This window comes from Takifugu flavidus, chromosome 10 (genome assembly GCF_003711565.1).
Source record: "Takifugu flavidus isolate HTHZ2018 chromosome 10, ASM371156v2, whole genome shotgun sequence".
Classification (NCBI taxonomy): Eukaryota; Metazoa; Chordata; class Actinopteri; order Tetraodontiformes; family Tetraodontidae; genus Takifugu; species Takifugu flavidus.
The window spans coordinates 11,926,720-11,995,796 of record NC_079529.1 but is presented as its reverse complement, the minus strand read 5'-3'; the positions used below and the strand labels follow the sequence as shown (position 1 = coordinate 11,995,796).

The following is a 69,077-nucleotide window of genomic DNA, read 5'->3' as shown; positions in this document are numbered from 1 at the left end:
CACAATGATAACGGCAGCAGAGATACAACTGTATCTCAGCATCTTAATCCACAGGATTGTCTGTGATGTCTCCCTCTGGAGCCTGCTTCGGTCAAAGGTTAAAAGAAGTGCATGGTCACATGTGCTTTTCTGTGAGTAACTGTCAAATGTGTTCCAGAATGTCCTGCTCCATGGCTGATGCAGAATCTACCCTAATCTTCTACAGCAAGTCCCAGAACTGATCATTACTCCTCTCTTATTTATTTAAAAAGTGAAAAATGTGAGTGGTTTGTGTCAGATTGCGCTGAGATCACACAAGAGTCTATGGGAAATGTGTGCGTCGTTTCACCTGAGAAGCAGTTAGATGTTTGAATGACGAAAAGTGATGCTGACCAGTCCAGTTGGTTGTGATATGTAAAGACGAGCCTGTGATATAATGTCAAAACACACTAATAGTCTGTATTATATCAATACAATCTTAATTACAATAACAATTATTGTATTAACAAATGTATTTTGATAGTGAAAGAGATGTGGTGTGTAAAGTAAACACAGTGCACACCTGTGTGGTCTATTGATAGAAATAATCGAGTCTGGATGGACAAAGGAGTGAAATATTTGTGACTGACACTGTCTTAATATAACCAGGGTGAAGGTTTTTGAAGGCAGCTAACATGTCTCCGTTTAGCAAAATAACTTATTTGTGACCAAAATCAAGTATTATCCACAGCATTTGAACTAAATGCTGCTTATTTCAGAGCAATACACTGACCAGGACGATGGAATTTATTTTATATTGGGAACAATAATGCAATTTGCGAGATTCAATCTAGCAAATTAGTGAGTTGTAAAAGTTAAATGGGTAAGCTTTAAGTTGGATTTATTTTTCTTTACATTTAGAGGTGTCCATGATTCTACTGTTCATTTTAGGCATGTCTGTCAGCCTCACTATGAAGAAATCTAAGGGTTTTTTTTGGAGGAGTGTTTCAGGAAGACATTACCCAACTGTTTTGTCATGCTGGGCTGTGTGACAGAATGATGATGCCAGCATGTCAGTTAGTTCCTCTTTTGTCCCAGCATTAACAAAGCCATATGGTATGGTCAGATAGCCAAACAGCCATAAAAGGTTTATTAATTGGTTCCCTCTTTCAGTGTGTCCTTTTCACTTTAATTCACTTTCATTCTCTATGTGGTAATAAAAGAAAATTACAATTTCTTGTATATTTTATGTTGTACATGTTTTAATAATGAATTTCATGATAAACATTCATTGTCTAACTGAGGTATGTGCATTGATTTTTTTCCTTAAAACTAACTCATGTATTGTGGTTTAGGTGGAACTGAAGCCCTAAACCAGAGTCAATGCAGATGTAAACGTTGGTATTTAAAGATTTTGGATTAAAACACATTTCTGTGGTTGACTTTTTGGTTGACTTTTTTAAAGATTAGCTGCTCTTCTTCAAAGCTGTGGCAGCAACTCTTTAACCCTCTAGAACTCAAAGACCATGTGCGTGTGTTGTAAAACACATGATCTGATCTGTGCAAATTGGGAAACTAATAGGTTGCTAAAATGCTGTTTGTGTTCATGTGTGAACAGTCACACATGAACACATTAAGCATTTTTACTGAGGGCAGCAGATTTCTGCATCATTGTTGGCTTCTCTTAGTGTACTTGTTTTAAAACCACAAACCTGTATGCCACTTTATCTGTTCTAAGGTCAACCTACAAATTAATAATGAAAAGCAAAAAACAGGCTTCAAAATGTTGATTAATCAATTAAGTTTTTCCTGTCTTCAACGTAGACCTTCAATAGCTTCATAAACACTCCACACTATGATGCTAATGCTAATTAGCAGGGTGCTTATAAAGGGTGTCTATAAATTGTACTGTTTTGCTGTTTATTTATCTGGTTTTTAGTAAATAGTGTTAATGGATGGATGATTTTACAAGCAAAATATGTCTTTCTGGGTTAATTTGGACGCTGACAACAAAAACAGAAGCAGGCATAAATTTTCCTGTTGAGACGTTTCGTAACCTGAAAATTCCGCATGTAGAGACGTTCGTAAGTAGAGGTCCCACTGTATCATAATTGTCATACTGATTACCGTATTTTCACGACTATAAGGTGCACCTAAAACACTGAGATTTTCTCAAAAATCGACGGTGCGCCTTATAATATGGTGCGCCTTGTGTGTGGACTGGGGTAAACGCTCTGCCAATCGATTAGTGGCACACCTACGCGTAAGGATCCCCTAAAATGGCGCCGGTCAAGAGAGACGCGTATGAATGAGGCTTACTTTAAACTGCCATCGAATATGCAGCTGAAAATGGCAATCGAGCAATCTTAGTGTCTCTCCATACGCGCGAGGACAACTGTTGCGCAGCGGCTGCCCGCGGATTACCAGGAGAGGGCGGCCATCTTCCCTAACCCTAACCTTAACCAGGAGAGGGTGGCCATCTTCCCTAACCCTAACCAGGAGAGGGCGGCCTTCTTCCGCACCTACTGCCGCGACAAGATAACCGCGCCCAGCCACATCACCAACATGGATGAGATCCCTCTGACTTTTGACATCCCTTTGACCCACAAAGTAGAGAAAAAGGAACCGGCACGGTGGCGATACGCACAACGGGGCACGCGATGTCGTCGTTCACCGTGGTTCTCGGCTGCCATGGAAACGGACAGAGTGCTGGATGATGGAAGGCAAACACTCCTTCACAAAGACTATGAGGCAGCGGCGGGCAAGTTATGCCACCATATGCGGGTGGATTGTAGACGCATGGGCTATGATACCGTCTTCATGTATTGTAAGAGCTTTCACAAAATCAACGCTGAACCGGAACCGGTCGGTGAGTCCGAATCAGATGATTAAGAAGAGGAATTCGGGATGTTGGACATTGAAATAGCGCAGCTGTTTAAATCATATACAGAAGATGAAAACTTTGATGGTTTTGTGGCGGAAGAATGAATATTTTGTTCAATAAATGTGTCGAAACTCATTGTTTTACTTCCGTTGTTATTTTTACTGTATGTTTTAGCATGCGCCTAATAATACGGTGCGCCTTATGTATGTTTTAAATACAGATATAGCACCCATAACTGAGACTGCACCTTTTATTACAGTGCTCCTTATGGTCGTGAAAATACGCTATCTCAGAAACTGCAGACACATTATCATTAATCACTATGTCAAACTCTAAATAAAGAATTTAGAATTTAAATGTGATAAAGGAATTAGATAGTGAATTAGTTGCTGTCTTTGACAGGTGCTGTGCAGTGTAGTGACTCTGGCAGTGCGCTCCCCTGGTCTGTCGCTGCTGTGGCTCTTATCATCTGTGTTGTCTCTGTCATCTGTGTCCTGAGACTGTGGTGAGTTTGCACCTTTGGGGTTTTTTTTTGCTTTTGAAATCTGTAAATGCTGGAAGTTCACCATCCCTCTGCTGTCCTACAGGAAAGCAGGACAAAAGACAAGAGCAAAGAATGAGAACAGCACATACATGTCTCTGCAGAAGACACACCCAACATCAGATTCAAAGAGTGTTTGCATTTTTTACATTTTTAAATAAGGATGCAGATCATTTGAGCAGTCTGAAATTATTGAATTACAATATTAATGGAACAACTCATTTTAGGATCCCACAATTATGTTGTGAATTACTTCAGCATAAAAAAATCCCCAAAAACTAAAAGCCATTTGATAAATAGAACATTTTTTCCAGGACAACTTCTGCATTTATGAAGCCCTGTGATTTCAGGAAACAGTCTTCTTCAGACCAGTGGCCCAAAAGGAGTCTCTGGGTTTAGGATTAGGGGAAGGGAATGGGTTTACTCTTGGTGGAACGGCCGAGGGGAGGGGTCCAGAGCCGGGCGGCAAGGCAGAGGTACCGATGAGGGGCGAGCGGCAGACGAGTCGAGGCCAGGCAGAGGAGTCGAAGCCGGGGAAGCAGATTATAGCTGGAGCCACGGAGGCAGAGTGCGTGGTCGGAGACAGGAAGCAGGCAGGTTTCCTGGGGAACAGGCGAGGGAGGCAGGATGAAGACAGGCAGGTCTGGGATGAGCTGCAGCGGAGCCGACAGGTGAGTGGAGTTGGCCTGATGAGGTGGGAGTGGCTGACAGGTAGAGTGGAAAACTACTGAGGGCAGGAAGCAAGGAAAAGAGTTGGGGTTCACTTTTTCCAAAATTTTAGAATCCTGCTCCAGACCCCTTTCTTCTTCTTCTTTTTCTCCTTCTTTTCAATGTAGTTCTGATGAAAGGAGGAATTGGTTTTAGTTTTCACATCCACACATTTAAACTTCCAAAACCAGGAGTGACGGGACAAACAAATCTGCGGCTGCTTACCCAAAGCTGCTGGAAGTTCTCTTGGAAGCGCTCAGTTTCCTGCTTTCTCTCCTCCTCTTGCTGTTTGCGCAGGGTCTCTTGTTCCTGGAGTTTCTCCTCCAGCTCTGACTGGTGTTTTCTCCACCGCTGAGCTTCGGTCTGCCAGGACTCGATCACCGTGGTCAGCTGCTTCTTCAAGCAGTCGTCCCTCTCTTCCCTCATCCCTCTCTCAAGCTGCTGTCTCAGCCTCTCCTCTCTCTCACGCATCTCACGCTGGTCCTTCTCTCTCTCCTCCAAGAGCTTCCTCTGGAATTCTTCCTGCAGGCCAATGAGCCTCTGCCTCATCCACGCCTCCATCTGCTGTTCTTTTTCTGAGAATTGCAGTTTCAGAGCCTCTTCTTTCTTGGAGAGCTCTACGTGGTCTCCGTGCTCCGGACTCTGGTGGCTGTCATTGGTTCCACTGCGCAACAGACGAATTTTAAGTCGTTTTCCTGACTGTGTCGTATTTATAGTTTGGTTAGTGGCTATTGCTTTATGTTGTTATGTTTGGTAGTTGGGTTTCTGCTTGTTAATTGGGTGGTTGCTTTGCGATGGTTGTTCTGAGGATTATACCCTTTATTTAGTGTCAGACGACATTATTGTGGTCGTATTTAAGCTGTTAAGTGTGTGACAATTTCTGTCCAAGCTTTATATCGTTAATTACCACGTGAAGCGCGTGTTAATTTATGCGTGTATATACCTCTATTTGACCACTAGATGGCAGCACAGTTATTCAAGAGACTCCATTATTTGGAACGCTTTTATTCTCGTTTATAGTTGAGAATTAAGTTAAGTTTGGTTAAGTATTAAGTTAAGTTTCTTTAAAAATTTAGTTTTTTTGGCCCAATTCATGCATTGGTGGTTCAGTGGTAGAATTCTCGCCTGCCACGCGGGGGCCAGTCGAGAATAGTTGTAACGGAGAACCAGCCAATCAGATCGAAGCTTCCCGAAGACCTCAGAGGGAGAGTTCGAATCCAGCTTGGGGCATTATCAAATCGAAGATATGTGTTTTAAAAATTCACGATAATAAAAATGTTTAAAGAGCATCGCAGTTTCTGTGAGTTTCTGTGAGTTTAATGAGCCACAAATGCTTGCTGCTCTTTTTAGGAGCACAGCAGTCTATTAAAGTGTAGTTTGTATCATAGCATAGTTTTAGTGACAAATTCTAAATTGCAAGTAGCAGATATGAACAGGGAAAAGCTACGTTATCCCCTTATTCTGCTGCAAATAATCTGATGAGATAGGTGGGGAACAAATTCAGTTGGGGATTGACAGATGGAATATTAGTGTTGTTAGTATTATACATGAGTTCTTTAGATATTGTTTTCAATTCAGGACTCTGCCGCCTTTAGTTGGCTTTTGCAAAGACAGAAATGTTGACAACAGTATGGACCAAAGTGGGAAATTCAATTTTATTTAAACACAAACACACTCATAAAACATTAAATCTCAAACTATGTACAGGAGTTAAATATTAAATGTAAAACAATGTACAATAGTGCAACATTAAATCTCAGTGCAACATTAAATCTCAAACTGTGTACAATTGTGCAACATTAAATCTCAGTGCAACATTAAATCTCAAAGTGTGTACAAGAGTGCAACATTAAATCTCAAAGTGTGTACAAGAGTGCAACAATAAATCTCAAAGTGTGTACAGGAGTTAAATATTAAATCTAAAACTATGTACAATAGTGCATAATTAATTTCATAACTATGTACAGTCGTGCAACATGCATTCCTGGCATGTAGTTCATTTTGTCCTTTCCTTCATCCATCTTCGTCTCTCTGCCTCAAAGAAAGGAGTGGCCACAAACTCTTTCCAAGTCATCTCTCGGGCCATCCCCTTGTCCCGATATAGAGAATAGACTTTGGATGGGCAGTAAATGTGTTTACATGCCACTCCAGGGAACCTTGTATGTATATGTGGGCTGTTTGGTCCCTGTTTAAGAGTCAAATGGCAGAACCTGCAGAGGCGATCAGGTGGCTGAGAGTCGGGTCTCTGTCTCCGAGCTTTTTCCTCCACACGCTTTTTGGTGGCCTCCAGCTCCCTCTGGAAAAACTCTGACGCGGCAAATTGTTCAAAGGGCATTCTGGGGTCAGAGAGTCCCTCAGCAGCATAAGTCTGATGCACCTTCCTTGAGCAGTAGAAGTAGCGAACAGGACCCTGCTGATAGAAAAAGTGGATGGAAGATCCATCAGTCCCATACCGAGACTTGGGCTGTCCACAGGCGAGACAGGGTTTCGTCTGTCTCATCTTCTGCTCTGGTCGCTGCTGCTGCATCTCTAGAATGCCCTGCACAATTTTTTCAATGGAGTCCTGCGTCAGAGGCGTGGGCAGGGCGGCTGCTGCTACTGGCATAGCATCTGCACACAGATGAAAAGAAAAACAATAGAAATCAGATACGGCATGGACTTTGTTTGTCTGACATGAAATAAATGTGGTAACGGTGTATTTACAGCTCTGGACTTGCAGATCAGAGTTATGGATGCTCAGCATCTCCCTTTCCATCTCCACGTCCTCCTCCATGGCTGTGTTAAAGACAAAAATACCGGCTACAGGTTATAAGTAGAAAAGAAAAAAACCTTTTCCCAAAGTTGAACTTGTCACATGAAGGAATTAGCATACCCAGGGGCTCAGCTGGGGCCTTCATGGGATGCTCAGCAGGTGTGGAAGATGTGGTGGGCTGCTGCCTCTTCAGCAGGTTCTGCTGCAACCTGGACATTCGTGTACCTGGAACGCAGCGCCTGCCTATGACAAAATCGGCATAGCCATCACCTCTGCTGTCCCAGATCTCCTTCCACCTGCTCTTGGCTCGGGCACCAAATCCAACCAGCTGGTCGTCTTCAGATGAGGCAGTCACTCCATCCCCTCTTCCGGCCTCATAAGTGAGGAGAGCCTGGATTTCTTGGAAACTGAGGGCATAACTCACAAATGACTGGAGGCTGTCCTTACTGTGGCTGTCAGCCATACAGAGACCTGCTGCCTCCTCGCTCTGCACGTTCTTGATAAGATACACGGTGTATCCTACGTCATTGTGCAAAAGCCATCTGAATGACTTCCCTTTATATTTACCAAACTGCAGGACATAGTCTCCCTGCACCTCCATCTTATCTGAGGGATCCCCCCCTTTGTCGAATGATTGCCAAAGCGTTCTGCCATACGAGGTAATAATAATAACAACAACAACAATAATAATAATAATAATAATATAATAATAATAATAATAATACTAATACACCACCACACACAAACCCACAGAGACCGACAGACCAATAAGTTTACATTCTGATGTGTAGAATGACAATATTCATTCATAATTTAAGACTTTATAATAATTCTTTACATAGGGTGCTGAAGCACGTCGTTTACAACCCAACTACCGAGATTTCAGTGCCACGACAAGTAAATCGATTACTTGAATATAAAATATCAACAAGTTCATTCATCACTATCGTGTAATTTAAGACAAGCAACAGATAATATTGAATTAGAATCTCAATGCAACCTTGGCGTTTCATTGGAGCGATCTGGCTATACATAGTTTGTTCTGCACGTTCATATTTCACTGTAATTTGTCTTTAGCAGTCACCAAGGGTGGAATAAAATAATCGACAAAGTTGGCGACGAGTTATGACCATAATAAAATATAAAAAACTAGCTGGACAAGATATGAGTATATTGTAGCATGACAAATACATTATAATTTAGGGCCAATTATAACATGTTCCTTGCTAATTTAGGACAAAATTGGCCACAGCCTATGCACAATTACGAAAGGTTTCCTCATTAATTTAGAAGGAAATCAAGCCCAAACTTACCTTCAGCGAAGTTTACCAAAGAATGAACTTTCCGGAGAGGAGCCGCTCTTCATAGAAACGGCAGAACAGCGCCACAGGATGATAGCGGCCGGAAATATATTGCGTCCGTAGTGGTTTAGCACTACCATTGAAAATGAATGGGAAACGGTTTAGGGCCGTTTAGCTAAACAACTCTCGATCCCCTCGCGGGAGGCCCGGGTTCGATTCCCGGCCAATGCAAGTTGTTTTTATCTTATTCTTATGTTTTATTGAATTTGATGGTGGCTGTCATTGGTTCCTTTCTGCAACTTCTCCAGATCAGAGCACTTCTCTTTGCTCACTTTGAGATCATCCCTTTGAGATCAGAGGGTGACCCCTCTGACCAAGCTGATTTAGTTTATGCTCATGGCTTATATAGAACTCGAAATTTGCAAGCTTTCTCTGGTGTCCATCCCTGAAATAAGCATTAGGTCTGCATCTAAACCCATAAAATAACCATGTCACTCACAGTCACAGGTGTCCGCCAGCATTACCTCATAGAGTTTTAAAATGGATGCCCAGGCTTGGCGTGTCATCCTGCCTTAGTGGCAGTCAAGGCAAAGTTTGATCATGTGACTCCCTCCCCCAGAGAGAATGGCAACCCTCGGCAGGATGTGGTCCTGGAGAACCCAGCTTTGTACTACTGCGCAGTCAAAAAGGACAAACAAAATCTCAGGAATTACACCCCACAATGATAACGAATCGCAGCAGAGATACAAATGTATCTCAGCATCTTAAATCCACAGGATTGTCTGTAATGTCTCCCTCTGGAGCCTGCTTCGGTCGAAGGTTAAAAGAAGCGCATGGTCACATGTGCTTTTCTGTGAGTAACTGTCAAATGTGTTCCAGAATGTCCTGCTCCATGTCTGATGCAGAATCTACCCTAATCTTCTACAGCAAGTCCCAGAACTGATCATTACTCCTCTCTTATTTATTTAAAAAGTGAAAAATGTGAGTGGTTTGTGTCAGATTGCGCTGAGATCACACAAGAGTCTATGGGAAATGTGTGCGTCGTTTCACCTGAGAAGCAGTTAGATGTTTGAATGACGAAAAGTGATGCTGACCAGTCCAGTTGGTTGTGATATGTAAAGACGAGCCTGTGATATAATGTCAAAACACACTAATAGTCTGTATTATATCAATACAATCTTAATTACAATAACAATTATTGTATTAACAAATGTATTTTGATAGTGAAAGAGATGTGGTGTGTAAAGTAAACACAGTGCACACCTGTGTGGTCTATTGATAGAAATAATCGAGTCTGGATGGACAAAGGAGTGAAATGTTTGTGACTGACACTGTCTTAATATAACCAGGGTGAAGGTTTTTGAAGGCAGCTAACATGTCTCCATTTAGCAAAATAACTTATTTGTGACCAAAATCAAGTTATTATCCACAGCATTTGAACTACCGTAATTTCCGGACTACAGAGCACACCTGATTAAAAGCCGCATAATCTAATTTTAGAAAGAAAATCAGTTTTGTACTTATACAAGCCGCACCTGATTTTAAGCCGCAGGTATCCCACGTAGTAATATGAAAAATTAGAATGAAAACATTCAGTACGGTAGATGTTTTTATTACCGTAAGAGACGAGTCACTGACGAGTGACAGACAGGTAAGAAACAACAGCCACTCTTTTCACTTGTATGTTTATACAGAGACCTTAAATCCAATTTTTATCACATCAGGATTTTTTAACTTTTCTTTTAATCTAATCCGTTTAGCAACATAAATATATTGTACCGGTAAATGCTTTTTTTTTTTTTTCTAACGGTGTCTGTAATGCAGCTACCTTGAAATATACGTTTGTATCAGCTACACACAAATTACATTGTTTATGCTTTTTTACTCAAACAATGAACAAACTAAACCTCCCGATGGCCCACCTCTAAAATCTTCTATTTTCATGGCGGTGGCGATTGCTTTTGCCTTCCGTCTGATTTGTACAGTGGAAACAACGCGGTCGCCTGCTCACTGTGTGTTCACCCAGTCTTCCAGAACCTTCTCAAGCTCGGGCCACCTGCGATATTTACGTCTAAAAGCTTTTGTCCTCTTTTTGCTTTGGATCAGTTCTTTATGCTGGCGTCTCCACTTTCTCCCCATTGATTACCGTAATGCCAAGATTACGCGCGGCAGCTTGATTTCCTTCTTCAACCGCCAGAGTGATCGCTTTTAACTTAAAAGTCGCATCATATGCTTTTCTTCTAGTATTTTCCATGTTGATGAGAGTTAGTAAAAATGACTGATTCACAATAGTTGTGATAGTGCGCCACGAAAAAAACCCATAAATAAGCCACACCGTAGAATAAGCCGCAGTATTTAAAGTGTAGAAAAAAAGTAGCGGCTTATAGTCTGGAAATTACGGTAAATGCTGCTTATTTCAGAGCAATATACTGACCAGGACGATGGAATTTATTTTATATTGGGAACAATAATGCAATTTGCGAGATTCAATCTAGCAAATTAGTGAGTTTTAAAGGTTAAATGGGTAAGCTTTAAGTTGGATTTATTTTTTCTTTACATTTAGAGGTGTCCATGATTCTACTGTTCATTTTAGGCATGTCTGTCAGCCTCAGTATAAAGAAATCAAGGGGTTTTTTTGGAGGAGTGTTTCAGGAAGACATTACCCAACTGTTTTGTCATGCTGGGCTGTGTGACAGAATGATGATGCCAGCATGTCAGTTAGTTCCTCTTTTGTCCCAGCATTAACAAAGCCATATGGTATGGTCAGATAGCCAAACAGCCATAAAAGGTTTATTAATTGGTTTTCAATGTGTCCTTTTCACTTTAATTCACTTTCATTCTCTATGTGGCAATAAAAGAAAATTACAATTTCTTGTATATTTTATGTTGTACATGTTTTAATAATGAATTTCATGATAAACATTCATTGTCTAACTGAGGTATGTGCATTGATTTTGTTCCTTAAAACTAACTCATGTATTGTGGTTTAGGTGGAACTGAAGCCCTAAACCAGAGTCAATGCAGATGTAAACGTTGGTATTTAAAGATTTTGGATTAAAACACATTTCTGTGTTTGACTTTTTGGTTGATTTTTTTGAAAGATTATCTGCTCTTCTTCAAAGCTGTGGCAGCACCTCTTTAACCCTCTAGAACTCAAAGACCATGTGCGTGTGTTGTAAAACACATGATCTGATCTGTGCAAATTGGGAAACTAATAGGTTGCTAAAATGCTGTTTGTGTTCATGTGTGAACAGTCACACATTAACACATTAAGGGACCTTAATTTTGGATATTCTTTTCTTGGTGTATTAGTGACAATTTCTTATTTATTTAGCTCTGTACTTTAGCATTTTTACTGAGGGCAGCAGATTTCTGCATCATTGTTGGCTTCTCTTAGTGTACTTGTTTTTAAAACCACAAACCTGTATGCCACTTTATTTGTTCTAAGGTCAACCTACAAATTAAGAATGAAAAGTAAAAAACAGGCTTCAAAATGTTGATTAATCAATTAAGTTTTTCCTGTCTTCAAGGTAAACCTTCAATAGCTTCATAAACACTCCACACTATGAGGTCAGGTCTGTTGGTAAATTGCACATTTATTTATTTATTTTTCTTATTAATTCTAGGATTATATAATAAATGCTATAACTCTCGAAAAACAAGTAATTATCGATGATTATTGGGCTGGTTAAGGCTAGTTAATGTTAACTATTCTGTTCAAAACAAAATCAAAAGTCTCAAACTGGTAGTCTAAGTGAAACAGATGGCTGACTCAGGGAACACACCTTGAGTGTGTCAACTTTATTAAATCATGTATTACATTCTAATAACGTTTTCATGTCTGTTATCAAATCTTAACTGAAAATGTCACATTTATTATTACCTGTTTAAGTGCCTAAACTAAAGTGCATCACTTAAAAAATATATATAAAAATTACTTGTTCTTTACCTATGGAAGTGAGTTTCTATGGGGATTTTTTTTGTTAAAGGCTTTTAGGCCATTTTAAGATAGAACGGTTGCACTTCCTCAAACTTTGTTATTTCACAAAACCAAAATGTTCAGCAGAAACATTAGAAGATAGTTGGTGAGAGGAATAACTCCAGTGTATTCTTTTGGACTGTAAAAAAGTTATAGAACATAACATAACACATAATATAACAATCAATCAATAAATTTTTATTTATATAGCGTCTCTTACAATCAAAATTGTTTCTAGGCACTTTCCAGAATCCCAGGGCCTGACCCCAGACAAGCAACAGTGGCAGGAAAAACTCCCTTTAACAGGAAGAAACCTTGAGCAGGACCAGGCTCATGAGGGGGGACCCTCCTGCTGATGGGGGGCTGGGTAGAGTAGAGAGTAGAAGAGAGGAGAGGAGAGGAGAGGAGAGGAGAGGAGAGGAGAGAGGAGAGGAGAGGAGAGGAGAGGAGAGGAGAGGAGGAGAGGAGAGGAGAGGCAGAGATCATAGAGATACATTAATAGTAGAAGCTGCTGGTATAAGAGTGGGTCAGCAGGGTCGGAGGTCGGCAGGCCAGCATACTGCTAGACCTGTTGATGGATACAGAGGGGGTGGGGGGGAGCAGAGAAACTATACAAGAAATAACATCATCAGTGCTGATGGCAGGAGGGTCCCCCTACAACATAACATAACATGTTATGTTATATAACAACATCTTATATAACATAATGTAACAACATAACATAACAAAATAAAATATCACTGAATTTTCAGAGACTTGTGGCATAGGAGACACACAACACACACACACACACATGCTCACACACATGCACAATGTACTCATGCATGGTTAGCACAGCAGTGAACTGCGGATTTTGCAACTTTAGCTGAAACTGCAACATCCTCTTTGGAGCACTATTAGTTTCTGGGTTTGCTTTTTGGGTTTCTTATGCTTAAACTACTGGAACATTTTAATGCAACATTTGTCCCACAGAAGAGAAAAAATAAAGTCAAAGAATGGCAGTTCTCACCTGGATCATTCTGCTTGTCCTTGTGAACACAGACACAGGTAAGCATTGCTGTTGAGGACATTTAAAAGGCATTTGAAATTTTCAGATGGTTTAAAGTACTTAAAGTACTCACATACTAAGTTTTAGGTCAAAATCATTTTATTTAGTATGTTTGTAATAAACCACCCTAAATGTGTTTCATTTATTTAAAGTAACTTTTTGGAATTTTAAATGTAATCATTTTATGAGAATTTAAGTATCTTCTGCACTGGTGTCTCAATTGACAGGTTCATCAGTGATGTTGAGGGAAAGATGTATGTTGGGATTCTGTGTCTCTTTCCCTGAAGAGGAGATAAAAGCCGAGGCTGGACTATGCGTTGTGATACCATGTTCTTTCAGCACACCGTTTTCTTTCACACCCCAGAATATGGTTTGGTTCAAATGTGATGCCTCCAAATCAAAGTGTGCTGAATCAGATATCATATTCCATCTGAACAGACGAAAAGTTCAAGACGGGTTCAGAGAACGAGTGTCGCTGCTTGAGCCTGATTTGCGTCTCGAAAACTGCAGCATCATTGTCAATGACTTGACAGAGTCAGACTCTGGATCCTATCAGCTCAGACTCAATGGTGTGAATTATTATGGGAATCAAGAAGGATTTACGTTTCCAGTAAGGGCATTTGTTTCTGCTAAAGGTAGGAGTCTGATGTCTGCAGCACAAAAACACTTCTCACATTTAAATGGCACATTAGTTTGTATCTTTCTTTATTCTTTCCAAGTGGAATTACATAATCTGTCAAGTTGATTTACCATCACCAAGTCTGTAGTTCTCACAGAATAAGTATTAAAGTGCCTAATATATTGCAACATATCCTGTATGGCTTCATCCAGATGCAATAGATTTAAAATGTTCAAAACTTACCTGCATAAAACCGCTTGAGCGTTGCTGACCCCTAGGGGCTGCGAGTAGGAGCTGCAGTCCTTTCTGAAACGACTAAGAATTAAAAACGCTTCTGGGAAATGTTTCCAAGTAATCTAAAATTATGCAAACATTATCTTAAAACTCAGGCGTTGATGGATTCCACATGTTTTTCTCTCTGATCAGCTCTGAGCCAGAAGCCCACAGTGACGGTTCCTCCTCTGACCGAGGGCCAACAGGGCTCGCTGACCTGCACGGCTCCTGGTCTCTGCTCTGGATCTGTCCTAAAATCACCTGGACGTGGACAGAAGGAGGAAAGGAGGAGTTTCGCTTCACAGAAAGCATATCTGTTGAGAAGATGACTGAGGTCACATGGAAAATGAGCTCAACTTTGACCTTCAACTCATTGGCTGAATCTCATGACGCCAATGTCACCTGTGCAGTTCGCTACAGCAACAACATTACAACACTTGAGACTGTTACTCTGAATGTGACATGTGAGTAGTTTTCCTCTTTGCTTTTAGTTTCTGCCAAAAAGTAAATTAATTTCTATAACTCGAGTGAGAATAATGCTGTGATTCTGCTTTTCAGATGTTAAAGAAATCAAAGTATCGGGGGCTTTAATTATAAGGGAGGGTGAGACTCTGAATCTAACTTGTAGTCTTGATAGTTTCCCTCCCTCTGTCCTCACATGGACAAAATCTCCAGAAACAACAGAGACATTTTTGCAAATCAATTCCAACGATTTCTGTGGAAGTAATAATAACAGCAGGAGCTTCCAGCTGGAACAAAGGGATGGGATGGCAAGTTTTTCTCTTTCAAATGTAAAAACCGAAGATTCCGGCCAATACATTTGTACAGCAAAGCATCTCAATACGACCCTGATGGAAAAAGTTGACATAAAAGTGATTTGTAAGTAAATCTAAATTATTTTTAAAATATTAAGCCTAGGTCTTCCACAGGTATTTGATTCAGACATGATTGTGGTGGTTGTGATGAAATACTTACGAAGGCATACTTTTATTCCTTGTCACAATATTCTCCTTCTAGACCACCCAACTACAGCATTACTCAAATACTTTAATGGGCTCTTCTATGGCCCTTCCTTTGAGGGACATTTAATCAAAATCCGTTTATAGACTTTGTAGTTACTAACAGAAACAGCAGGTGTCACATAACCTCCTTTGAGGAGCTAATTGGTTAATAATTAATTGGTTCCAGAAGTTGTTTTGTAACCTGAAAGTTACATAAGTAGAGACGCGTTTTCCATGTAAATGCCCTAATCTGTTCCAAGCACCCAAATATTCGGACATAATTTTTTTTATAAATCATAAAAATGCCTCAAAACATGTAACAAATACATGTTACAATTAGATTACCGCACAATAAATGTAGGAATTCAGTGCAAGGCTTCTCCAGGAACAAAATGAACTTTATTACAGGCTAATCTTACATTAGCCGTCATTACTAGCAACAAACGTTTACACTTGTGATAACACCGCCATCTAATGGACAAACATACGAACACCCACAACAAATAAAAGTTAAACGAAGGCGACGCTGGGATACACACAAACTTGTACATATTGACGTCCCTCCTAGCCAATGGGATGACAGGAAAATGCTAGGCGATAGCCAATGGCAGAGCAGCTACTAGCATGTTCGCTTTCGCTAAACTCCGCGAGCTGCGAGTAGCAGTGGTAGCGTATTTTTGCCTTTCATATCCTGAAATTTCTTTCGTAACAAGAGGAAATATTTTCCCGTTGAGACGTTTCGTAACCTGAAAATTCCGCATGTAGAGACATTCGTAAGTAGAGGTCCCACTGTATCATAATTGTCATACTGATTACCATATTTTCACGACTATAAGGTGCACCTAAAACACTGAGATTTTCTCAAAAATCGACGGTGCGCCTTATAATATGGTGCGCCTTGTGTGGACTGAGTTCCAAAATCTGCTGTGCGCCTTTGGTGGGTGCACGACGGTAAACGCTCCACCAATCGATTAGCGGCACACCTGCGCGTAAGGAACCCCTAAAATGGCACCGGTCAAGCGAGACACGTATGAACGAGGCTTACTTTAAACTGCAGGCCATCGAATATGCGGCTGAAAATGGCAATCGAGCAATCGTAGTGTTTTCGCTTTATGAGGAGGCGGCATCTCTCCATACGCGCAAGGACAACTGTTGCGCAGCAGCTGCCTGCGGATTACCAGGAGAGGGTGGCCATCTTCCCTAACCCTAACCCTAACCAGGAGAGGGCGGCCATCTTCCCTAACCCTAACCCTAACCAGGAGAGGGTGGCCATCTTCCCTAAACCTAACCCTAACCCTAACCAGGAGAGGGTGGCCATCTTCCCTAACCCTAACCCTAACCCTAACCAGGAGAGGGCGACCATCTTCCCTAACCCTAACCCTAACCAGGAGAGGGTGGCCATCTTCCCTAAACCTAACCCTAACCAGGAGAGGGTGGCCATCTTCCTAACCCTAACCCTAACCCTAACCAGGAGAGGGCGGCCATCTTCCCTAACCCTAACCTGGAGAGGGCGGCCATCTTCCCTAACCCTAACCCTAACCAGGAGAGGGCGGCCATCTTCCCTAACCCTAACCCTAACCAGGAGAGGGTGGCCATCTTCCCTAACCATAACCCTAACCCTAACCAGGAGAGGGTGGCCATCTTCCCTAACCCTAACCCTAACCCTAACCAGGAGAGGGCGACCATCTTCCCTAACCCTAACCCTAACCAGGAGAGGGTGGCCATCTTCCCTAACCCTAACCCTAACCTGGAGAGGGCGGCCATCTTCCCTAACCCTAACGAGGAGAGGGTGGCCATCTTCCCTAACCCTAACCCTAACCAGGAGAGGGTGGCCATCTTCCCTAACCCTAACCCTAACCAGGAGAGGGCGGCCATCTTCCCTAACCCTAACCCTAACCAGCAGAGGGCGGCCATCTTCCCTAACCCTAACCCTAACCAGGAGAGGGCGGCCATCTTCCCTAACCCTAACCAGGAGAGGGTGGCCATCTTCCCTAACCCTAACCAGGAGAGGGTGGCCATCTTCCCTAACCCTAACCCTAACCAGGAGAGGGTGGCCATCTTCCCTAACCCTAACCAGGAGAGAGCGGCCATCTTCCCTAACCCTAACCCTAACCAGGAGAGGTTGGCCATCTTCCCTAACCCTAACCCTAACCAGGAGAGGGTGGCCATCTTCCCTAACCCTAACCAGGAGAGGGCGGCCATCTTCCATAACCCTAACCCTAACCAGGAGAGGGCGGCCATCTTCCCTAACGCTAACCAGGAGAGGGCGGCCATCTTCCCTAACCCTAACCCTAACCAGGAGAGGGTGGCCATCTTCCCTAACCCTAACCAGGAGAGGGCGGCCATCTTCCCTAACCGTAACCAGGAGAGGGCGGCCATCTTACGTAACCCTAACCCTAACCAGGAGAGGGTGGCCATCTTCCCTAACCCTAACCAGGAGAGGGCGGCCATCTTCCATAACCCTAACCCTAACCAGGAGAGGGCGGCCATCTTCCCTAACCCTAACCAGGAGAGGGTGGCCATCTTCCCTAACCCTAACCAGGAGAGGGTGGCCATCTTCCCTAACCCTAACCCTAACCAGGAGAGGGTGGCCATCTTCCCTAACCCTAACCAGGAGAGAGCGGCCATCTTCCCTAACCCTAACCCTAACCAGGAGAGGGTGGCCATCTTCCATAACCCTAACCCTAACCAGGAGAGGGTGGCCATCTTCCCTAACCCTAACCCTAACCAGGAGAGGGTGGCCATCTTCCCTAACCCTAACCAGGAGAGGGTGGCCATCTTCCGCACCTACTGCCGCCACAAGATAACCGCGCCCAGCCACATCACCAACATGGATGAGATCCCTCTGACTTTTGACATCCCTTTGACCCACAAAGTGGAGAAAAAGGACCAGCACGGTGGCGATACGCACAACGGGGCACGAGAAGTCATTGTTCACCGTGGTTCTCGGCTGCCATGGAAACGGACAGAGCGCTGGATGACGGAAGGCAAACACTCCTTCACAAAGACTATGAGGCAGCGGCGGGCAAGTTATGCCATCATATGCGGGTGGATTGTAGACGCATGGGCTATGATACCGTCTTCATGTATTGTAAGAGCTTTCACAAAAGGCGCCATCAACCAGACGGTGAGTCTGATTCAGATGATTAAGAAGAGGAATTCGGGATGTTGGACATTGAAATAGCGCAGCTGTTTAATTCAGATACAGAAGATGAAAACTTTGATGGTTTTGTGGCGGAAGAATGAATATTTTGTTCAATAAATGTGTCGAAACTCACTGTTTTACTTCCGTTGTTATTTTTTACTGTATGTTTCAGCATGCGCCTAATAATACGGTGCGCCTTATGTATGTTTTAAATACAGAAATAGCACCCATAACTGAGACTGCGCCTTTTAATACAGTGCTCCTTATGGTCGTGAAAATACGCTATCTCAGAAACTGCAGACACATTATCATTAATCACTATGTCAAACTCTAAATAAAGAATTGAGAATTTAATGTGATAAAGGAATTAGATAGTGAATTATTTGCCGTCTTTGACAGGTGCTGTGCAGTGTAGTGACTCTGGCAGTGCGCTCCCCTGGTCTGTCACTGCGCTCCCCTGGTCTGTCACTACTGTGGCTCTTATCATCGGTGTTGTCTCTGTCATCTGTGTCCTGAGACTGTGGTGAGGTTGCACCTTTGGGGGTTTTTTTTTGCTTTTGAAATCTGTAAATGCTGGAAGTTCACCATCCCTCTGCTGTCCTACAGGAAAGCAGGACAAAAGACAAGAGCAAAGAATGAGAACAGCACATACATGTCTCTGCAGAAGACACACCCAACATCAGAATATGATGTTATTCACCAGCTGTGATTAATCTGTTGAATCCTTAATTCAGTGTCTAAATAATCAGAACATATAACAGTTTGTATTTTTGGAATTATTGGGATTATTTTCCATATATAAAATATCGTTTTTCTTGACAAGATATTTTCTTTTCAAATAACTTGAAAGTAAAAATGTGACACTCTAGGATCAGTTCTTTTCAACTATTTACATAACCAAAATGGAGGGGTAAAGAAGAGCCCTGAAATGATGATGCTGGGAAATATACGGTGTATAGTTGGTAAACTAATAGTTGCTAAAATGCTGTTTGTGTTCATGTGTGAACAGTCACACATTAACACATTAAGGGACCTTAATTTTGGATATTCTTTTCTTGGTGTATTAGTGACAATTTCTTATTTATTTAGCTCTGTACTTTAGCATTTTTACTGAGGGCAGCAGATTTCTGCATCATTGTTGGCTTCTCTTAGTGTACTTGTTTTTAAAACCACAAACCTGTATGCCACTTTATTTGTTCTAAGGTCAACCTACAAATTAAGAATGAAAAGTAAAAAACAGGCTTCAAAATGTTGATTAATCAATTATTTTTCCTGTCTTCAAGGTAAACCTTCAATAGCTTCATAAACACTCCACACTATGAGGTCAGGTCTCTTGGTAAATTGCACATTTATTTATTTATTTTTCTTATTAATTCTAGGATTATATAATAAATGCTATAACTCTCGAAAAACAAGTAATTATCGATGATTATTGGGCTGGTTAAGGCTAGTTAATGTTAACTATTCTGTTCAAAACAAAATCAAAAGTCTCAAACTGGTAGTCTAAGTGAAACAGATGGCTGACTCAGGGAACACACCTTGAGTGTGTCAACTTTATTAAATCATATATATACATTCTAATAACGTTTTCATGTCTGTTATCAAATCTTAACTGAAAATGTCACATTTATTATTACCTGTTTAAGTGCCTAAACTAAAGTGCATCACTTAAAAAATATATATAAAAATTACTTGTTCTTTACCTATGGAAGTAAGTTTCTATGGGATTTTTTTTGTTAAAGGCTTTTAGGCCATTTTAAGATAGAACGGTTGCACTTCCTCAACTTTGTTATTTCACAAAACCAAAATGTTCAGCAGAAACATTAGAAGATAGTTGGTGAGAGGAATAACTCCAGTGTATTCTTTTGGACTGTAAAAAAGTTATAGAACATAACATAACATAACATAATATAACAATCAATCAATAAATTTTTATTTATATAGCGTCTCTTACAATCAAAATTGTTTCTAGGCACTTTCCAGAATCCCAGGGCCTGACCCCCACACAAGCAACAGTGGCAGGAAAAACTCCCCTTTAACAGGAAGAAACCTTGAGCAGGACCAGGCTCATGAGGGGGGACCCTCCTGCTGATGGGGGGCTGGGTAGAGTAGAGTAGAGGAGAGTAGAGTAGAGGAGAGGAGAGGAGAGGAGAGGAGAGGAGGAGAGGAGAGGAGAGGAGAGGAGAGGAGAGGAGGAGAGGGAGAGAGGGAGGCAGAGATCATAGAGATACATTAATAGTAGAAGCTGCTGGTATAAGAGTGGGTCAGCAGGGTTGAAGGTCGGCAGGCCAGCATACTGCTAGACCTGTTGATGGATACAGAGGGGGTGGGGGGGGGGCAGAGAAACTATACAAGAATAACATCATCAGTGCTGATGGCAGGAGGGTCCCCCTACAACATAACATAACATGTTATGTTATATAACAACATGTTGTTATATAACATAATGTAACAACATAACATAACAAAATAAAATATCACTGAATTTTCAGAGACTTGTGGCATAGGAAGACACCACACACACACACACACACACGCTCACACACATGCACAATGTACTCATGCATGGTTAGCACAGCAGTGAACTGCGGATTTTGAATCTGAATCTGAAACTGCAACATCCTCTTTGGAGCACTATTAGTTTCTGGGTTTGCTTTTTGGGTTTCTTATGCTTAAACTACTGGAACATTTTAATGCAACATTTGTCCCACAGAAGAGAAAATAAAGTCAAAGAATGGCAGTTCTCACCTGGATCATTCTGCTTGTCCTTGCGAACACAGACACAGGTAAGCATTGCTGTTGAGGACATTTAAAAGGCATTTGAAATTTTCAGATGGTTTAAAGTACTTAAAGTACTCACATACTAAGTTTTAGGTCAAAATCATTTTATTTAGTATGTTTGTAATAAACCACCCTAAATGTGTTTCATTTATTTAAAGTAACTTTTTGGAATTTTAAATGTAATAATTTTATGAGAATTTAAGTATCTTCTGCACTGGTGTCTCAATTTGACAGGTTCATCAGTGATGTTGAGGGAAAGATGGTATGTTGGATTCTGTGTCTCTTTCCCTGAAGAGGAGATAAAAGCCGAGGCTGGACTATGCGTTGTGATACCATGTTCTTTCAGCACACCGTTTTCTTTCACACCCCAGAATATGGTTTGGTTCAAATGTGATGCCTCCAAATCAAAGTGTGCTGAATCAGATATCATATTCCATCTGAACAGACTAAAGTTCAAGACGGGTTCAGAGAACGAGTGTCGCTGCTTGAGCCTGATTTGAGTCTCGAAAACTGCAGCATCATTGTCAATGACTTGACAGAGTCAGACTCTGGATCCTATCAGCTCAAACTCAATGGTGTGAATTATTATGGGAATCAAGAAGGATTTACGTTTCCAGTAAGGGCATTTGTTTCTGCTAAAGGTAGGAGTCTGATGTCTGCAGCACAAAAACACTTCTCACATTTAAATGGCACATTAGTTTGTATCTTTCTTTATTCTTTCCAAGTGGAATTACATAATCTGTCAAGTTGATTTACCATCACCAAGTCTGTAGTTCTCACAGAATAAGTATTAAAGTGCCTAATATATTGCAACATATCCTGTATGGCTTCATCCAGATGCAATAGATTTAAAATGTTCAAAACTTACCTGCATAAAACCGCTTGAGCGTTGCTGACCCCTAGGGGCTGCGAGTAGGAGCTGCAGTCCTTTCTGAAACGACTAAGAATTAAAAACGCTTCTGGGAAATGTTTCCAAGTAATCTAAAATTATGCAAACATTATCTTAAAACTCAGGCGTTGATGGATTCCACATGTTTTTCTCTCTGATCAGCTCTGAGCCAGAAGCCCACAGTGACGGTTCCTCCTCTGACCGAGGGCCAACAGGGCTCGCTGACCTGCACGGCTCCTGGTCTCTGCTCTGGATCTGGTCCTAAAATCACCTGGACGTGGACAGAAGGAGGAAAGGAGGAGTTTCGCTTCACAGAAAGCATATCTGTTGAGAAGATGACTGAGGGCACATGGAAAATGAGCTCAACTTTGACCTTCAACTCATTGGCTGAATCTCATGACGCCAATGTCACCTGTGCAGTTCGCTACAGCAACAACATTACAACACTTGAGACTGTTACTCTGAATGTGACATGTGAGTAGTTTTCCTCTTTGCTTTTAGTTTCTGCCAAAAAGTAAATTAATTTCTATAACTCGAGTGAGAATAATGCTGTGATTCTGCTTTTCAGATGTTAAAGAAATCAAAGTATCGGGGGCTTTAATTATAAGGGAGGGTGAGACTCTGAATCTAACTTGTAGTCTTGATAGTTTCCCTCCCTCTGTCCTCACATGGACAAAATCTCCAGAAACAACAGAGACATTTTTGCAAATCAATTCCAACGATTTCTGTGGAAGTAATAATAACAGCAGGAGCTTCCAGCTGGAACAAAGGGATGGGATGGCAAGTTTTTCTCTTTCAAATGTAAAAACCAAAGATTCCGGCCAATACATTTGTACAGCAAAGCATCTCAATACGACCCTGATGGAAAAAGTTGACATAAAAGTGATTTGTAAGTAAATCTAAATTATTTTTAAAATATTAAGCCTAGGTCTTCCACAGGTATTTGATTCAGACCTGATTGTGGTGGTTGTGATGAAATACTTACGAAGGCATACTTTTATATCTTGTCACAATATTCTCCTTCTAGACCACCCAACTACAGCATTACTCAAATACTTTAATGGGCTCTTCTATGGCCCTTCCTTTGAGGGACATTTAATCAAAATCTGTTTATAGCTTTTGGAGTTACTAAAAACCAAAGAAACAGCAGGTGTCACATAACCTCCTTTGAGGAGCTAATTGGTTAATAATTAATTGGTTCCGGAAGTTGTTTTGTAACCTGAAAATTACGTAAATAGAGACGCGTTTTCCATGTAAATGCCCAAATCTGTTCCAAGCCCCCAAAAATTCGGACATCATTTTTTTTAATAAATCATAAAAATGCCTCAAAACATGTAACAAATACCATCCATCCATCCATCCATCCATCCATTCTCTACCGCTTATCCGGGGTCGGGTCGCGGGGGCAGCAGCCTAAGGAGAGAAGCCCAGACTTCCTTCTCCCCAGCTACTTCCTCTAGCTCATCCGGAGGGATCCCCAGGCGTTCCCAGACCAGTCGAGAGACATAGTCTCTCCAACGTGTCCTGGGGCTTCCCGGGGGTCTCCTACCAGAGGGACATGCCCTGAACACCTCACCAGGGAGGCATCCAGGGGGCATCCTAACTAGATGCCCAAGCCACCTCATCTGGCTCCTCTCAACGCGGAGGAGCAGCGGCTCTACTCCGAGCTTCTCCCGGATGGCAGAGCTTCTCCCCCTCTCTAGGGGAGAGCCCAGCCACCCTACGGAGGAAGCTCATTTCGGCCGCTTGTACCCGTGTTCTTGTTCTTTCGGTCATTACCCAAAGCTCATGACCATAGGTGAGGGTAGGAACGAAGATCGACCGGTAAATCGAGAGCTTCGCCTTTCGGCTCAGCTCTCTCTTCACCACTACGGACCGGTGCAGAGTCCGCATTACAAATACATGTTAAAATTAGATTACCACACAATAAATGTAGGAATTCAGTGCAAGGCTTCTCCAGGAACAAAATGAACTTTATGACAGGCTAATCTTACATTAGCCGTCATTACTAGCAACAAACGTTAACACTTGTGATAACACCTCCATCTAATGGACAAACATATGAACACCCACAACAAATAAAAGTTAAACGAAGGCGACGCTGGGATACACACAAACTTTTACATATGGACGTCCCTCCTAGCCAATGGGATGAGAGGAAGATGCTAGGCGATAGCCAATGGCAGAGCAGCTACAAGCATGTTTGCGTTCGCTAAACTCCGCGAGCTGCGAGTAGCAGCGGTAGCGTATTTTTGCCTTTCATATCCTGAAATTTCTTTCGTAACAAGAGGAAATATTTTCCCGTTGAGACGTTGCGTAACCTGAAAATTCCGCATGTAGAGACGTTCGTAAGTAGAGGTCCCACTGTATCATAATTCTCATACTGATTACCGTATTTTCACGACTATAAGGCACACCTAAAACACTGAGATTTTCTCAAAAATCGATGGTGCCCCTTATAATATGGTGCGCCTTGTGTGGACTGAGTTCCAAAATCTGCTGTGCGCCTTTGGTGGGTGCACTACGGTAAATGCTCCGCCAATCGATTAGCGGCACACCTATGCGTAAGGATCCCCTAAAATGGCGGCAGTCAAGCGAGACGCGTATGAATGAGGCTTACTTTAAACTGCAGGCCATCGAATATGCGGCTGAAAATGGCAATCGAGCAATCGTAGTGTTTTCGCTTCATGAGGCGGCATCTCTCCATACGCGCAAGGACAACTGTTGCGCAGCGGCTGCCCGCAGATTACCAGGAGAGGGTGGCCATCTTCCCTAACCAGGAGAGGGCGGCCATCTTCCCTAACCCTAACCAGGAGAGGGTGGCCATCTTCCCTAACCAGGAGAGGGCGGCCATCTTCCCTAACCCTAACCAGGAGAGGGCGGCCATCTTCCCTAACCCTAACCAGGAGAGGGCGGCCACCTTCCCTAACCCTAACCAGTAGAGGGCGGCCATCTTCCCTAACCCTAACCAGTAGAGGGCGGCCATCTTCCGCACCTACTGCCGCCACAAGATAACCGCGCCCAGCCACATCACCAACATGGATGAGATCCCTCTGACTTTTGACATCCCTTTGACCCACAAAGTGGAGAAAAAGGACCAGCACGGTGGCGATACGCACAACGGGGCACGCAAAGTCGCCGTTCACCGTGGTTCTCGGCTGCCATGGAAACGGACAGAGCGCTGGATGACGGAAGGCAAACACTCCTTTACAAAGACTATGAGGCAGCGGCGGGCAAGTTATGCCATCATATGCGGGTGGATTGTAGACGCATGGGCTATGATACCGTCTTCATGTATTGTAAGAGCAAAATCAACGCTGAACCGGAACCGGTCGGTGAGTCTGATTCAGATGATTAAGAAGAGGAATTCGGGATGTTGGACATTGAAATAGTGCAGCTGTTTAATTCAGATACAGAAGATGAAAACTTTGATGGTTTTGTGGCGGAAGAATGAATATTTTGTTCAATAAATGTGTCGAAACTCACTGTTTTACTTCCGTTGTTATTTTTACTGTATGTTTCAAGCATGCGCCTAATAATACGGTGCGCCTTATGTATGTTTTAAATAAGAAATAGCACACCCATAACTGAGACTGCGCCTTTTATTACAGTGCTCCTTATGGTCGTGAAAATACGCTATCTCAGAAACTGCAGACACATTATCATTAATCACTATGTCAAACTCTGAATAAAGAATTGAGAATTTATATGTGATAAAGGAATTAGATAGTGAATTATTTGCTGTCTTTGACAGGTGCTGTGCAGTGTAGTGACTCTGGCAGTGTGCTCCCCTGGTCTGTCACTGCTGTGGCTCTTATCATCGGTGTTGTCTCTGTCATCTGTGTCCTGAGACTGTGGTGAGTTTGCACCTTTGGGGTTTTTTTTGCTTTTGAAATCTGTAAATGCTGGAAGTTCACCATCCCTCTGCTGTCCTACAGGAAAGCAGGACAAAAGACAAGAGCAAAGAATGAGAACAGCACATACATGTCTCTGCAGAAGACACACCCAACATCAGAATATGATGTTATTCACCAGCTCTGATTAATCTGTTGAATCCTTAATTCAGTGTCTAAATAATGAGAAAATATAAGAGTTTGTATTTTTGGAATTATTGGGATTATTTTCCATATATAAAATATCGTTTTTCTTGACAAGATATTTTCTTTTCAAATAACTTGAAAGTAAAAATGTGACACTCTAGGATCAGTTCTTTTCAACTATTTATATAACCAAAATGGAGGGGTAAAGAAGAGCCCTGAAATGATGATGCTGGGGAATATACGGTGCATAGTTGGTATAATATGTAAGAATTTGCTATAATAAATTGTTTCAATAATAGATCCAAAACATATTTTTGATGGAAAATATGAAAGTCAGTCATGTAAAGGAACAATTTCACTTTACCATTTTATAGTTTGCAAAACACATTATGGTGCGCAGCAACACAGCATAATGAGGAAGTTTTGCAATTGTTAAGGCAGAAGCCCAACAGGACTCTGAACCCACGACCAGAAAACTCCTTTCCAAAAGGTTTTATTCAAAACATAAGGCGTACCAAGCAAATCGTGCAGGTGTAGCCCAAACGAGAGCAGACTGGATCCAGGTGAGAAGCAACAACAAAGCTGACCTCCACATCCTAACAGTAATAGGGGATAGCTAAAATCATGCTACATCTTGTGTTCTATCTGTATTGTATTGGTCTGAACTGAAAAAAAAACGTTCAAACCTTGTGATCATTCCGTTGTCTGTGTCACATTTGGGCCATGGCTAACTATGTTTTATGATAGATTGTTTCAGTGTATTCAATTCTTCTATATAGCAAGTATTTCATTAGGCTTACTCAAATCAAATCAATCTTTATTTATATAGCGTCTTTTACAATCAAAATTGTTTCAAGGCACTTTCCAGAATCCCAGACAAGCAACAGTGGCAAGGAAAAACTCCCCTTTAACAGGAAGAAACCTTGAGCAGGACCAGACTCATGTAGGAGGACCCTCCTGCTGATGGGGAGGGGGGTAGAGAGAGAGGAGGGGGGAGGAGAGGAGAGGAGGAGAGAGAGGAGAGGAGAGGAGAGGAGAGGAGAGGAGAGGAGAGGAAACCATGACCCAGTGGGGGGACAGAGGCCTGTCAGGTGATCATGTTTCTGGACCCCCGGCAGCCTTGGCCTATAACAGCACAGCTAAGATGTGACCTAATGATTAGACGACCCCCTAAGTATGGTAATTTGTCTATCTATGATAATAACTGGAGCTACAGAATTAGTGACAATAAGCTTTTTCAAAGAGGAAGGTTTTAAGTCTGATCTTAAAGGTAGAGATGGAGTCCACCTCCTGTACCTGGACAGGGAGCTGGTTCCATAGCAGGGGGGCCGGGTAGCTAAATGCTCTGCTCCCCATTCTACTCCTATGAGACTCTGGGAACCACAAGTAGACCAGCATTCTGAGAGCGGAGCGGTCTATTGGGCTGGTAAGGTGTCACTAGCTCCTCCAGGTAGGATGGAGCGAGGCCTCTGAGGACCTTGTAGGTCAGAAGAAGGGTTTTAAAAAATTTTCTAAATTTAACGGGCAGCCAATGAAGAGACGCCATTACAGGAGTCATGTGATCTCTTTTGTCAATACCTGTCAGAACTCTGGCTGCAGCATTTTGGATCAGCTGGAGGCTTCTTAAAGAGTTGTTGGACACCCTGATAATAAAGAATTAAAAATCCATCCTGGAAGTAACAAATGAGAGTGGAATGTTTTTAAAATTAGGATCATGTGACCTTTTTATCCCTTCAATGTTCAGTGAATCTCTGTGATAATTGTTTATTTTGCTGGAGATGGACTTAAAAGGATGCACTGATTGAATGGTAAAATGGCTAGCGCAATAAAATATTAATGTATTTTAATTTTAACGGCAAAAATGACAGAATGCATAAAATAAATGAAAGCAGATGCACATGGGGGTGTGAACACCTACATCTTCTGCTGGATTCAAAGAGTGTTTGCATTTTTTACATTTTTAAATAAGGATGCAGATCATTTGAGCAGTCTGAAATTATTGAATTACAATATTAATGGAACAACTCATTTTAGGATCCCACAATTATGTTGTGAATTACTTCAGCATAAAAAAATCCCCAAAAACTAAAAGCCATTTGATAAATAGAACATTTTTTCCAGGACAACTTCTGCATTTATGAAGCCCCGTGATTTCAGGAAACAGTCTTCTTCAGACCAGTGGCCCAAAAGGAGTCTCTGGGTTTAGGATTAGGGGAAGGGAATGGGTTTACTCTTGGTGGAACGGCCGAGGGGAGGGGTCCAGAGCCGGGCGGCAAGGCAGAGGTACCGATGAGGGCGAGCGGCAGACGAGTCGAGGCCAGGCACAGGAGTCGAAGCCGGGGAAGCAGATTATAGCTGGAGCCACGGAGGCAGAGTGCGTGGTCGGAGACAGGAAGCAGGCAGGTTTCCTGGGGAACAGGCGAGGGAGGCAGGATGAAGACAGGCAGGTCTGGGATGAGCTGCAGCGGAGCTGACAGGTGAGTGGAGTTGGCCTGATGAGGTGGGAGTGGCTGACAGGTAGAGTGGAAAACTACTGAGGGCAGGAAGCAAGGAAAAGAGTTGGAGTTCACTTTTTCCAAAATTTTAGAATCCTGCTCCAGACCCCTTTCTTCTTCTTCTTTTTCTCCTTCTTTTCAATGTAGTTCTGATGAAAGGAGGAATTGGTTTTAGTTTTCACATCCACACATTTAAACTTCCAAAACCAGGAGTGACGGGACAAACAAATCTGCGGCTGCTTACCCAAAGCTGCTGGAAGTTCTCTTGGAAGCGCTCAGTTTCCTGCTTCCTCTCCTCCTCTTGCTGTTTGCGCAGGGTCTCTTGTTCCTGGAGTTTCTCCTCCAGCTCTGACTGGTGTTTTCTCCACCGCTGAGCTTCGGTCTGCCAGGACTCGATCAATGTGGTCAGCTTCTTCAAGCAGTCGTCCCTCTCTTCCCTCATCCCTCTCTCAAGCTGCTGTCTCAGCCTCTCCTCTCTCTCACGCATCTCACGCTGGTCCTTCTCTCTCTCCTCCAGGAGCTTCCTCTGGAATTCTTCCTGCAGGCCAATGAGCCTCTGCCTCATCCACGCCTCCATCTGCTGTTCTTTTTCTGAGAATTGCAGGTTCAGAGCCTCTTCTTTCTTGGAGAGCTCTACGTGGTCTCCGTGCTCCGGACTCTGGTGGCTGTCATTGGTTCCACTGCGCAACTTCTCCTCCAGATCAGAGCACTTGTCTTGGCTGACTGTGAGATCAGCCCTTGCCTGGTTCAGCTGGGTCAGGGTGTCCATATGAGCCACTGTTCTTATCTGGCGCCTTTTGGTGCTCCGGCTCAACTGCTCGTCCTTCTCAGCCAGCTGTTCTTTTAGCTGCCTGACTTCATGCTGAAGCTCCGTCACTGACCTCAGCAGCTTTTTGTTCTCTTCCTGTATCTTCTCCATTGGTCTTCCTGTTCTTACTTTTTTGTTTAAAATGTAGATCACTTTAGCAGCTTCTGTTATGTTATTCTGTTATGCTGTTTCACTAACACAAGTAGATAGTTTAAGTATATTAGGATTTATGTTTAGGAGTAGAGCTTTAGTCTTTGATGTTGTGCCTTTAATGTCCTTTTTTGTCAGGCTTTGACAAGGCTTTATGGTTTTGTCAGGCTTTAAAAGTTTTAACCGTTCATCATCAGAGCAGATCAAAGACAGTGTTCTGTAGAACCAGCCAATGTAACAGCAGCGCTAGTGGGAATGCTCGTTTTGTTTTTCTCCAATTGTATTTAGTCTTTTAGTTGAATATTTATGTCAGCAATTAAGTCATCAGAAATCTACCCCCAATGTGCCTACGACACATCAACTGATGCACTTTCTGACTTTCCTGTCTTGTTGAAGCGTCTGTGGTCCCACTCAGTTGCTCTAACTATTAATTTTATTACACCTGTTCAACATTTAGAAAAAGCTCAGTGTGTCCTATATCGATAGATATAAACACCATGAACATTTCTGTCCGTCACACATTGATCCACATCAGAAAGATGAAATAAGATATTGCATTTCTGTTGTGTTGTCAAGGTGAATGGAGACATCCCTCCTCGGCTGAAGGAGAGCGCCCATGAAGTTATCCTGGAATTCATCCGCTCAAGACCTCCACTCAACCCTCTAAGCTTCCCTTTAAAAAGAAGAAACTGTCACTTTTAACTTTCTTGGGTTGCTTGTTGATACAAATCCGATGACAGACGCAGCCTGTGGCGCTCTTCTCGTCTGCTGTTTGTGGATGACGTCAGTAATCGATTTCCGCTCTGCTCATTCTGCAACATTGTGCACGTGATCCCTGTCGCAGGTGTCTGCTCGCAAACTGAAGCCTCAGACGCAGCCTCCTCCCACGCTGCACCAACGCATCCTGGAGGAAATCAAAGCTGAGAGGAAGCTGAGGCCCATGTCACCGTGCGAGGTGCGCAGGGCAAAGCTGGGTTCGAACGTGCACACGTGGACTCAAACGCACAAGCTTTTTTTTTAAAATGTCCAGCAGTGCTTAAATTACAATTGAATCCCTTTTGTGTACACTGCTAAAAGTGGCAGATGGAGAAGAAGAAATGGTTTCAGTTCTCGTGATACCAGTTATTTTCAAAGCTGTAACACGTACGTCACACACCTGCATGCACGTTGTCCAGTACAGGCAGCAGGTTTATGGGATAAAAAGCTCAAACCGGTGTGATTAACCTCTTGATGCCAGTCGAAAACCGTCATGGCTGTTTCTCGTTGCAGTATTTCGCCCACTTAGCATGTCTTTCAGTTTTGACGCGTGCAGGTGCAAGTGCAGGTGGGAAGCTTCCAAGCTAAAATCTGCTCCACAGGTCCACCAGAAACCAAACGGATGCTTACATTTTTAATATTCACACAGGTGAGGGGTAGAACATGAAAGAAAACTTTTATATACCTTATTTTGCGAACATGGAAAACCTTCAACCAAAATCCCGAGTTAGATGATCACATGAAACCCACAGCAGTGAGAATGTTCAGAGTGTTCCACAAGTATAGTTTCGATGTTGATGCAGCTTCTTCAGCTCGGAAGAGTCCAAATTGATGTTTAAATTTTGTATTGATGCAAAATGTTCAGTATTAGCAGTGGGTCTTTTTGTCTTGTAACAATAATAAATGTTTCTGTAGATCAAAACATGCATCCCAGTCGTATTTCTAAATAAAAATGAAATGTTCACGGGTGGAAACGGGTGGAGGGAGCTGAGACAAGTTCAAAAGGAAGCAAGGAAAGGTGTTGGAGTTCACATTTTCCAAAATTTTAGAATCCTGCTCCAGACTCCTTTCTTCTTCTTCTTCTCCTTCTTTTCAATGTAGTTCTGTTGAAAGGAGGAATTGGTTTTAGTTTTCACATCCACACATTTAAACTTCCAAAACCAGGAGTGACGGGACAAACAAATCTGCGGCTGCTTACCCAAAGCTGCTGCAGTTGCTCTTGGAAGCGCTCAGTTTCCTGCTTTCTCTCCTCCTCTTGCTGTTTGCGCAGGGTCTCTTGTTCGTGGAGTTTCTCCTCCAGCTCTGACTGGTGTTTTCTCCACCGCTGAGCTTCAGTCTGCCAGGACTCGATCAACGTGGTCAGCTGCTTCTTCAAGCAGTCGTCCCTCTCTTCCCTCATCCCTCTCTCTCAAGCTGCTGTCTCAGCCTCTCCTCTCTCTCACGCATCTCACGCTGGTCCTTCTCTCTCTCCTCCAGGAGCTTCCTCTGGAATTCTTCCTGCACGCCAATGAGCCTCTGCCTCATCCACGCCTCCATCTGCTGTTCTTTTTCTGAGAATTGCAGTTTCAGAGCCTCTTCTTTCTTGGAGAGCTCTACGTGGTCTCCGTGCTCCGGACTCTGGTGGCTGTCATTGGTTCCACTGCGCAACTTCTCCTCCAGATCAGAGCACTTGTCTTGGCTTGCCTGGTTCAGCTGGGTCAGGGCGTCCATATGAGCCACTGTTCTTATCTGGCGCCTTTCGGTGCTCCGGCTCAACTGCTCGTCCTTCTCAGCCAGCTGTTCTTTTAGCTGCCTGACTTCATGCTGAAGCTCCGTCACTGACCTCAGCAGCTTTTTGTTCTCTTCCTGTATCTTCTCCATTGGTCTTCCTGTTCTTACTTTTTTGTTTAAAATGTAGATCGCTTTAGCAGCTTCTGTTATGTTATTCTGTTATGCTGTTTCACTAACACAAGTAGATAGTTTAAGTATATTAGGATTTATGTTTAGGACTAGAGTTTTAGTCTTTGGTGTTGTGCCTTTAATGTCCTTTTTTGTCAGGCTTTGACAAGGCTTTATGGTTTTGTCAGGCTTTAAAAGTTTTAACCGTTCATCATCAGAGCGCATCAAAGACAGCGTTCTGTAGAACCAGCCAATGTAACAGCAGCGCTAGTGGGAATGCTAGTTTTGTTTTTCTCCAATTGTATTTAATCTTTTAGTTGAATATTTATGTCAGCAATTAAGTCATCAGAAATCTACCCCCAATGTGCCTACGACACATCAACTGAAAGCACTTTCTGACTTTCCTGTCTTGTTGAAGCGTCTGTGGTCCCACTCAGTTGCTCTAACTTAATTTTATTACACCTGTTCAACATTTAGAAAAAGCTCAGTGTGTTCTACATCGATAGATATAAACACCATGAACATTTCTGTCCGTCACACATTGATCCACATCAGAAAGATGAAATAAGATATTGCATCTCTGCCACTGTTGTTTATTATGGGGTCTGGCTCAAGGTTTCCTCCTGTTAATGGCAGATTTTCCTGCCACTGTTGCTTATTATGGGGTCTGGCTCAGGGTTTCTCTACAAACTGTGGGGACAGTATAAATAATCAAAGCGGCTGGGAAGTAACACGTTAACACGTTACTGATTTCAAATATTTATTTACTCACTCATTCACAGCACAAAGACAGAAGAGAGCAGGTGGGTTTATTCAGTGGTGTGTGGGGGTGGGGGGTGGATGGCGCAGGGAACGAGAGGACCACCCCCTCTCTCTGGAGGTATCTGAGGATGTCCAGGATGGAGTCCAGCTCCTGACGAAAAGCATCCAACTGTCTTCTTTGGTCCTCGGCCACACGCCTCCAGCACTCTACCTGCGACTGCTTGTCAGACTCAAAAGTTGGCCAAGATCGATCAATCACCTGCCAGAAAAGAGTGAAAAGTCATGAGGTCCACATGGTCCAGGTCAGAGGAGCAATGTTCACTGGTTTCAGCATCTTTGGTGCTACAGTCTGGGCAAAGCAGGAAACTCCTCAAATAGGCGTTGCACCTCAAAGACCTTCTGCTGGTCCCAGGCACCTCATCCTCACACCAAGAAAGAGAACTCCCACGTTCTCTTCACGCCAACAATCCCCATCTTGCACCACATACCGTAAAATTCTGGACTACAGAGCGCATCTGATTAAAAGCTCAAACCGGTGTGATTAACCTCTTGATGCCAGTCGAAAACCGTCATGGCTGTTTCTCGTTGCAGTATTTCGCCCACTTAGCATGTCTTTCAGTTTTGACGCGTGCAGGTGCAAGTGCAGGTGGGAAAGCTTCCAAGCTAAAATCTGCTTCACAGGTCCACCAGAAACCAAACGGATGCTTACATTTTTAATATTCACACAGGTGAGGGGTAGAACATGAAAGAAAACTTTTATATACCTTATTTTGCGAACATGGAAAACCTTCAACCAAAATCCCGAGTTAGATGATCACATGAAACCCACAGCAGTGAGAATGTTCAGAGTGTTCCACAAGTATAGTTTCGATGTTGATGCAGCTTCTTCAGCTCGGAAGAGTCCAAATTGATGTTTAAATTTTGTATTGATGCAAAATGTTCAGTATTAGCAGTGGGTCTTTTTGTCTTGTAACAATAATAAATGTTTCTGTAGATCAAAACATGCATCCCAGTCGTATTTCTAAATTAAAAATGAAATGTTCACGGGTGGAAACGGGTGGAGGGAGCTGAGACAAGTTCAAAAGGAAGCAAGGAAAGGTGTTGGAGTTCACATTTTCCAAAATTTTAGAATCCTGCTCCAGACTCCTTTCTTCTTCTTCTTCTCCTTCTTTTCAATGTAGTTCTGTTGAAAGGAGGAATTGGTTTTAGTTTTCACATCCACACATTTAAACTACCAAAACCAGGAGTGACGGGACAAACAAATCTGCGGCTGCTTACCCAAAGCTGCTGCAGTTGCTCTTGGAAGCGCGCTCAGTTTCCTGCTTTCTTCCTCCTCTTGCTGTTTGCGCAGGGTCTCTTGTTCGTGGAGTTTCTCCTCCAGCTCTGACTGGTGGTTTCTCCACCGCTGAGCTTCGGTCTGCCAGGACTCGATCACCGTGGTCAGCTGCTTCTTCAAGCAGTCGTCCCTCTCTTCCCTCATCCCTCTCTCAAGCTGCTGTCTCAGCCTCTCCTCTCTCTCACGCATCTCACGCTGGTCCTTCTCTCTCTCCTCCAAGAGCTTCCTCTGGAATTCTTCCTGCACACCAATGAGCCTCGGCCTCATCCACGCCTCCATCTGCTGTTCTTTTTCTGAGAATTGCAGTTTCAGAGCCTCTTCTTTCTTGGAGAGCTCTACGTGGTCTCCGTGTTCCGGACTCTGGTGGCTGTCATTGGTTCCACTGCGCAACTTCTCCTCCAGATCAGAGCACTTGTCTTGGCTTGCCTGGTTCAGCTGGGTCAGGGTGTCCATATGAGCCACTGTTTTTATCTGGCGCCTTTTGGTGCTCCGGCTCAACTGCTCGTCCTTCTCAGCCAGCTGTTCTTTTAGCTGCCTGACTTCATGCTGAAGCTCCGTCACTGACCTCAGCAGCTTTTTGTTCTCTTCCTGTATCTTCTCCATTGGTCTTCCTGTTCTTACTTTTATGTTTAAAATGTAGATCACTTTAGCAGCTTCTGTTATGTTATATTGTTATGCTGTTTCACTAACACAAGTAGATAGTTTAAGTATATTAGGATTTATGTTTAGGAGTAGAGCTTTAGTCTTTGATGTTGTGCCTTTAATGTCCTTTTTTGTCAGGCTTTGACAAGGCTTTCTGGTTTTGTCAGGCTTTAAAAGTTTTAACCGTTCATCATCAGAGCAGATCAAAGACAGCGTTCTGTAGAACCAGCCAATGTAACAGCAGCGCTAGTGGGAATGCTAGTTATGTTTTTCTCCAATTGTATTTAATCTTTTAGTTGAATATTTATGTCAGCAATTAAGTCATCAGAAATCTACCCCCAATGTGCCTACGACACATCAACTGAAAGCACTTTCTGACTTTCCTGTCTTGTTGAAGCGTCTGTGGTCCCACTCAGTTGCTCTAACTTAATTTTATTATACCTGTTCAACATTTAGAAAAAGCTCAGTGTGTCCTATATCGATAGATATAAACACCATGAACATTTCTGTCCGTCACACATTGATCCACATCAGAAAGATGAAATAAGATATTGCATTTCTGCCACTGTTGCTTATTATGGGGTCTGGCTCAAGGTTTCCTCCTGTTAATGGCAGATTTTCCTGCCACTGTTGCTTATTATGGGGTCTGGCTCGGGGTTTCTCTACAAACTGTGGGGACAGTATAAATAATCAAAGCGGCTGGGAAGTAACACGTTAACACGTTACTGATTTCAAATATTTATTTACTCATTTCACAGCACAAAGACAGAAGAGAGCAGGTGGGTTTATTCAGTGGTGTGTGGGGGTGGGGGGGTGGATGGCGCAGGGAAGGAGAGGACCACCCCTTCTCTCTGGAGGTATCTGAGGATGTCCAGGATGGAGTCCAGCTCCTGACGAAAAGCATCCAACTGTCTTCTTTGGTCCTCGGCCACACGCCTCCAGCACTCTACCTGCGACTGCTTGTCAGACTCAAAAGTTGGCCAAGATCGATCAATCACCTGCCAGAAAAGAAGTGAAAAGTCATGAGGTCCACATGGTCCAGGTCAGAGGAGCAGTGTTCACTGGTTTCAGCATCTTTGGTGCTACAGTCTGGGCAAAGCAGGAAACTCCTCAAATAGGCGTTGCACCTCAAAGACCTTCTGCTGGTCCCAGGCACCTCATCCTCACACCAAGAAAGAGAACTCCCACGTTCTTTTCACGCCAACAATCCCCATCTTGCACCACATACCGTAAAATTCTGGACTACAGAGCGCATCTGATTAAAAGCCACATAATCTAATTTTAGAAAGAAAATCAGTTTTGTATTTATACAAGCCGCACCTGATTTTAAGCCGCAGGTATCCCACGTAGTAATATGAAAAATTAGAATGAAAACATTCAGTATGGTAAATGTTTTTATTACCGTAAGAGACGGGTCACTGACGAGTGACAGACAGGTAAGAAACAACAGCCACTCTTTTCACTTGTATGTTTATACAGAGACCTTAAATCTAATTTTTATCACGTCAGGATTTTTTAACTTTTCTTTTCATTTAATCCACTTAGCAACATAAACAAATATATTGTAGTGGTAAATGCTTTTTTTCTAATGGTGTCTGTAATGTAGCTACCTTGAAATATACATTTGTATCAGCTACACACAAATTACGTTGTTTATGCTTTTTTACTCAAACAATGAACAAACTAAACCTCCCGATGGCCCACCTCTAAAATCTTCGATTTTCATGGCGGTGGCGATTGCTTTTGCCTTCTGTCTGCCGCGCGTAATGCCAAGATTACGCGCGGCAGCTCGAGTTCCTTCTTCAACCGCCAGAGTGATCGCTTTTAACTTAAAAGTCGCATCATATGCTTTTCTTCTAGTATTTTCCACGTTGATGAAGGTTAGTAAAAATGACTGATTCACAATAGTTGTGATAGTGCGCCACGAAAAAAAACCTAAATAAACCGCACCGTAGAATAAACCGCAGTGTTTAAAGTGTAGAAAAAAAGTAGCAGATTATAGTCCGGAAATTACGGTAGGTTTTCATTTGGTCCGGATCAAAGCAGCCAGATCTGCACTGGGACCTAACTAAACAGGAGGCAACAGTGGTTTCTCTGCTTCTCCCCCCTCTCTCTCTCTGTACCCATCTACAGGTATCGCCGCCTTTATAGCTGTATGCTGACCTAATGACCCACTCTACTCTTACACCAGCAGTTTGTTATAATTAATGTATCTCTATGATCTCTGCCTGCAGGAGGGTCCCCCTACATGAGCCTGGTCCTGCTCAAGGTTTCTTCCTGTTAAAGGGGAGTTTTTTCTGCCACTCTTGCTTGTTGGGGGTCAGGCCCTGGGATTCTGGAAAGCGCCTAGAGGCAGTTTTGATTGTAACAGACGCTATATAAATAAAGACTGATTGATCAATTGATTGAAAACTCCCACCAGCCACAAACGGGTGCATGACCTCCATCCATGACCTCCACCTTCATGCCCGTCTACATACACTGAATCATGGTACAGTAGCGCCGTCTAGTGGCAGCTGCAAACATCAGCATGATCAGCTGGGGAAACAATCTGATTGGTTACCTCAGGTCCACTTGTTCTCCTCACCATATCAGTCCATCTCAGTTAACACCCCCCCCCCCACTAGGATTTACACCTAAGCTAGAACACCACTCAGCCAGCAGCTGTTTCCTCCTGTTCCAGTCACATCCATCACATCTCAGTTTACAAGAAAGTCCAGTCCAGTCCCTGAAGCTTACAAATGGTTCAAACTGGAGCCGTGACGGCAGGACCTGAGCGTACCTGGAGATGCCGGTTCTGTCGACTCTGGTGTCTGAGCTCCATGTCGACCAGTTTCTTCTCCAGGCTGCACAGGAGCTTTACCTCTGGACTCTGACAGTCTTTGGCCTCCTTCAGCTCCCTGAGGAGCCTGCCCAGCTAAAAGAGGAGACTTTAGTTTGCATCATAACTCAGACTGCTGCAGGTTAAAAGGAGGATAGGAAAGAGAAGACCTTGACATAAGCACATTTTAACTACCATAGATTCCGGGGCACCTGAATATAAGCCGCACCGCTAATTTACACTTGTAAGCTGCAGGTGTCTCCCTCCGGACCACAGATTTTCCACATATTCCCCATGTTTTACATAATCTTAACTGGCCCGTCTGGTTTCACTCACCATTAAAACCTTGATGCCGCTGCTCGTTTACACAGAAAGATGTTACACAGAATTTTTCAAGAACCTTTTCAAGTTTGGGCCATCGGCCTGTTTTCCTCAGAAAGCTTTTGTGGTCGCAGAGACGGTTCTTGGCGCGGCCGACTCCAACGTCTCACTAGGACCGATTGATTCAGGACTTACGTCCAGCAGCTGTTTCCTCCTGTTCCAGCCACATCCATCACATCTCACATCCGTCACATCTCACATCCGTCACATCTCACATCCGTCACATCTCACTTAAACGCTTCATCAAGTGAATTTCCTCCTTTACATCCCATGATGAGCGTGTGTGCTCCGAGTATGAGGCGCCACATGAGGACTCTAAAGCACTGACTGTACTGTTGCTTGAGGGCGTTTGATTGGCCCCCTCTGATGCTTCTGTAATTTTATTGTCAGATTTCTTTTGGTGGCACGAAGCTCGAGAGCGGGGAAAAAAATACACACCGTTATATAAGCCGCAGGGCTCCACGCCTGTGGAAAAGTAGCGGCTTATAGACCGGAAATGAGGGTATGTTCATGAACTGGAACCACACCTGCTGCTGCAGAGCATCTTCTCTTCTCCTGGACATCTCCAGCCCATCTTTAGCTCCCTGCAGCTCCCCCAGCTGCTGTTGCAGAATGTTCACTGTTATCTGCAAGAAACGTGAAAGAAATGGTCAGATTCCCTGCTGAAGGTTGGTGGATTCATGAGCCAATACCTGCTGAGTGTGGAGTCTGTTGGTCAACACTGCAACCTGAGCAGAGGAGTGCTGCAGAGCCTGGGCAGCACGCCGCTGCTCTGAACAGGACTCCTGCAACCTGAAACATCCCAGATGTGAGCCAAGTGAGACGTAGCCATTTCAAGGTCCCAGTAAGTTGTGACAACCCTAGTTCAGCTGAGCAGGACTCTACCTGAGCAGCTCCTCTCTGGCCTGAGCTACTTCCTCCTTTAACGCCTCCTTCTCCTGTTCACTGCGGAGCTCCAGGAGCTGCAGACGCTCCCTCAGAGCTTCATTCTCCTGCATGACATCTGAAATGTGACTGTCTGCAGACAGCCGAGGTAAAGGAGAGCACAGCTGTAGGTTTGGCAGGTGGCAGAAGGAGCACTGTGCTGCTGATGAGGGATGGAAAACACTGGTACCTGCAAAAACGGTGGGCTTGTAGGGCTTCTGGTAGCCAGCTACAGGAAAGGTTTCTCCTGCTGCAGGACGACCGCAGGGGTGTTTTTTGGCTGCCCCCGGCTGCTCTCCCGTCTCTGCCCTTTGCTTTTCTGTTCCAGTTTGGCTGGAGGAGACAGTCAGTGCATTTCTCTTCTCCTTCTCTAACCTGTCCACTGAGCGACTCAGCTCCTGAATGGTTCTTGTCTTTGCACTCAGTTCCTGGTTCAACCTTTCTATCCGGACCCGAAAGGCAGCTTCAGCGTGGGGTTCATGTCGGGCTGGACTGGAACGGGCCTGTGAATGTAGCATCAAGTTTATGGTGTGAATAGAGTGAACATGGGCTGTGATCCATGACATCAGCCTGCTGACCTTGTGTTTGAGCTGCTGCTGCAGAGCCGCAACCACATCTTGGAGGGACTTTTCTCTCTCCTGATGACCTCTCCTCACACGCTGCAGCTCTTCTTCTAAACTTTGAACCTGAGCTCTATGTCCATCCGGCTCTGTTGCTACGTTTGCTGCTTCCAGTCGCTGCTGCAACGCACAGATGTGCTGCTCATAATGCACCTCAAAAGAGACACAAACACACCATTTCTTCCACAGTTCTGCTCTTTTCTGTCTTGGTGAATGTTTTGAAACAGGTGAATCATCAGCGTCTACCTTGACCTTGTGGAACTGCTCCTCCATAGCCTGGTAGCTGCGCTTGGCCTCCTGGTTGTGGTTTTCAAGCTCCGCCTCCAAACGCTGAATCTTGAGCTCCAGCAGGACATTGATCCTGCTGGATGTAGAATTGTTGGCTGCATCTGCATCACCTTGACCATCAGCTGTGACGGCAGTGGAGATGGGAGCAGGAGGTGAGTAGGGCTTTCCGTTTTTCTGTAGCCGCTCCAGCTCTCTGACCTGACGAAGATGCTGTGAGATAGGGAAGGACGTCTTAGGAACGACTTGACAATTAGTTAAACTTCACCTGACGCTCCAGTTCCTCAATCCTCTTTTGGTCAACACGTTTCTCTCTGGCTCTTCGCTGGTGATCAGTGCTTCTTTTCGCCATGTCCGTTTTCATTTTTTCTACCTAAAACAAGAGAGGAGTGAGGTGGGGTATCTGGCATCTAGCCTTGTGATCTCAGCACGTCTGAAGAGAAGGCCTCACTTGATCTTTCAGCCGCTGGATGTCTGCAGATGCAGCCTTCAGCCGTGCAGCATCTGCAGCTGCCATCTTCTGTTGCTTCGGAGCAGATCTCTCCGCCCTGTATGCTAAATATAGGTTAGTTCAGTTAGCCACAATTATCTGTTACATCAGCAGCAGTTGTTCAAGTTCTACCCAGACCGATATAAGGTGCCAACGATTCGCTGCGTGGAAACTGGCATCAATGAAATCACAGATATGTGACTCAAAACTCAATCATGTGTGTGATTAATGATGGTCCAGGGAAGAGTCAACTGGACTGGAGAGAAGGAGGATCTTTATTCATTCTATGACCTGGATGAAGGAGACCCTTCCTAAATGGGATTCTGCCATCATCCAGACAATCGTACAATAACACCCAAAACAAGCTCTGGTTCTTTAAATTCCAGATGACTGCTTAAAGCACCATATATTCCATCTTATGCACATGCAGGTGGAGTAATTTTACCAACAAACCCATTGGGGCCATCATCTTGGTGACTCGGAAGTGTGTATATATATTCCAGTGTCACCAGAGGCTATGTTCCAACTGGATCTTATCACAAGCCGAGGATCCGAGTGACAAGAGAAATCTGGTGCTCATCTGGAATTCATAGAACCAGAGCTCACTTTGGGTGTTATAGTATGGCTGTCTGGATTATGGCAGAATCACATTTAGGTAGGTTCTCCTTCATCCACATTTCATTCCCAGAGGCGGTGCTTTAAGCATGCGGTGACATAAAATGGAAAGGTCAAGAGGCTGCTCATCAACTTAAAAGTTTTCCATTGACAGGACTGCCATTGGGTGGGTTAACCCTGTAGAATCCAGTAAGTTGCAGGAGTTACCAGACATGCTTTCCTTGAGGTGTTTAATACCGAGGCATTTAGGGCACTTGTCATGGCCATCCTCAATTTGGAGAGGAGCTATGCAGGACACACAATAATCTTCTCCCAGCATTATTCGGTTGCAAAGAATAGCGTTTGCACACCGCTAGCTTGCTATAAAGCGGAGTACAACCACTATATCAAAATCAATGGGATACACTGCCAGGCAGACCCGCACCGGTTTATATATATTTTTGTATTGACAACCAACTGAAACATACTCAGCAGGCTTTAAGCAAAATCAGCATAGCCACTTCGTATGTCTACTATGGCTTGGATAAGCCAAGTTAGCAGCACTGCTAACCACTGGCTTTCAGCTCCACACTGATGCGACTACCTGGAAGGCGGAGACACCAGCTGACAGGAGGTCACTAGTAACACGCAGCACTCCCCTGGCCGGCCGTAGTGTTTGTACAACAGATGTAGTGGCAGAAGCCGAAAGGTGAAGTCACCTTATGTTTTGGCAAAGTCTGTGTATCCCTTTATTTTGTTTTCTTTTCCCCAGCGAGTCGCAGCTTCAGGTAGGCGAGAACACTGCTCTCGTGACACCCGCATACACGTGCAGGTTTCTGGGTCAGCCAGGCGACACCCAGGTGAGTTTATGGTATAATTACTCAACCTGTGAATGTGCGAGATTAAAGCACCACAATAGAACTTAGCATTTACCTTTCTGATTTCAATTTTAGAAAGGATTCTTCATCTGTCCTCCCATTATGATGTTCTAAACACATTATGGTCCGAGTTACTGCACAGAGGATCAGGTTTACATCCTCTTTAGCTACTATAAACTTCTACAGAGTAGCTGGAGCTTTTCCACACGTTAGGATGCCACCGGCTGGCTGCACATCCATCGTAGTCGTACTCGTCGTATGAACACACGTTCTTTCGGTTGTTTTTCATGGGCTCAGATTAACGGTCGCGACTGAGGTTTTGTAGCATATGAGATCTGACCTGTGGCGGGTGCACTGAGAGGTTTAGCTAACTCTCTCTCTTTCTTCATTAGCTGCAGGTCAGCCAGCAGAGCCTGATTCGCCTGTTTCAGTCTGTCCATGTCCTCACGTAGCTGGGTCTCGTTCCTCTGCTCCAACACAAGCATAGCCCAAAATATCTGAATAACCACATTAGCAGTGCTGCAGGAATGGTGTGATTTACCTGTAGCCTGCTTATTTCAGCTTGCAGCTCGGGCGTGTGCTCAGCGTGATCCACTGAGCTGGACCTGGAGGCTCTGAGTTGCTCCCTGATGAACATGAATGAACATTTCACTTCATCTCATTTTACATAAGAGACATCACAGCATCCTTTAGGGTGCTCCCACTGCAGCAATCAAACCACGAGACACTTTGATGATGCAAAATTATAACAAACTGACAACACTGATCACATAAATATGTTCAAATCTGTTGTGAGTGTTGGGGCAGCGGCGTTAGGATAACCTTAAAAAAGCCAGCTGACTCAGCAGACTCTGGTTTTCCTGAAACATGGTGTCCTTGCTGGCTTTGCTCCTGGACTTCTCAGCCTTCAGCTGCAAGTAGAGCTTTTCGTTCTCCTGCAAAACATCACGGCGCTCATTGTTACTTCAACGTTAAACCACAGCCGCAGAACAATCAGCTGATGCAGACGGCGACACGAGTCAGGAGAGACGAGAAGTGAGGACCCGAGCTGGACTCACAGCAACATCTTGGTAACGTGAGATGGAGGCTGTGCAAAGAAGACCGTGTGAAAATCCAGCACATAACAGCAGGTGGAAAAGCAGCAGGTTCAGCATACATGGAACAACACAACCCAGTAGCTGTACCAAGTCTGGATTGGAAGCTTCAAGGTCAAATTGGGACACATCTCCAAAGCTTTCTTGTCCACTACTGCACTGTCCAACTCGTTCTCCATCACCTGCTTGTTGGTCTGTATCTGGAAGCCCCACAGGATCTTGGCTCCAGACTGACAATCAGGTAATGGAGAACCAGCTGGACAGTGTGGTAGTGGAGAAAGTGGAAAAGAAGGCTGTAGTGACCTATGTGGAGGTCTGTGATGATGGCAACAGAAGCAAGAGGAGAAACTGGAGAAATGTCAGGATCTGAGGGAGCAGGTGGAGACGATGTGGGGGACAAGCTGGAGGAGTGGCTCCAGCAGATCCCAGGAACGACAAGTGAGATCTCTGGCCAGCAGAGAGCAGTAGTGTGACCAGCTCAGATACAGCGCAGGACCTTCAAGCTCCCAGACCTTTGGTAGAGGAGCCCAGCTAGGAGGAGGAGCAGTCAACCCAGGGAGGGAGGGCAGGAGATCTGCTCTTTATGCACACATACATAGATGCGTTTGATGGTGATGATGGTTGCTGATGGTCGTTATTGTGCACAGGACAGTAAAAAGCTTCAATCCTGAATGAATCCCTGAGCTGACCTGTTGGTAACCTCTGAGGAGCGTCTCCTGCTCTTTTATTTCCTTTTGCATCTGCTGGAACCTTTCCCCTGCAACAGATCCGACCTGCTCAGTGGCTTCTTCTGCACTCCACACCTGAGGAGAACACAGAAAACCCAGAATAGAGCAGAGAAATAAGTGTCAATGGAGTTGCTGACGGTGCACCTTGCTCTGCAGTAGGTAGGTGTGTTGCTTAAGTGAGTGGAGGTCGTCTTTCTTGGGAGCCCGCTGGAGTCTCAGCTCCTCCCCCCCCTGGGAGCTGCTGTTCTCCTCCTGCACATCAACCCCACCATGTTAACATGGAATCTAGGCTCATCACCTGTGCTGAAGCAGCTCTTTTGTAGTTCCTGAGCGGTGATCTTACACAGTTGTTGGGAAGCTGAGGTGTTGGCGTGTCCTGCTGCGTGTCTGAAGCTCTGGGGTGGCTGCTGGCCTCTCTCTGCTGCTGGAGAACCACCACTGAAGAATCACCTGGTCCTGTTAATGACAGACAACAGGTACATCCACTGGTGCCAAACAGTTCCGGCTTCATATTTGCAATTATTCAAACCTTCATCTTCTTCTTTGTGTTTGGAGGCCGTTTTGTCTCCTCGGTGCTGTTGAGGCAGGAGTGTCGGTACCCTCTGACCCACCGCAGCTGTGTTCAGTGCCACTATGGTGGACACTCTTCCTCCCAAAGAGGCCACAGAAGGATTCTTTGAGTGACACTGTCAAACAAATGGCCGAGACGTGACTGGGAGAATATCTGTATCAGAAATACTTTAAGAGGAAATTGGGTCAAAACCAAATCTACAGAGAGGAAAAGTGATATCATCAGTGCCTGAACTTTGATTTATGCCGTCATGTTGTCCTCTATCCTCCCATTTCCTCTTTCCCTCCCATCTCCTCCTCTATCCTCCCATTTCCTCTCTTCCCCTCCCATCTCCTCTATCCTCCCCTCTCCTCCCATTTCCTCTCTTCCCCTCCCATCTCCTCCTCTATCCTCCCATTTCCTCTCTTCCCCTCCCATCTCCTCTATCCTCCCCTCTCCTCCATTTCCTCTCTTCCCCTCCCATCTCCTCCTCTATCCTCCCATTTCCTCTCTTCCCCTCCCATCTCCTCCTCTATCCTCCCCTCTCCTCCTCTATCCTCCCATTTCCTCTTCCCCTCCCATCTCCTCCTCTATCCTCCCCTCTCCTCCCATTTCCTCTCTTCCCCTCCCATCTCCTCCTCTATCATCTCCTCTCCTCCCATTTCCTCTCTTCCCCTCCCATCTCCTCCTCTATCCTCCCATTTCCTCTCTTCCCCTCCCATCTCCTCCTCTATCCTCCCATCTCCTCCTCTATCCTCCCCTCTCCTCCCATTTCCTCTCTTCCCCTCCCATCTCCTCCTCTATCCTCCCCTCTCCTCCCATTTCCTCTCTTCCCCCTCCCATCTCCTCCTCTATCCTCCCATTTCCTCTCTTCCCCTCCCTCTCCTCCTCTATCCTCCCCTCTCCTCCCATTTCCTCTCTTCCCTCCCATCTCCTCCTCTATCCTCCCATTTCCTCTCTTCCCCTCCCATCTCCTCCTGTATCCTCCCCTCTCCTCCCATTTCCTCTCTTCCCCTCCCTCTCCTCCTCTATCCTCCCCTCTCCTCCCATTTCCTCTCTTTCCCTCCCATCTCCTCCTCTATCCTCCATTTCCTCTCTTCCCCTCCCATCTCCTCCTCCTCTATCCTCCCCTCTCCTCCCATTTCCTCTCTTCCCCTCCCATCTCCTCCTCTATCCTCCCATTTCCTCTCTTCCCTCCCATCTCCTCCTCTATCCTCCCATTTCCTCTCTTCCCCTCCCATCTCCTCCTCTATCCTCTCCTCTCCTCCTCAAATGGAGTGTCTAATTGCCCATTTGGCTGTCTCTCTCATGATTAAACTGGATTTCATTTATCAACCATATCCTTGTTTTATTCCAGGAGCCATCTGTCTAATCAACATGGGGAGGAAACATTGAGAGCTGCTGGTTTCATTCACCTGCTTTTAGCCTTTTGCACCGACTGTAAATGTCATAAATTGAACTGTTAAAGTTGATTGATTGCAAACTGCAGTAAACTGTTGCTTCACCACCATAAACACGCATAGTTGGACTCACTGGGTTTTTGTCAGCCTTGGGGTCCAGAGACGACGGCTGGGAGGAGCCTGTGTTGTGATCCTGCATCAGCCTGTCTACTTCCTGTCTAATGCTCCAGGTCTGTTGATGGACGGGAGGCTCTTCAGAGCTCCTGGAATCTTTTAAACATGTCAGAGGGCGACTCTGACCGAGCAGCTTTGGCTGCAACCCTGAACCGGTCTCCAGAAGGAAGGTACCTTCCAGGATCTGAGACCTCTTTTTCTCCTCAAGCTGTGCACCGCTGGAATCACAGAGAAACTGAATTAAGATTTTGTGTCATTTGTGTCAGTTTTTGAGCTCTGAGCTTCACTGACCTGTCCATGTGTGGGTTCTCATCTGCCCAAGGTTTGGGAGGCAAAAAACTGTTTCTGGTGTCACCCTTCTCTGGACAGATGGCTTTCATCAGCTCCTCAGCAGTTGGTAAGTCTGTGTTCAACAAGAAAACACAAACAAGTTTGAACTTTCATGCACATGACTGAACCAAGGCCAGCCTGACTCCAGATAAGCACCTAAATCAGTCTCTAGCGGGCTGTCTGTCTGTTGCAGTTATGTGTCTATTGGAGGATTACATCATGGTGTCTCCCCATCATTCCAATAACACTCAGCCCTAGTGGCTGCAATGGGTCACTGCTGGTTGCTGCTTGTAAAACTGTTTTGCTCGCCGTCCACATGCTCTGGTAAGTGGACTGACCGAGCTATGTGGGGTGGTGGTCGGGCCACATCCAGACGACTCTGGGTGGAGGCGAGTTGAGCTACGGCTCCACATGCATTTATGTGATCAAACTACGGCTGGAATTTGCGTTTGTACTGTACTGTACATGAACCAGATATGATATCATTCTATGCTAAACATCTGTCACCCGCATCCCTGATCAACTGACCTATCAATCAGGAAATCTTTTAATCTAATTTTATGTGGAGAGAGAAGAGAAGCCAGCAGGTTATCACAGACCCTTTGCTGAGTGTGAGCAGGTAGATTTTAACGTCCATCACAGCTCTTTACTTCTTACCTTGAGCCAGAATTTCAGGCTCTTTAGAAACCTGAAACACACATTTTATCAGTGATGAGTAAATAGACAGACACTGGTCATCACTGCATATCCTAAAAACATTCCACTACAAACCTGCTGCTCTCTTCCACTGTCCCCCTCCTCAAAGTCGTCACTGTACTGGGGGGAACCTGTCAGAGCTGAAGCAGAAAAGAGGCACCTGAAGAGCAGAGTGATGAAACTGGAGTTCACTGCAGGCTCCCTCCACCTTTACCTGCACGTTCTCTCAGGATCTCCTCCATTCCTTCGTCATGGCCTCTCAGCTCAGCGGCTTCCACCAACTTCCTACAAGCAGGACAACCATTATTATGAAGTAACAGCCAGAGGTCAAAGGCTCATGATGTCCGCCACGAGACACTACACACATCTGTTCACAATGGCTTCCTTAAAGACCAGCGGGGCTTCCATGCAGTTTGGGATGAATGACTTTTCATTGATGTGCACGAGTCCCTTTTAGGTAAAGTTGCCAATGAGTGACTGAATAAATATTAACTGACAGAGCCCCTAGTTTAAGGAAGAGCCAAGTTGCGAGTGTCCCAGTGTCTTGGTACATCTCTTCATATCCCGGGAATATGTCCTGCTGCTGGTAAGGCCACAGCAGGGAACATCAGAGTACCTGATAATTACAATAAAATGGTTTTTCCACGAGCAATGACAAATAAAAGGTCATTTACAAGCAGGAAGAACATGACTGATCCCAGCTGAGTGCACGTGGAAGTGCACATCAGTAGAGGTCCGCAGCCATCTTCCAATCTGTTGTTGTGTTTATAGAAATCTAACCAGGGATGCTGAGTGAAAGGGAACAAATCACATTTGAACCGAGCTGTTCAGGGTTAGTTCTGCTCAGAGGTTCTAAGGCTCAGACCAGTTTACTGGTTCTTCATATCAGCCATTACTCTGACCACCTTCCACACAAGGTCTAAAGTTGTAAATACCCCAGGTCCTTTCCAGTGGTGGACCCCGTCGAGTCCAGCTCTCCAATCAGTTCTGAATAATCCAATGGAGACGAAACTCCTGCTTGTAGGTTGGCAAAAAATCTTTTTTTCTCCTCTTCCTCCTCCAGTGTGTCAAAGCCGACGTTGCTCCCATCTGCAGCAGCGCCTCTTGAACCTGCTGAACCCACACAGAACCACCAGCACAAACTGTTAAACATCCAAAAACTCTCTCAACCTTGATCCGACAAATGACACAATTGCCTTGAGCACCAAGGTTGTGGGTTTGATTCTGTGTTCGGGGTCTAGGTGGAGGTTCCATGTTCAGAACAGATTCATGGATATGAGATTAATGTTGACGGGTCCAGCTCCAGTGGTGCTGAATGGACAGATGGATCAGACCTCCTGGGATAAATCTGACTGTTACACATTAACACCCACAGTTCCAGATAGACTCAAAGCCAAATGGCATTAAGAAAATGTTAGGGATAGAAAATAAATGGATGCCAGCTTCTATAGCCATCCTTACATCTACCCAAACCAGGAAATGGATAAACTGTGTCAAACAAATCCTCCGCTTTGGGATTCTTTGATCTTTTGTTTTGTACCAAGCCTACATCAGAGCACACATGATATATTATTTAAGAGTAGAAATCCTTTTAGCAGACTCACTCCTGTGCATGTGGGAGGATATTCACACATGCATGTAATGTCGAGACTGTAGCTTCTTCATGGTGAACACTGGCAAACTTTAAGGAACACTGAATCTTGCCAATGTTGGAGTGACACAAGCCCACAGCTTCAAACACAAAAACACCAAGGGTTCTCACCCCCGTCAGACTGGGTGCTCGTGCCAGCAGTTGGAGACCCGTCACACCTTCTTTCGTCAGACATTTGTCTGAGCTTCTCACGTGCGAACCTGCCAGAGCTCCAGGGTCCTCCAGAGTCATTTAAAAAGGGATCTTTGTGGCTCTTGTCCAGTAGAACCGATGTTTCCAGTGTAACCAGCTTGGGCCTGGGCTCTACAATGATTATTTCAAACAGAAGGTAAACATGAATAGTGCACATGCACTGGCCCAGTTAGTTGGCAGTGCAAACCAACTTACAGGAAATATATTGACCTTTTTATGGACATTAGAGGCAACAATAAACACAACTATGCTTTGAACTTTCACGCTGCTACAGTGAGTCACAATAGGAACAAACACTGTTAAACATTCAACATTGTGCAACTCATGCGACTTTATGTGAGCACCAGCCTAAGGAGAGTTCACATGTGCGCAGCTTTTACCTCTGCATTCATCCTCTTTGCACCAAGCTGGATTCTGGGCTGTCCTGCGACTGCCTTGTGTTCTGGACCTTTGATCGGTGCTGCTCCAATCCACCGACTCATCAGAAACAGGCTGAAGGGACAGTTTAAAACGCATCTGTGCTTTACCTGTAGTTGTAGCACACCTGAGAGCCAGCCAGCCTTTAATACCATGTGTTGATGCCTATTAGCCATAAACGCCTGTGAACGCTTGTCAATAAGGGCAGACATGAGCGCTGCTGCCCCTGCTGGGCGGAACTGGTTCAGTGTTTGATTACCTCATTTAGGAACAGTTCAAACTGCTGTTCCAGCTCCTCCTCAGTCAGTCCGCCAGGCATCCTAGGTTCTTACTGGAACCTTAGACTGGTTCTAGATGTAAGCTGTGGAAGCAGCAGTGAGGGTCCTGGTGATCTGGTGGTTGAAGACAGCAGATTATGGGTTCTACCTTCACTTCCGTCTTTTCCAGTTGCAATTGAACTCTTTAAAGTTGGGATTTATTCGTCCCCAGCACAATTACATTAGACTTGCATTTCTTACGATAATATATGTAAGGATTCAATATACTTGTCTGAGGATATATCAACTTTAAGAATAATAAAAATATTACAATAACAATAATTTTCACAACACACCCTTAAAAATACACAAAGAACGAATATAACTGAAACGAATCTGACTAAATGACATTATCAAGACAAATGGTCTTCAGAAAATACTCCCAACTAGCAAAGTAAATGCTTGCTCCTCACCCTTAAACTAAACTTAGAACTACCTAAAACTACAACCCAAACAGGTTTGCTGAGTTTACTCATGAATCAAAACGTGACTTTATATTTTCTATTGATGAAAGCGCGAGCAATAACAATAACTTTCATTCCTATTTTGAAGAACTCTTTGCCCAACTTGTGATACTTTTTCAGAATGCGCAAGAGCATCAAGTGAACGTTTATTTGCTCAAATTTCGATTAAATCAAAGAGACGTAATTGGTGTCAACCTGAAGCGGCGTTTGTTGCTATAACACTCTTTTAACTTCTCGCGACATAATCCGGATGTTAATCACGATTGGCGGCGGCGTCTTCTTCTTCTTCTTCTTCGTCTTCTTCTTCTTCGCTCTTTTACATAACATCCTAAGATTTTTCGCCATCTAGAGGCAGTCCCCATTAATGACTACGCACAAATAAATTCAGGTTTCTTTTCTAAACGTCTAAAGTTTAGAATTTCGACCAAAATACAAAACAAGGTAATTACATTTGATGCACAAATTTCTTTTTAAAAAATTTGAAAACATCTTTACATTCTACTGAAATTTAGCACCTCTGTTTACATTATTTGAATGTACAGGGAATTATAGTCATGTACACGTAAAGATAATATGGTTGATTTTTCATACTAAGTAATAACCCTAATTTAGTCAGTCAGCATATTGAAAACCATAACTGTAAGTAGGTTACACACACTGATAAAGCAAAGTGAGGAGAGGAAGAAGCTGGTTTGCCGACTCACTCGTCAGCACTTCTGTAAGTACATGACAAATGGCTGGGCACAAAAATCCTCAGCTTCATTTTCAGCACATTTGAAATGCCTGTGTGTGTGTGTGTGTGTGTGTGTGTGTGTGTGTTGTGTGTGTGTGTGTGTGTGTGTGTGTGTGTGCGTGTGTGTGTGTGTGTGTGTGCGTGTGTGTGTGTGTGAGTGTATTCAGGTTGGGTTTAGTGGTGTGCTTAGCCTCTTCAAATTGATGCTGACCAACTGGCTGTTGGCAGGAACCAAAGTCTCATACAATCAATCGAAGGTAAATAAATCAAGATAATTTTTAGAAATGAATATATTTATTACTAATGCCATTAATGTGTTCAAAACCTGTTGCACTAAAGTTATAACAGGGTGGAGAAACAGGAATTAAATTCACCCAGTAAAAAGCATTTCGTGGTTTAGTCAGGGTGTTTATTTGACTGAAGTTGTACCAGCTGAAGTGATGCTAAACATGTGATAGCACCTGGTTAAACACCGGCTCATCAAACAGAACTGCTTTTTTATTCATTGAAGAATGCACCAGTTTGCAAAGCAAAACTAAACGTTTACCCACTTTTACTATTATCAATCAATGAGCCATCAAATGGTTAGAGATGGCAAAGGCAGATAAAATAGAGGTGAAGAAAGAGATATTTGCTGTTTGGCTGAAATGAATACATCTTGCGTTTTAGCGTTTGATTTCAGCAGATAAATTTAAACTTAAAGATGCATTTTAAAATGCACCAAAATAAAGATTTTATGGTTCAAAATAAATCCAGCTTGCCTTTGTACAGATTCTCTGAGACCAAAACTGTCAAGGCTGATTATTCTGTCCCAGTCCAACCATGAACCTTCCAGTCCTGGACCAACTGGTTCATTACACACCAGGAGACCACCAGGAACCTTCTGTTGGTTGTGCCGCCTGTATTTTATCCATTGTCCACATGAGGGCAGTGTTGATCTGGACATCAGTCATGTGATCGTGTCCCTGGAAGGGCATGTTGTCAGCAGAGATCACTACTAATCTCATAAACTTGACCACATTTGTTTTTCTGTCCTCCAGAGGTCAGGCCAGATCTATATAAACTCTGTTTTCACCTGTAAACACGGTGACACTGGTGAAACTCAAACCAGCACAAAGCAAAATGTCACACAGAAGAAGAAGAAGAAGAAGAAGACTCTCTCACTATTTTTCCTGCAGCCACATTCCATTTTCCATACCTGCCAGTGAGCAGATAACCATCCTGGTGATCTACAAGAGTGGGTGTCTGAACATGACTGAACAGAGTCTACTGGGAGGACTGGGAGGACTGGAAGACAAGAACGAGATATGCTGCCATCATTTCTGACACTAAAAACACACATCATCATCATCATCATCATCATCATCATCATCATCATCATCATCATCATTACCACAATCATCATCTTTCACAATGTAATGAAGAATCAAATATGAAAAACATTAAAACCTTTGAAGTCAAGCACAAATAATCAGAGTGAGTCGGCAGATCTAAAAATGTCAAAAGTCAGTGTTACAGAGGTCAAGAGGATGTGAGGGAACAGAGAGGTTCTGACTAGGAGACTTTTTGGTAACTGAGCTACAGATTCAAACTATTTTAGACTTAGTCTGTGCGTCCACGTCCACGTCCAGATCCTTCTAGATCTCTGTAGGCTGGCTAGCTGATTCTGAAGGTCCTGCTGACGTTGTCCACTCTTGTCAGCTGTTTTTTCTGGTCCTGATTGTCCATAAATGCAGCAGCAGCGGTGAGGCTTCGTCCTCTGCTGTCAGGCTAACAGGACAGCTAGCTCCATCCTCCGTCCACCTGCTCCTCCCTCTGATTAAATTCAGCTCCATCACACATAATTGGGGTGACTTTCAGCGAGGACCCCTCCTGCGAGGACCCCTCCCGCACGGCTGCTGCCCTCCTCTTCTTCTTCGTTGCTGTTGACGTCTCCGTTTCATCAGTGTATAAATGACCCTCAGATCGCTTCAACGGGTCTGACAGGTCACAAAATGGTTGTAAACAAACATACATGTGTTACTAGAATGTTTTCATGTTTTAATGGTGAAATTCTTCTTAGACTTTTAATTGGTTTTTGATGGAGATGCCAGATTACAGAAAAGAAGACACGTCCTTCGTACCTGACGCTCTTTGCTGAGTCAGGTCCATCAGAAGCAGACAGGTCAGAACTGACCTTGACTGACCTTCTGTTGTGCAATCGGTTATATGATGAAAAATAAATCACCTTCTTCTTCTTATCATCAGCCACAGGCTGTTATTTTCCTAATAAATATGTCTTTGGCAGATTTGTAGCACATGTGGGTTTTTGCTCAGTTCTCCTGAGGGTACAGGTCCACCATCACACCCGAGTTAGCGGCTTCGTCCTGTTCAGATTCACTTTTAACACAAACACTTTTATCCCTGATTCATCAAAGAGTTCTGCTGCTAAAATACCTCAACAGTAAAAGTGCTAACAGAGTTACATGGAGGTGATTAACGCCAGCACGGAAGGACGTGTGGTTGTCTGAGCTGTGCACTGCCAGAAGTCGTTGACGGAGAAGGAGAAAATGAAGACAAATGGAAGCATGGAGAGATGAATGAGTGCAGAAGAACATGACAGACCAGAGAATTATCAATCTGGATAAAGCTCATCGACTCTGTGGTGTGATGGATTGGATGTGTCTGCTGGTAGCTCTGATCAGACAGACTATGAGGAGATTCTCTTTCTGGTCGTCAGCAGCTCACGAGTTCAAGTCTGCGCTCCCACAAGCATTTAAAATGTTGCTGTTGAGTGGATCATCAACGGTTTCAATGAGGTCCATGAAATCAGCACCTCAACCCTCAAATACCCTCAAGTTCTTCCATTTCCAACTGACCTGAACCCCAAACAGGAAGAGTCACCCGCAGGGGTCTTCAGATTGAACCCAGAATTCACAACCTTCTTGCTGTAAAGTCAGGCTGCAGTTCTGTACAGGACACATGTGAACATCCAGAGTGGGGCTGAGCTGATCCGAGCTGACCCGAGATGCTACAGAGCATGCACATCAGCATGCACAGCAGCATGAACAGCAGCATTTACAGATATTGGAGCAGGTGTTGCTCCTGACCCTGGATGACGGTATCCATGGAAGTACAGCACAAGTCCATGGTCAGACCGTGGATGTCTGGGATGAATGTTTTACCAGAGAGAGTGTGTGTGTGTGTATATGTGTGTGTGTGTGTATGTGTGTGTGTGTGTGTGTGCGTGCGTGAATTGTGTGTGTATCTCCATATTCTCTGACAGTCAAATTTACACCCACCTCATATGGGAAGTGTCCGGACTGCTGTTTGAGGATCATATAGCCCACTTAGCTCTGAATTTATATTAAATATTAAATCCAATTTAAATACAAAATTACCACATGAAATATTAACCAAGAGAGTAAATATTTAATGTGAGCCCTTTACCACAGGCTTGGTATTCATTACCACGCAGTGCTGGATTTAATAGCCAATCTCCCGTGAGACTAAGCTCAGGTTCCTTCTTTCTGAGGAGCTGCAGCAGCAGGGGGCGCTCTTGCTCTCCACATCTTTGGCAAATGTGTTCAAAAATCCCCCATTTTACAGCTGAGTGGACCTAGAGAGACTCTGACAGCAAGAAATCTTGCAGTTGTGTGTGCTGTGTGTTAACAACCACTCACATTCATACGTGAAAGTGTTGGGAGTTGAAACTTGACTGACAACTGCACACCAATGCATTCTGGGAAAAGGTCCAAGACCAGAAGGATGAGATGAGAAAACCATCAGTCAGCGGTTGCCAACAAGTCAGCCTCCTCCCTTCAGCCAGTAGGGGTCAGGCTGGCATCATCGCCCCCTTCAGCAGGAGACACGAAGGACCGCTTCAGTTTGTTTCTGTCAGTGGTGGCGTCACATTACGACCCTTCAAATAAATCAGGCAGGATGCGGTGTCCTCAGCCTACCTGGAACGCAACATTCACCCATGAAGATGCAGGAAGGAAGCAAGCGGAAGAAGATGCCTCTCAGGGGCCAAACACTGAAGATGAGGAGGCGGGAGGAACATATTAGCTTTAGAAAGTGCCGTAGTGGTGCTGAGTTAGAGATGCACAGGCATGCAGACGCACTGAGGCAGGGCGGGGGGACATTAATCACGAGGAGACATCTGTTCAATCTGCTGCTGGGAGCCCAGCAGCCCATCACCCTCCTGCCCCAACATCCACTCACAGATCTGTCCCCCAAACACACACCGTCAGTGGGAAACCTCCCCAGTCAGCTTCAATTTAAGAGGAACAAACACATGAACGAGGAGGGGGGAGGGGCTCAGGCATTGGCAGCTGCCACGTGCACGCTCACAAACACCGTTCACTTTGTCCCTAAAAGCACATTTCCATTTGTAGCAGCGGTGTTAGCCTGACCAGCACCAATATGTGAAGGTCAGGTGCTGCTGGTGCTGTTGGACAGGAAGCACTGGTGGATCCCGTCCAGTGTTTCTGCCCCACAACAAGTTACATGCGTGTTTTCTCCTCCTTTACATCTTCTTTCTTCCTCCACTCAGATTATTTATCCACAAAATCCCTCCGACACTTCCTAGTGGAGCTGATTCAACAACAGTCACTTTCTTGTTGGTCCTCAAGAATAAAAACCAACACTGATCAGTGTGACCAGTTAACTAGTGCTGGGTGGGCGAGTTTGTGTGTGTGTGAGTGGGTGTGAGTGAGTGGGTGTGAGTGTGTGTATGTGTGTGTATGTGTATGTGTGTGTGTGCGTGAGTGAGTGTGTGTGTGAGTGTGTGTATGTGTATGTGTGTGTGTGTGTTTGAGTGTGTGTGTGTGTATTTGTGGGTGTGAGTGTGTGTGTGAGTGAGTGTGTGTGTGTGTGTGAGACTATATCTGTGTATATGTGTGTGAATGTAGACCAGTATAGACCAGTATGGAGCAGTAGACCGGTATAGACCAGTATGGAGCAGTAGACCGGTATAGACCAGTATAGAGCAGTAGACCAGTATAGACCAGTATAGACCAGTATAGACCAGTAGACCAGTATAGAGCAGTATAGACCAGTATAGAGCGGTATAGAGCAGTATAGAGCGGTATAGAGCAGTATAGAGCGGTAGACCAGTATAGACCAGTATAGAGCAGTATAGAGCAGCGGACCAGTACATGTGCTGGACTGTGTTTCATAAAGGTGGCTGATCTTTGCAGGGAGACCCCCTCCCCCAGAGCTGAATAGACACTTGTTTCTGTACCAACATCTTTATTTCATAGGATTTGAACAAAGCTGTCAAACCTGTTTGTTTAAGTTTCTTGACTTGAGTGACCTGATCAAGGTGCGGTAGATCTGACTCTAGGCTCTGGAGCTCTGCCTCATATAGGTTAACATGCTGCTGGAGCCTCTGGAATCCTGAAGCTACACACTCTTTTTCCTATGCAGCCATTTGGTTTTCGGCAGGGTTGGACAAGGGTCGCCAACGCTCGTCGTAGAGCATCGAAGAGATTCTGGCCGATCTCGTAAGTCTCATCTTCTCTGTAATGTGCTGAAACATAGATTTGGTCCACATGTTGGTTGTTCTTGTTGTATCTCACCAGGACTCTGTCCATGTTACTTTTGGGGTTGTGAGGGTCGTAAAACTGTCTGACTTCAGGTGGCAGGTCGCCTGCGTGATGGGCGTTGAGGTTGCCGATGGTGTAGTAGGTGTACTGGTGCTCATCCCTGATCACTGGGAGAAGATTTCCTCTATTCTGGAACCGATGAAAGCCATACTCTCCTGTGGTGGGATCACACAGTGCCAACTTGTTGTTGTCCAGGCAGCTGCGGACGTACCAAAGCAGCAACCTGAGACCGTGGCGAGGCGGCGGGCGACCAAAACCACTGTCCTGCAGCTCTTGTTCCGAGTCCAACGTTTGTCGAGCCGAGGTCAGAGCGAACAACCACATGAACAAATACAGCTGGAAGTACATCCTTCTGCTGAACAGCAACATTCTGAGGAACAGAAATGCAGTATCATCAACATGCTTGACCATCATGAGCATGCCAGCCTTGGATCTGACTCACCTCACCACAGAACTCTTGAGGCACCGCTGAAGGTTTGGGGACCAAGCGTTGACTTGGTGCAATGGAGATGAGACACTTGGTAAATGAGCACAGACAGGTTCCTGTTTCTCTTGAAGAAAGTGAAGAAAGAGGAAGTGATGAGCACAGCTGCAGAGGGCTGACTTTAAATAGAGCTTGAAAAAATTATGTACGTCTGGCAGCAAACGGTGAGGTTGCATCAAAAAGTAGATGAAGGTCAATGGAAGTAGGTCATATGAGCATCAGAGGTTACAGGTTTACTTGCTGCTTAATCTCTCTGCTAACAGAAACAGTACTGTTAGCACCTACAGGTGGTTCTCCTCCACTGTATCAAATGACAGAAGGAACCAATATTCTCCACTGACACAGGAGGTCACGCCCCTCTGAGCAAAACACAAGACCTAGAATCAGAGGATCGGCAGCGTCTCACATGCTGGAGGAGCTTTGGAGCATCAGTCTGGTCTGATGTCCGTGATGTTACGGCTCATTTGTTCCTGAGGACCTCAGCTTGGTCTGAGCCTGAAGTTTGACTGGCTGACTGCTGGCAAAAAAGCTTGATCATCTCTCTTTTTCTTATGAATACACTTGAGGAGGGGGTATTATCTGTTCCTGCCTCCCATGCAGAGGTCACGGTGACTGTTGCATTGACCCTTCTGGCCTCTGCACTCTGTCACCTTGATCTCATGTTCTGGATCAGTATCCTGCTCTAGGATGGACCCTGACCCAGAAGGTACTGCACTCTGTGGTTGTTTCAGGCTTCGTCTCAGGCACCCTGCATCCAGCAAACCAACCCCAGAGGCTCTCCTCAACATGTCTGACCATCATTTTACCTTTAAAACCCCTGCGTGATGAACTGCAAATGAAACGCTTCCCATAGCTTCCAGTCTTCAGCACTGTTGTTCTTATAGCGAGTCTCCTTTTCTTATTTTGGCACACGTGCAACAGTTTCCGACTGCAACTTATTCCACCTACTTCTTCACCTCCCCCACCTCCTCCTCCAACTCCACTTCCTCCCCAACTCTTCTTCCTTCTCCTTCTCCAACTTCCCAACATCCTCATCCTCATCTGCCTCCTCGTCCTTCTCCTCAACTCCTCCACCAAACTCAAAGTTTGTCCTTCACAATCTGGAGAACTTTTGACTGCAACCATAATGAAGTTCTTTTTGAAGTTCTATTTGCTGTCCCAGGAGCCTCCTGCCACACAACCTGATGACATGTCCTCTGTTTGACCTTGTCCCACTGTTATGATGGTATGTCTGCCTAATTAGCTTTTTGCCACCTGGGCAACACCCTCCTTCCTGCAGTAGTGCTGATCAGAGGTTGTCTGTTGAGTTTATTGTATTTTTAACCACACCCCTTTTCTACCAGAGAAGGGATATATATATATTTATAAATCTATAAATTTCTTCCTCACCCCTCCTGGGTGGTGTCTCCTTCCTTGGGGAGTCTGAGGGTTCTGTGCAGGATCTTAGTTGTCTAACTGTGCTCTTCTGAAAAGAGATCTCTGATGTGGTTCCTGGTATCTGTTGGAGCCATCTACACAGCTTGGGTGTTACTGCCCCTAGTGTCCCAGTAGTGAGTGGGACACTAGGGGCAGTAACACCCCACATTCTCTCTATCTCCTGTTTTAGCCCTTGGTACTTCTCCAGCTTCTTATGTTCTAATTAGTTCTTGTTCTAGTTGTAGCTCCAGTTCTAGCTCTAGTTTAGTTCCTGTTCCATTTCCTGTTCTAGTCCCAGTCCCAGTCACAGATCATGTCCCAGTCCCAGATCATGTCCCAATCCCATTTCCAGTCCCAGTCCAAGATCCAGTCGCAGCCTAGTAATAAAATATGCTCCCTGATGCCATTCAGTTGTCATCCTGTGATACAACACAATTCTGGCTCTTATTAGGAATTTGACACAGATCTGATGAGTTTTAATGTCCTGGCAAATGTGAAATTTAGTCATTGCAGTAAACTGGTAAACTGGTTTAGTTGACCTTCAGGTAATCCCACCATGTCATAGCGACGTTTCACCTGCTCAGTAATACTAACGATAGCGAGGGATAAAACAGGTTCATCAAACTAGAACATGAAACAATCAGATGTTTGTTGTTGCAGGATGACGTTGCTGTTTCGTGAGCTGCTGCTCTGATTGATTGAATAACACTATATTAACCTGTGGCGTGTGCACTAACCCCCAAAACACTGCAGCACAATAAAAGCAGGGCCGGATGCGGTCCCTCCTGACCCATCTGAGAGGGGGTGGCACTAATAAAAGAGATATAAGTAGCCCGAGCGCCGCTATCGCTGCTCTTATTTTTATTTGGTCTACAGCAGTGAAATGAAAGAGTCTTTGTGAAGGAAGAGATTCTTCATCTGGTGGAAATGAAAGTCCAGAACGGCGGGTCCAGCCGGGCATCTACAAGATATGGATTTTCATTATTTTAGGGAAGTGTTGTTCCAATAAATCCAGTCAGTTTCTGTCAGAGGGCAAAATGATTCACGTAGGAAGATAATTCACAACATTTTGCTTCTGATTGATCTTCAGGACATCAGCAGAAATAAGAGTCCAGCGAATGAATGAAATGAATGAATGAATGAATGAATGAATAAATTAATGAATGAATGAATGAAACAGAAACACAGTAGAGTTCAACTGAAGCACTAAGCAACTGTAACCTTTAGGACCGAGAACCTACAAGAGTCCATACAGTAGCTCTGTGATGCTAACTATGGACGCAACACACACACACACACACCACACACACACACACACACACACACACACACGGCCAAATCCCCCTTACCTCATTAACAACCAAATTTACATTCAACTCCATTCACAAATTATTTTCCTGTAAGAGTGAAAAGCACCCTTTACTGGGTGGATTTAGGGGTGGAGCCATCATTAGTTGGTCCTTCAGACAGACTGTTTGTCCATTAATCTTCATTTGGGTTTTTACGGCCAGACCCTGCTCGGTGCCATCATCTGCCGCTGCTCGCTGCTTCTTTCTCTTCTTCATGTTTCTGATTTCTGTTCAGCAGCTCTTCTGCCACATTCATCACTGAAGCCAGCAACAGTGACGACGCATAATTCAAGTATGAAGAGATACAATTTAAATGCACTGAATAAAAGAAGAAAACAGTTCCTGGATTCAAATGTGAAAAAAGTGCCTTTAATATGATGTGAAGCCTGCAGACAACTGTGTGACTGGTACAACTGTGTGGATTAAATGACGGTAAAGACGAAGCAGGACTGTGGTGGAGACCACCAGTCACTGGTCTCTCTTTTACCCTACGGGCTGGCAGCACTTTAAAAGTGCACGTGTAGGACTTTTGGAGTTGTATGTGTGTTTGAGGGGAGTTTATTATCTCATCGTGTTACATGTAATGAGTGCCTGTAACTATGTGCTCAGATGCTTGGATAGAAATGGACAACCTCCTTGAACCAGGGCCAAGCTCTGGGTTTCTAACCAGAGCTGTAATCATCTTCCATCACACAGTGTTGATCATCATTTAGATTCCATTTTCCACTTTGAGGCCCTCTCACAACTGTTCAGACTGTCTCCACTTTTTGTTGCTCTAACTTCATTTTTCACATGTGACACGACAGCCGGGCTGAAAGAGAGACAGAGCTCTGAAATTGAAATTGTATTCTTCATTATGTTTTCACGCACTTGGAGCAGATGGAAAAAGGTCACAGGAGCAAATGTCACTTATTGTATTGGCTCCATTCCTATTTTCTGCCTCTCTGTGCTTCATTATGTCTTTATTTGTTTGCAGGACAGTTTTTTTTTTTTAATCCAAGCCATCGAGCGTCTGGATGGAGCGGACTCCAGCAGCCTCTCACACTAAATGAGAGGTGGCACAGCAATCTGTAGTAAGAGGCTGGGGTCATAATATATGGCCTTATACATAAATTACCTCGTTAATGCACAGCTAATCGTGCAGCCAGAGTGGCTGGCTGTGTGTATGTGCAGGAAATGGAAAAGACATCCAGAATCAGAGCACAGTGATGCCTCTCAGTCACCTCCTCCCTGCACCTGAATGAAGGAGCAGCTTTGTTAATGTACCAAATTTCTGCCTCAGGAACAATACTGTAAAAATCTGTGGAAAACTAATTGGATGACAAAATAGGTTGACCTGTGCGGTGCTCTCTGTTAAAGCCTGAGCCATCCTTGGAATGCTGACAGTACTGGGAACATTCACCTTCCCATGCAGACCACTGACTCTAATGTTGGAGCTACTGGACACTTTAAATCTAGATGCTGTTTTCTCAGGACTGTGCAAAAGCAACAACAACATTCATTAGGTCTTTAGTTTCACTTAGTTTGTCTCCTCCACAGGAGGCCACGGAAAATGACTAAATCTAAAAGTATCCTGTAACCTGCCGGCAGGAAAACTGTTGGGTTTAATCCCAGCAGGAGAGCCAGAGCGACGCGTGGCTGCTGCTGAAACATCAAACACATTAATCTGTGTAGAAATGAAAGAGGATGGCAGGTTTAGGTGGAAGGAAAGGTTCGGTGAAATAAGCTGCTTATCTCAATCTCTATTCAGGAAATCAACTGTGTCATGTGACCAATCATTCTACACGCATGCCTGGTCACATGACACAGTTGCTAGTGCAACAGCTGAGCAAGAACTATCTCGTGGATATTGACGTGTCAAAAGCAGAGGGGGCTTCTCTGAGCTGAGCAGGATAAAAGAATAGCCTGTACCACATTTGCAGAGTGCTTGTTCTGAGCATGAACATAATGTCCTCACAGTTCCAGCTCCATGATTTTGCCTTACAGATAACATGAGCTTCATTCAGCAGCTCTTCTGCTGATCAGAACAGCACTCACACTTCTGCCTGGGCTGCGGGACTCTCAGCTCTGATAATTCTTCTTTTCTTCCCTCGGCTGCTCACTAATAACTTTCCTTTTATTTCTCGTCTCTCTTCCCCTCCTACGCTCTTTTGCTGCTCTGCACCCATATTTCCAACTGGTGTCTCTGTTCTTATCAACATCTTACCAGAAGGTGCACAATTGGATTTATCGTTGTGTGTTTTCTCTCTTCTGTGGCTGCAGCTGATGTGCCTCCTATAGAAGAAGAAGAAGTCATCAGGACCACCCTCTAACCTGGAACAGACCCGCTAACCTGGGATGGATTCTTTAGCCTGGGATGGATCCTTTAGCTTGGACCAAACCTGTACCCAAGCATGTGCTGGACTTGTAAATCCGCTCCCCCATCCCAAGACGTGTCTTTTGACATTGAAGGCCACCAGAATTGTTGCTGGAGGAAATGAAAGGGCATAGCCTGAGTGACAGCTGAGCTGGGATGAATGGCCCCCATTGCCTGGGCGGACAGACATTTGTGAGGGGTACCTGCAAGAATAGGATGAGACCGATGTGCCTCCCACACTCTCTTCTCTATTGACCAAGTAGCTGCGCCCACAATGCAGGATGGAGACAAGATGGGCCCAGGCTCTGAACAGGAGGGATCGGGAAGGAACGCCTGACAGGCCTCTGTCACCCCACTGGGTCATGGTTTCCTCTCCTCTCCTCTCCTCTCCTCTCCTCTCCTCTCCTCTCCTCTCCTCTCTCTTCCTCTCCTCTCCTCTCCTCTCCTCTCCTCTCTCTCTACCCAGCTGGCCATCAGCAGGAGGGTCCCCCTACATGAGCCTGGTCCTGCTCAAGCTTTCTTCCTGTTAAAGGGGAGTTTTTCCTTGCCACTGTTGCTTGTCTGGGGTTAGGCCCTGGGATTCTGGAAAGCACCTTGAAATAATTTTGATTGTAAAAGACGCTATATAAATAAAGATTGATTTGATTTGAAGGAACAGGTGGGACAAGCCATCCGGCTTGACGTTCCAAGATACAGGCTTGTAGGTCAGAGTGAACTGGAAGCCCCCCGGGAGGGCCTTACTTGCTTTCCCAGAACTAAGCCGCTTGGCGCTCCAGAGGTAGACTTTTGTGGTCAGTCCACACCACAAATAGCTGAGCCGATCCTTTCAGCCAGTGTCTCCTCTACTGGAAGGCCAGGACCACCGTGAGGAGTTCCCAATTACCCTCATCATACCAACCTTTGACTAAAGAAATGGATGGAATGTTTGGTCCACAGGATCTCGCTGAAAGAGGACGGCGCCAACACCAACATCCGAAGTGTCAGTTTGATGAGTGAGCCGTGTTCATCCTATCTGCATGGGCTTTCCTGGCTTCACCGATGGTGGTGTTGAGGTGGATGCATGAACCTTTACAGTCTTCCTTGGAGAAAGAGAGGGGAGAAAAGGGTAAGGAAGTTTCATCACTCATGGTTAACTCATCCTTTAGTTGCTCGTTCATCGTGTCATTTGACCAACTCTCGGCCACGTCAATGTGAAATTGAATCACATGATCTGTGACCACTGACGAACACCAGCCTGAACTGGGTGATCAAAAACCCATCCCAGGTCTGTCACGATTATGTCATAACAGGCTGATGCGGGCACATGGTTTTCTAAAACAAAGGGTGCCCACTGTGCTGCTCGGTCAGACAATAAAAGCAATCTTCGCCTTGTCTGAGGATTACGTTAAAGGTTGGAGGTAAAAAAACAAACTAACACTGAAAAAGAAAGCTACCAAACTGACTTACTTCACCCAAGTAGCATTTAGGAATGGGGACATGGGGCTCAGAGGTACAGTAGAAGCTGGTGATGCTGGTAGCTGGGGAGCCAAAGAGGGTTCTGACAGCTGCTGGTTGGGTAGCAGAGGTGGTTCGTGTCTGCAGGTTGGCGTGGAGACCACGACCAAGCAAGAAACAAAGTTAGTCAGGAAATTGTCCAACAACCAAGTCAGGAGTCTGACGCTGGCAGACTGGCACTCTGTCCTTAAATGGAGGGCTGATGGAAATTGCAGGCAGGTTCATCAGCCTGCAGCACCAGCTGTGGATAATCATTGGCTCCTCCATGCCCCCTGCTGGAAGAAACAAGCAACAAGCGACCCGGAACCTTGGACCCAAACAAACCCTTTTAACTGGAAGAAACATTGAGCAGGACCAGGCTCATGTGGGGGGCTGGATAGAGAGGGATGAGAAGGGGGGGCAGGTAGAGGAGAGAGTAGGCAGAGATCAGGGAAATGCATGAATTATAACAAGCTGTTGAGTAAGAGTTGAGTGGGTCAGCGGGGTCAGAGGTCAGCAGGTCAGCACACAGCTATTAAGTCAATGGTACCTGGTGGGAAGCCTGGACGATACCTGGACAGGGATCTGATTCGACAGCAGGGGGGCCTGCTAGCTAAATGCTCGGCCCTCCATTCTACCTTAAGAGACTTTGGGGATCACAAGCAAACCAGCATTCTGAGAATGGAACGGTCTATTGGGATTATGAGGCATCACTAGCTCCTCCAGGTAGGATGAAGCTAGGCCTCTGAGGACCTGGCAGGTCAGAAGAAGAATTTTAAAGATTATTCTAGATACACCAGTTCAACAGTGGCTCTAAAATGGGACAGATCCACTAAACTGGGACATACCCTCTAACCTTGCACTGACCATCTAACCAGGAACATTTGAAGTCAAATGTTCAGATTACCAAAGTGGGGTTTTAAGTCTTCGGGTACACAGTTTTATTTATTCCATCTTCCCCCCATCTTTAATTTACACAGGGGTGGGGGTGGGACCATTAATTGCATCTATTGATCTATTGCATCATGCAATTAATTGCTATAAAGATAGATATTTCCCATGGACAGATGTGAGACTGCTGTAAATTGCCCTGAAGGTTGAGCCAAAGTTAACTGTCAGAATCAGTTTCTGAAATTGCCATTTCAGCCAAACCACTTTATGGAATCAATGGCCTGAATAAGAAGCTTTTAATTGACCTTTCAGTTCACCGTGAGGCCCTTTTTTGGGGAGATGGGGGGTTTAAAAGTGGCACCTTATCATACAATTTATTTCAAATGTAATCTACTCACAGATCATTTTTAATTAAATGATCTTTAGAGATATTACTGTAGAAATCAACACCAAAGACTGAGTGAAGTGAAACTGTTTATCATTGTCAAAGTTGGACTCCTGTGTAATAATATACACTGAAGAGCATTAGCTTAGCTACCATAATGATGTGACAACAGGCAATTTTATAATATTATTTTTTAAAATGAAGCCAAATGATGTTAAACTAACAGAAGAATAGAGGGTCTGAAGTTTCAACAGAAACAGATGACATTCGTAAGGGGCAAGAGCAAAAACCAGCACCCACAAAGAAGGAAGGGACACAAACATAATCGGTTCTGATTGAGTCAAACTCTCAATCAAGATAAACACACATTCTGTAACTTTGGAATGTGTGTGAAGAGAGTTTTGGATTTCCATTGTTTGTGATGGCTCATATGCTTTTCCTGCCATGTTGAGAATGTTCATGTTTGTTAAAATAAATGTTTATGCACTCATTAATATCTTAACTTGTAGAGTGACTTGGCCCTAGTTGTTGCTAACATTGACATGGTTTAGTTTGGGTCTTGCTGCTCGCCTCAGCAGAGTTTCATTGCTGCACTCATTCGGTGAGGATATTGAAGAGCATGTTTGAGTATTTTTATTGCATTTTAAATGATGTGTGTTCAAAAAGAGCAGAAAAAGACAAACAATGAACAGAATATTCTTCATATTATTAATGCTAATAGTTTTAAGTAATCTATACGTTTGGAACAAGTTGAGGTTTCACGCAACCTTCAGGCCCAGTGGCTGGTAGATGTGGGAGCAGCAACCAGTGACCATCAGACTGGCAGATGGCCAAGAGAAGGATTCAAGAGGGAAAAACTGGAGAGAACCAACATGAGAAGATCCAAAGCTACTGGCTAAGGAGGCAGACTGCCTTGCAAGAACACCAGACAGCCCAAATCAACCAGAACATCCAAAATCTTTAAATATACTCTTGATGTACAACTTTAGTGAAGCTGTGGTTAATTCAGGTAGTATTTTCAGGCATCTGGTATGCTTTATGCATCATATTGGACTGTAATGTCAGAGTTAATATATACTTTCACATTATTCTGTTACCTTCATGACCACAATCGTCCACAGATAAAAATGAAATAGCAAGCTGAATGTCTGCATGTGTACTCAGGTTCTCATGCAGATATGGTCTCACCCACCATGTTAATGATGTGTTTCTCCAGGCGTTTACATCTAGAGTTAAACAGCTTCCTTCTTAAGCTCCACAGCTCTCCCGAGTGTCCGGAGAAGTGTGTTAGACCTCCTCTGTAGCGGCTGCGTGGGCTCCTGGCGCTCGCCCCCAGCAATGAAGTGAAGCATCTGTGAAGCATGAAAAGCCTCCTGTGAAAGCACCGGAAAGGAATTTTGTGTCGAGTTTCAGCAGAGCAGCACAGAATACAGGATTACTGCTGCTACAGGCTTGTTGTGCTGCACTCTGACATAAAGAAACAAGCTAAGCAGCTTCAGGCCAGGAAGGCAGCTGACCTGCAGACTTTATACAGTCTCCAAACATACTTCACATGTAAAACAAATTGCTTTGATTCATGAAAGTCACAGATGTGACCTGTCAAAAACATCTGAGAGATGCAGAGCTGGGGGGTGTGGCTCAGGACACACTTTGTTTGGTCTACAGACAGTGCAGAGCAGCCTCGCCGTGAAAAAAGTTGCTTATTGCCTCTTTATCAGATTTATTTTGTCACTGTTGAAAGCTTAAAGATGATTTAAGGCTACATTTAGGCGACAACGTTGTCACCAGAAACTGAAGCCTTTTTTTTTGCCTTTTGAATTGGACATGCAGTAGCAAGCTTGGCAGGCCAGTAGTTAGTGATGTTTGGCAGATTTTTGACTGTCCTTGGAAAATATAACAGTAGGTATCACCTACTTCATAGCTGTGCGCTGACCTGCTGACCTCTGACCCCACTGACCCACTCAACAGCTTGTTTTAATTAATGTATTTCCCTGATCTCTGCCTATTCTCTCCTCTACCTGTCCTTCCCCTTCTCCTCTCCTCTCCTCTCCTCTCCTCTCCTCTCCTCTCCTCTCCTCTCCTCTCTCCTCTCCTCTCCTCCTCCTCTCCTCTCCTCTCCTCTCCTCTCCTACCTATTCTCTCCTCTACCTGCCCTCCCCCTTCTCCTCTCTCTCTTGTTGTTCCTTGGTAGTTCCGCTACCTTTATCAAAAGAGTAATTCCTCACATGTCACAGACCTCACTGAAAATGGTGTTTCTTCTTAACATGGAGGCGAAAAACAACACTCTCACAATGCTTCACTTCATTTTCCAAAGTGTGCAGACTCAGGCCCTCCAGCATTGTTCCCCTTCAAATAAAAGACATCAGAACATCTCTGTTTTTGTTGTTGTGTAAAGTTGAGTGAGGATCAAGAAGATCAGTCACACCATTTCTCTCTCCAGAAAGTACCTCATTTGCATCATCTATCATCTGAGGTCTGAGGAAGCTGCCTCAGTGTCATCACCTGTGACAGGCTAACCTCCTCAGAATTGTCACTGCACCTCGAGACCCACAAAAAGGAGAAGACGTCAAACTGCTTCCATTTATAAAGCTCCCAGGATAGTGGAGGTGCACCCCTATGCCGTTTTGCTGTTTTATTACCGTCTTGTCCTGTTCTAGCTAATCTCCATCATCCCATCATCCATCACATCATGGAGGTAAATGAACAATTTGGCATTCATTTACCATCTGTTTGAAAGCAACAACACAAACAATGTATTTTTTCTTCAACTTTCTAAACATTCAGGGGTCACAGGTATTTAAGAAGACACTGAAGAGAAGAACAGAGATGCTCTTCTTGCAGTCAGAGAAATGAATAGATATACTTTCTTCACAAACATGAACCAAAAAGAACGAATCAGTGACCCAAACAGAGTCTGAGGCACTGCCTGATCCACCCAGATCCACTGCTGGTGACTTTGGAGAGATTATCTGGCTTTGATCATGACAACAGCCTTACAGTGAAATCAATGGAAACCCTGATACGACTGCAGCTTAGCAGAGTAAACACATTTAGCGCTAACGAAAGCGCTTTTTAAATCAATACAAACCGAGTCTGGGAGCAACCCACCGAGGGTTGCAAACATCATTCCATTATACAAATCTGGAAAAAAGGAACTAGACTGACGGCAAAAGCAGGAAGGCGGCAGAGGGAAAAAACAGGACTTGGAAGATGAGTTTTCACTCCTCCATTCAGCCGGTCACGTCGATTAAGATGTGAACTTCAAAAATTCCAGCAGTTCACATTCAGCTCCAGGCCCTTATCTGAAATTAAAAAAGTCGCCTTCTCTCCAGCTTTGAAGTTTCTCTAAGCCACTCAAATGCTTCCATTGGCTGAATGTGGAAGCTAACAGAGGCTTTGATTTTTTTTCTGCTGCTGCCTGTCAGTTTGGGTTACATGCTGGCTGCTCTGAAGGCCAAAACGGAGCGGCACCGTCGTGCTGTCAGCCTTCCACACCTCGCCTTCAGTGTCTGCTTCAGCCATTCTTGTCTGTTTCAGCAGGAGACAAACATGTGTAAAGGAAGCTACCATAGGATACATTTGCATAGTAATCAGTTCTAAGTTATACATTAGCCATTAGCCGTAAATGTTGCTCCATTGGCTGAAAAGGTCAAGCTGTGAGAACTCAATCAATCAATCAATCAATCAATCAATCAATCAATCAATCTTTATTCATATAGCCTCTGTTACAATCAAAATTGTCTCTACACCCTTTCCAGAATCCCAGGGCCTGACCCCCAACAAGCAACAGTGACAGGAAAAACTCGCCGAGTTTTTCTAACTACCCAGCCGGCCATCAGCAGGAGGGTCCCCCTATATGAGCCTGGTCCTGCTCCAGGTTTCTTCCTGTTAAAGGGGAGTTTTTCCTGCTACTGTTGCTTGTTGGGGGTCAGGCCCTGGGATTCTGGAAAGGGTCTAGAGGCAGTTTTGATCATAAACTTGAGAAGTTGCAAAGTAAATCAGACAACGGTTGAAGTATAAATGACAAACCCCACAGGAAACTCGTTGTTGCCGACAGGCTATGCAGAAGCACAACGAGGCCTTTAGCCGTCTAGTCTGTTAAAAACTACCCGAGTGGTGGAGTTGCATATCAACCTTGAAGCTGGTCCCAGCATTGGAGCTCCTTACCTTTGACTTTCTGTCAGTTCTTGTGTATTTCTTTTCTTTTACTTGATAACTGAAGTAGTTTGACTTCTTTTTTCTGGTGTGGGGGTAACCAGCTTCACATCAGGACAGATGTTTTTCTGGACTAGCAGGTAACTCCTGAATGGGAGTTTTGTTTTGAGATTAGGTAAAGCATGAAGAAAGCATGTTGTTTATACAGCTCAATGCTAACATTGCTTAACTCAGTGAAGTTATTTCAACCTCCATCTACTTAAAAGTATTTTTGAAAAGCCTCCATTGATGTGTTATGAGTGGGAGGAGCCTCTGTACATGAGGCTACCGCAGCCTGTGATTGTCCACCCGAAGGATATGGAATTGGCTTGTAGTGAAGCCGAGCAGTCTGCAGCGACCTCTCAAAATGTCTCTTTTGATTCCAGGGACGAGCTCCTTCTTTCCTGCAGACAGGCGGCTCAGGCAGCGCTGAAGACGCTTGCAGTAAACAGCATT

The 69,077-nt window shown here is 44.4% G+C and overlaps 6 protein-coding genes and 1 long non-coding RNA gene across 12 annotated transcripts; 3 read left to right on the top strand and 4 right to left on the bottom strand.

Moving 5' to 3' along the window:
• Positions 1-3,694: 3,694 nt before the first annotated feature.
• On the bottom strand, positions 3,695-4,931 carry LOC130532445 (golgin subfamily A member 6-like protein 22). Its single transcript, XM_057045099.1, has 3 exons — positions 4,927-4,931; positions 4,317-4,755; positions 3,695-4,221 (listed from the first exon to the last, which is right to left on the bottom strand). Exons 1-3 carry the CDS (start codon positions 4,929-4,931, stop codon positions 4,144-4,146), a joined length of 522 nt encoding a protein of 173 aa, XP_056901079.1. The 3' UTR covers positions 3,695-4,143.
• Positions 4,932-5,722: 791 nt separating this feature from the next.
• LOC130532867 (uncharacterized) lies at positions 5,723-7,544 on the bottom strand. Of its 2 annotated transcripts, XR_008952448.1 has the most exons (4): positions 6,964-7,544; positions 6,795-6,866; positions 5,929-6,701; positions 5,723-5,846 (listed from the first exon to the last, which is right to left on the bottom strand). XR_008952448.1 is itself a non-coding variant. In XM_057045777.1 (3 exons), the coding sequence occupies exons 1-3, from the start codon at positions 7,442-7,444 to the stop codon at positions 6,088-6,090; spliced, it is 1,167 nt and encodes a 388-aa protein (XP_056901757.1). In that variant the 5' UTR covers positions 7,445-7,544; the 3' UTR covers positions 5,723-6,087. The 2 variants fall into 2 exon arrangements, 1 of the variants encoding a protein (XP_056901757.1); XM_057045777.1 differs by having other exon boundaries at positions 5,723-6,701.
• Positions 7,545-12,667: 5,123 nt separating this feature from the next.
• On the top strand, positions 12,668-14,527 carry LOC130532680 (sialic acid-binding Ig-like lectin 14). Its single transcript, XM_057045442.1, has 3 exons — positions 12,668-13,170; positions 13,399-13,806; positions 14,217-14,527. The coding sequence occupies exons 1-3, from the start codon at positions 13,119-13,121 to the stop codon at positions 14,390-14,392; spliced, it is 636 nt and encodes a 211-aa protein (XP_056901422.1). The 5' UTR covers positions 12,668-13,118; the 3' UTR covers positions 14,393-14,527.
• A 434-nt stretch (positions 14,528-14,961) lies between these two features.
• LOC130532682 (uncharacterized) lies at positions 14,962-15,858 on the top strand. The gene is made up of 2 exons (XR_008952399.1): positions 14,962-15,490; positions 15,575-15,858. It is a non-coding gene; the product is annotated as an uncharacterized LOC130532682 (long non-coding RNA).
• A 5,559-nt stretch (positions 15,859-21,417) lies between these two features.
• LOC130532681 (sialic acid-binding Ig-like lectin 5) lies at positions 21,418-26,615 on the top strand. Its single transcript, XM_057045443.1, has 5 exons — positions 21,418-21,631; positions 22,042-22,353; positions 22,448-22,768; positions 25,634-25,736; positions 25,818-26,615. The coding sequence occupies exons 2-5, from the start codon at positions 22,215-22,217 to the stop codon at positions 25,918-25,920; spliced, it is 666 nt and encodes a 221-aa protein (XP_056901423.1). The 5' UTR covers positions 21,418-21,631; positions 22,042-22,214; the 3' UTR covers positions 25,921-26,615.
• An 8,853-nt stretch (positions 26,616-35,468) lies between these two features.
• Positions 35,469-50,070, bottom strand: cep162 (centrosomal protein 162). Of its 5 annotated transcripts, none has more exons than XM_057045311.1 (27): positions 49,948-50,070; positions 49,231-49,363; positions 48,935-49,046; positions 48,474-48,665; positions 47,647-47,824; positions 46,926-46,996; positions 46,787-46,851; positions 46,673-46,703; positions 45,977-46,088; positions 45,645-45,903; positions 44,091-44,247; positions 43,905-44,017; positions 43,706-43,813; positions 43,523-43,636; positions 42,562-42,674; positions 42,281-42,365; positions 42,080-42,206; positions 40,229-40,332; positions 40,046-40,150; positions 39,739-39,978; positions 39,451-39,645; positions 39,063-39,375; positions 38,834-38,966; positions 38,641-38,740; positions 38,476-38,574; positions 37,529-37,663; positions 35,469-35,744 (listed from the first exon to the last, which is right to left on the bottom strand). In XM_057045311.1, exons 2-27 carry the CDS (start codon positions 49,288-49,290, stop codon positions 35,532-35,534), a joined length of 3,534 nt encoding a protein of 1,177 aa, XP_056901291.1. In that variant the 5' UTR covers positions 49,291-49,363; positions 49,948-50,070; the 3' UTR covers positions 35,469-35,531. The 5 variants fall into 5 exon arrangements, 4 of the variants coding, with proteins under 4 accessions (XP_056901291.1, XP_056901293.1, XP_056901292.1 ...); XM_057045313.1 differs by having other exon boundaries at positions 39,451-39,612; XM_057045312.1 differs by having other exon boundaries at positions 47,647-47,821.
• Positions 50,071-55,697: 5,627 nt separating this feature from the next.
• On the bottom strand, positions 55,698-56,663 carry si:ch211-198c19.1 (uncharacterized protein LOC100151013 homolog). Its single transcript, XM_057045068.1, has 2 exons — positions 56,516-56,663; positions 55,698-56,443 (listed from the first exon to the last, which is right to left on the bottom strand). Exon 2 carries the CDS (start codon positions 56,440-56,442, stop codon positions 55,837-55,839), a length of 606 nt encoding a protein of 201 aa, XP_056901048.1. The 5' UTR covers position 56,443; positions 56,516-56,663; the 3' UTR covers positions 55,698-55,836.
• Positions 56,664-69,077: the final 12,414 nt, after the last annotated feature.

Excerpts from the sequence above, each read along its gene's own strand:
- LOC130532445 (XM_057045099.1), bottom strand. Across the intron at positions 4,222-4,316 it reads AGAACTTCCAGCAGCTTTGG|AACTACATTGAAAAGAAGGA; the intron begins GTAAGCAGCCGC and ends TCCTTTCATCAG.
- LOC130532867 (XM_057045777.1), bottom strand. The coding sequence starts at position 7,444 with ATGGAGGTGCAGGGAGACTATGTCCTGCAGTTTGGTAAATATAAAGGG. Across the intron at positions 6,867-6,963 it reads GGCCCCAGCTGAGCCCCTGG|CCATGGAGGAGGACGTGGAG; the intron begins GTATGCTAATTC and ends TCTTTAACACAG. Across the intron at positions 6,702-6,794 it reads TGATCTGCAAGTCCAGAGCT|ATGCTATGCCAGTAGCAGCA; the intron begins GTAAATACACCG and ends ATCTGTGTGCAG.
- LOC130532680 (XM_057045442.1), top strand. The coding sequence starts at position 13,119 with ATGGCAGTTCTCACCTGGATCATTCTGCTTGTCCTTGTGAACACAGAC. Across the intron at positions 13,171-13,398 it reads CCTTGTGAACACAGACACAG|GTTCATCAGTGATGTTGAGG; the intron begins GTAAGCATTGCT and ends CTCAATTGACAG. Across the intron at positions 13,807-14,216 it reads GGCATTTGTTTCTGCTAAAG|CTCTGAGCCAGAAGCCCACA; the intron begins GTAGGAGTCTGA and ends CTCTCTGATCAG.
- LOC130532681 (XM_057045443.1), top strand. The coding sequence starts at position 22,215 with ATGACTGAGGGCACATGGAAAATGAGCTCAACTTTGACCTTCAACTCA. Across the intron at positions 22,354-22,447 it reads TGTTACTCTGAATGTGACAT|ATGTTAAAGAAATCAAAGTA; the intron begins GTGAGTAGTTTT and ends TCTGCTTTTCAG. Across the intron at positions 25,737-25,817 it reads ATCTGTGTCCTGAGACTGTG|GAAAGCAGGACAAAAGACAA; the intron begins GTGAGTTTGCAC and ends GCTGTCCTACAG.
- cep162 (XM_057045311.1), bottom strand. The coding sequence starts at position 49,290 with ATGCCTGGCGGACTGACTGAGGAGGAGCTGGAACAGCAGTTTGAACTG. Across the intron at positions 49,047-49,230 it reads TTGAACTGTTCCTAAATGAG|CCTGTTTCTGATGAGTCGGT; the intron begins GTAATCAAACAC and ends CTGTCCCTTCAG. Across the intron at positions 39,979-40,045 it reads TTGAGGAACTGGAGCGTCAG|GTCAGAGAGCTGGAGCGGCT; the intron begins GTGAAGTTTAAC and ends CATCTTCGTCAG.
- si:ch211-198c19.1 (XM_057045068.1), bottom strand. The coding sequence starts at position 56,442 with ATGTTGCTGTTCAGCAGAAGGATGTACTTCCAGCTGTATTTGTTCATG.